The sequence below is a fragment of the Neomonachus schauinslandi genome, chromosome 2 (genome assembly GCF_002201575.2).
Source record: "Neomonachus schauinslandi chromosome 2, ASM220157v2, whole genome shotgun sequence".
Classification (NCBI taxonomy): domain Eukaryota; kingdom Metazoa; phylum Chordata; class Mammalia; order Carnivora; family Phocidae; genus Neomonachus; species Neomonachus schauinslandi.
This window is the reverse complement of record NC_058404.1, coordinates 18,656,152-18,728,240: the sequence shown is the minus strand read 5'-3', so window position 1 is coordinate 18,728,240 and position 72,089 is coordinate 18,656,152. Positions and strand designations below refer to the sequence as shown.

General features: G+C 39.0%; 2 protein-coding genes across 2 annotated transcripts; one reads left to right on the top strand and one right to left on the bottom strand.

The window, feature by feature from the left end:
- Positions 1–5,428: 5,428 nt before the first annotated feature.
- Positions 5,429–10,837, bottom strand: TRIML1 (tripartite motif family like 1). The gene is made up of 6 exons (XM_021694174.1): positions 10,412–10,837; positions 10,074–10,169; positions 8,854–9,084; positions 7,921–7,943; positions 7,641–7,738; positions 5,429–5,979 (listed from the first exon to the last, which is right to left on the bottom strand). Exons 1-6 carry the CDS (start codon positions 10,835–10,837, stop codon positions 5,429–5,431), a joined length of 1,425 nt encoding a protein of 474 aa, XP_021549849.1.
- A 22,777-nt stretch (positions 10,838–33,614) lies between these two features.
- On the top strand, positions 33,615–47,009 carry TRIML2 (tripartite motif family like 2). Its single transcript, XM_021694173.1, has 7 exons — positions 33,615–33,803; positions 34,065–34,160; positions 35,986–36,177; positions 37,292–37,432; positions 39,451–39,473; positions 39,654–39,754; positions 46,420–47,009. The coding sequence occupies exons 1-7, from the start codon at positions 33,615–33,617 to the stop codon at positions 47,007–47,009; spliced, it is 1,332 nt and encodes a 443-aa protein (XP_021549848.1).
- Positions 47,010–72,089: the final 25,080 nt, after the last annotated feature.

The following is a 72,089-nucleotide window of genomic DNA, read 5'->3' as shown; positions in this document are numbered from 1 at the left end:
AAGTTGGTTCCTTCCTGCCAGGTATCAATAAGAAAGCTGTTAATAGGACATCCCAGGTGAGTCGTAAATCATGTTCCCGTTCTTTATAGAGTCCTGCGGTGGGGGAGGGGCAATGCTTTCCAAACTTCTCCATGTTGTATCACACATCTAACATGTTTTTATATGTTTATAACTGTTTTTATAAGTTTTTTTTTAAACACATCTAACATGTTTTAAAAGGAGGAAGACATTCGCAGCTGGTGGTGACCATTCCAAGCCCACCCAAAGGCTGATGGTCTCAGTGTCTCAGGACACCTCTAATCTCCTGGAGCACCACTGAGTGAGGTAAGTGAGGAAGGCTGCTGCATCCCCCGTTCCTCTGAGTACAGTGCTTTAAGGGCTAGCAGAACTAATGATTAGCAAAGTTCTTACCAGGTCCTCAGAGCCCAGAGCAAAGGGTGTGAGATTGCCAAGGAATGAAAATGAGATTACTACCGTAAAGTAGTTTTTATTTTTATTTATTTCCCATTTATTGTATTAATTTGCTTTTAGGTTTTTAAGTCCACAGTTAGTTAACATACAGTATGATATTAGTTTCAGGTGTACAATATAGGGATTCACCACTTCCATACAACACCCGGTGCTCATCATGACAAGTGCACTCCTTAATCCCCATCACCTATTTCACCCATGCCCCCACCCACCTCCCCTCTGGTCAACATTGGCTTGTTCCCTGTAGTTAAGAGACTGTTCCTTGATTTGCCTCTCTCTTTTTTCCTCTTTGCTCATTTTTCTTAAATTCCACATACGAGTTTTTGAAATCATATGGTATTTGTCTTCCTCTGACTGACTCATTTTGCTTAGCATTATACTCTCCAGCTCCATTCATGTTGTTGCAAATGGTAAGATCTCACTCTTTTTTATGGCTGAATAATATTTCATTGTGTGTGTGTGTGTGTGTGTGTGTATATATATATATATACACATATATATATATATACATGTATACATATATACATATATATACCACTTCTTCTTTATCCATCATTAACCGGTGGGCATTTGGGCTGCTTCCGTAATTCGGCTATTGTAGATAATACTGCTATAAACATCGGGGTGATGTATCCCTTTGAATTAGTGTTCTTGTATTCTTTGGGCAAATACCTAGTAGTGTGATTGCTGGATGGTAGATTAGTTTTATTTTTATAATTTTAATATTAATTTACTTCAAAATTGGGTAATATATGCTCACAAGTGTGAAGGTCAAAAGGACTTTCATAAAAGATAAGAAAACAATGCATAGATGTTTTCTTTTCCTTCAATTGAATTTTATGTTAACACTTTCCCCCCTAAAATAGGACACCTGTTTGGAAATATTTTGATGATTTTGGTGCCAACGTTTTCCATATTCCACACAAGGTTTCTGTGGCTCTTCTCTCCTCTTTCTAATAAATTGCAAAATGGTAAGGGTCAGGAAGGGGGAGGACTAAAAAAAATTCATCATGCACCGTGGATTAATTGCTTTTCTGTGTTTTCCCCTAATCATCACAACACATACCTATTTTCCACGTTTTTGAGAAGAGAAAACAAAGGCTCAGAGAGTTAAAAGAATCTGTCAAAGTGGAAACAGTTACCTTGAGGTGAAGTTAAGTGTTCCAGCTAAGGGCTATTTATTTCAAAACCCTAGCACGACTGCCCAATTCCTCCCAGGATGGTTTTTTTTTTTTTTGAAATAAATGCAGTGCTTCTGGCAAAACCATAGGGCAAGGGGAAACACGTTCTCTCACTTTTCTCAAAACTGTGTGTCTGCATCTTCAGTGTGGAAATGCCAGTGAGTAAAAGCTTTCGGACTACCTGCAGTGCACATAAAACTTTTGTAGGGGAACATATAACCTGCAAACATGACTGCAGGAGACATATTGGTGAGTAATTAGAGATACACCCAGAGGTTTATGTACATGCGCATTCATCACAGTGTCATTTATAATAGCTACCAATGGAGAACAATCTAAATGTCCTGCAGTAGGGGAATGATTAAATAAATTAGGGACATTTATATAATGAAATATTACTGCCATTAAAAATCATATTTTCCAAGACATTTACATTTAATGCACAATCCTATATTATTCCTGGATACTGGAAGACTTAAAAAAAAAGCCATAAAGAACATTATACGGCTAATTGGGAAATTTTTAATATGGATAATTTACCAAATAATATCATTTGTTGAATGTTGAACGTAAAAATAAACGTAATTTAACAAAATGGGTTAATTCTTAGAAAATACATGCTTATATATTTAGGGATAAAAAGTCATATTTTGAAGAAGTATAAGAAGCTCAAAATATAAAATTAAGATATTAATTTTCATGTTGCTTAAAATATATATGCATAGAAAAAGACTAGAAAGACACACACCATAATATAAGCATTGGTAATCTCTGTGTAGTGAGATCGTATGCAATTTTTAAAATTTTATCCCTGTACATCTTATCATTCTTGAATTTCTCCCTGTGCATATAACTTAAAGGTGTGGGAACAGATTAATAGTAGGTCCCAGTAGGAAAATTCAAGAATAGAGAAAGGTTGATTGGGCACATTGCTCAGTTATATCACTAAGAGGGCCTTGTAAAGTAATCCAAAGTAATATGAGGTGCCGAAGTAAGTACTGGAAGCATAACAGGTCAAAGTTACATTGTTGGGGAAGAGTTAATTAGGGCAGGAGGGTAGATAAAGTCCTCATTTGAAGAGTTAATGGAGTTTTATTGGTTAATTAGATTTCAGGGCAAAAGAGGTATAATATTTTACTTTATTTTTGTTATTTTATTTTTATTACTATTTTTAACTAGGCTCCATACCCAGTGTGGATCCCAACGTGGGGATTGAACTCAGGACCCTGAGATCAAGAGTCCGTCGCTCAACTGACTAAGCCACCCATGTACCCCATAATATTTTATTTTAAAGTACTCTAGGACAAGCAAAGATAATTTTTTTTAAAAATGAAATTGCAATCCTGTGTGGGAGATCACTCTTGACGTCCTCTGCCCTCAGGAGTCAACATACCCCCTCTCCTCTAGCCAATAGGTAGAGAGGGGAATGGCCAGGATTCTGGATTCCATGTTGTAATGTGTACTACAAGAGGCTACTTGTGACTTGCTATGTCCTGGGGAAATCTTCCACTAAGGACGGGGTAGAAGACAGATTTGGGAAGGAGACAAGGCATTAATAGGAGGGAAAGGGGATAGCTTGAGTAATGGTGGCAGGTCCCATGTGGGACACCATTCGTATTTGAGAAAATGTCTTTGTCAAGTGTTCAAAGGCAGAGGCAGAGAGACCAGGCCCTGGAACAATGCAAGGGGTGAGTTTGCCAAGCAAGGGAGTGCACCTCTCCATTGCTGATTCCAGCTACTCTCCCTCCCATTCCCACCACCACATCTGCTTGACTTAGAGTTTATGTCGGGGAGCCTTGGGTGAAAATTTTCTTGCAACTTTTTCATGGTGGTCTACGCAAACTCAGCAGGGTAAAAATAGTATAGATTCAATCTTCTCCACACACCTGATCGGAGGCAGGCCCATACAGACAATGATCCGCATGGGATGACTTTGCCAGAGGAAAAAAATTGGCTGGTTTCCTCAATAATACCAACCCCTTTAGGACAAAGGGGAAAAAAAGAAGCTATCACCTCAGTTACACCACAATTTAATATAATGCACATTAAGTTAAAATGTATGACCTGTCTATTCATTTATTAAAATTTTAAAAAATCAATGTGGGTGTTTTTGCAATTGAGAAAGACACAGTCCAAATATATTTGGTGTTTGCTGTTCATGATTTGTTTCTTAGCTTTTTGAGGTGATAAATCAAGAATCAAATTTAATAAATTTAAAAAAATGGGGAACAGCTACAAATTGTTCCAAGAGAGTGTGATTGGTTCCCCTCTGCAGTTCTCTGATTCTAAGTATATGTGATTTCAGGGTGAAAATGCAAACAGTGAATACAGAGAACAGAAGAGGCCATGATTTGGGACCCAAAGTCTAGTTCAGATCTGCTCCCCTGCCTATGAGAACACAAGATGAAGATGCATAAGTCTGAAAGAGAAAGCAGATCTAGGTTAATGAGAAGGGTGAACACCAACCCTAAAATAAAGCCAGTTAGCTATCCTCCCTCGTTTATTTACCTCCCTCCCTGTGATTTTCTATGCTTAGTAACAGATTCAATTATCAATCTTCCCCCAGCTTAGTCTCTCATTTAAAGACCTAAATCTGTGATAAACATTTTTCTTAATAATCTTGGAGTTGTGACTCCTATCAGTTTTCTTGTCTGAGACTGAAAACATGGACAGTGACTTCTGTGAGTGGGAAGAGACAGTAAGGGGTACCCTCTCTGATGGGTGCCCTTCTACAATGTGAGCAAGAAGGAAGAATTAAACCAAACAAACAAACCTGCGGAGGAAAAAAACAAAACAAAACAAAAACAAAAACAAAACCCTGCAGGCACGGAGCACTAAGAATGGGGAGCATAAGCGCAGACCTCCAGCAGAAGGTTATCTGAGACCAGCCAAAAGAAGGTCGGCCTACAAAACTTCTTCACAAACCCTAGCACCTTGGGATGGAGAGTAGACTTGATTTCACCTTCCAGTGATTAAAAGCCTTCCGCTCTTAGCAAGTAGCAAAAGCACAGAAAATAACCTATAAAAAATTCAGTGAAGTCATTTGGCACCCACAGCCTTGATACATTTATTGAAAAGAGACTTTGCTCTGTGATCTTTGAACATATTCACAGAAGGTCCCAGCCTCTTGTGTGTATGGTAACATGAATGATATGATATCCACACCTATATTTGCAGCATTCTGAACACGTAAGCCTTCCTGAGTACAGATACTCCAGACCCCATGGGATGGGAAGAAAAGCAACTTTTCAGTGGAGGCTGAGTCATGAGTCCTCACCAACCCCGAAAAGGAGACCCATGCATCTCCCCGCCCCCAAACTAGCCCTAGCCCCAGCCCCAAAGGAGTTAGGATTGCCCCAGTATGCAAAGCTCTGCACATAGAACAAAGACACATTCAAATAGCAGAGTTCTTCTTTAGAGTCAAATAAATAAATACACTCAAAAAAAAGACATATATTTATAAAACTGGCCTATGACAGTGGGGTCGGGGATAATAAGGGTGCATTCTATCTCTACAGTTTTAGTGACCAGTACATATGTGGGGCAGTCTAAATAATGAATTTGATTAAAGACAGGATGTGATCAGCCTTCTGTGGTGTTGAAAGTTGGTTGTCCAATTTGGCTGTTGATTGTGGCTCAAGTTAATGGAAACTCTTTGGTGGGGGGGGGAGTGGCTTTCCTTTCAGATCACCCGATGTTAATTGTGTCAATGCATTAATCATAATCTTTTGTTGGTCTTAGACCTCATCCTTAGTGAAGGCTCGGGGGCATCTTCCTCAGACAAAACTGTTCAGTGAGCAGATGGTAAGTGGGCCTGTGTTTGTCCCTTCATTTGGGAGGCAAGGGGAGAAGATAGGCCTGAGAGCCTCTTGGAAAGAGGCTGGAGGGAAGCTGTAGATGAGGGACTCATCTGTCACGTTGTAGAATGCTATATGTCCAGACTCATAGTCTAAGAAAACACCAACCTTATGCACGGGCTCTCTGACATGTTGACCTTTCAAAGGTGATGAGACCCAAAGGCTATAATCATCTCCAATTTTTAAGCCTATGAGTGAGAAGAGGTCCCCCGGTGGCTTTGGGAGATTGCCTTTTCTGCTCACTGAGTCCTTGCAAATGCCCACCTCCCACTCAGTCTTGTTGCCCACCTCCACCTCCCAGTAATGTCTCCCACAGGTGAAGATCTGAGCGCCGAGCACAGTTGCAGACTGGTCAAATCGCTCTGGGTTGTCAGGTAAGTGCTGTCGGATTCCTCCATGTCTCACGCTCTTCAGATCCTCAGACAAGACAAGATAAGCATTGGCTGTAGCTGGATCCAGAGTTATGTCTGCTGCAAGAGGAGAAAAGAATGAAACCTCCCTTACATTCTTGAAAACCCTCTTATATATGTGGAATTTAAATTAAATTCTTAGTTTCCAATCCTATTTTTAAAAATATAATTGAGGTGAGTGTGGTGAGGATTTTTGTTTTGCTCAGAACAGAATCTCTGAGCCCTTCTTGCACTATTTCACAAACACCAGGAGTAAATTTCTAAAAAGACGTAGGTGTGAGTCACGGGGATGGTGACATTTAGCCTGCCTGAGAGGGGGGAGAGGAATCTGTGATACAATGGAATGTAAGTTGTTCTGTTTATAGCATAAGTTTAAAACTCAGAGCTATTTATCCACACAGGGCACACTCTGTCATTTGTATTCACTTGAGCCAAGGTGGGTTGTAGTTCCTCAGCTGGAGTTCTTCTGGTGGAGGTCACAGAGGAGGCCTCCAACCGTCACTGACCCCCAAGATAAGACTAAGTGCCCCTACCACACAATTTCATACTTTTATTTATAGATCAAATCCTAATCATCACTCATTATTTGAGATGAATGTCTGTCTCTTCAATTCCACTGAAAGTTCTATAAAAGCAAAGGCAAGCCTGTGTTATTCATCACTGTAAGAAAGCCTAGAACTGAAAAAACATGGTGCGGGGCACATAGTAGGCACTTATCAAATATCTACTGAATCCAAAGCTCATTAGACCTTCCTGTCAAATTGTCAACAAGGTAAAGGTTGAAAACTAAGGCTAACCTGTCTTGGTCTCAGCCAGCCTAAAGACCTAGAGCATTCTAAAAGGATAGTTTGAGGGGCACCTGGGTGGCAGAGTCAGTTAAGCATCTGATTCTTGGTTTAGGCTCAGGTCATGATCTCAGGGTCTTGAGATCAAACCCCTCATCTGGCTTTGCACTGGGCATGGAGCCAGCTTGAGATTCTCTCCCTCTCCCTCTACCCCTCCCCCCTCCACTTCTCTGTCTCTCTCTCTCTCAAATAAATAAATAAATCTTTAAAAAATTTTTTTAAAGATTTTGTTTTTAAGATTTTATTCATTTATTTGACAGAGAGAGACAGCGAGAGAGGGAACACAAGCAGGGGGAGTGGGAGAGGGAGAAGCAGGCTTCCCGCTGAGCAGGGAGCCCGATGTGGGGCTCAATCCCAGGACCCTGGCATCATGACCTGAGCCGAAGGCAGACTCTTAACGACTGAGCCACCCAGGTGCCACAATCTTTAAAATTTTTTTTAAAAATAAAAGGATAGTTTGAATTTTGCCTCATTAGGACTAAAAAGTTTAAGTAGCTTTATGCTAACAAGAACAGAGGTAGAAATGCAGAAACCCCTGAGGAGGTGTGTGTGTATAAGCAAGGGGAAGAAATGGACAAAACAGAACCATAAAAACAAACAAGGGAAGTGCCAGGACTCCTTAGACAGAAAACAAAGGCAGATGAGCCATCAATCGAGTCTGCTTCTGTCTGCTCCAGAGTAGAGAGGGTCTGTGGCTCCAGCCTTCCCTGATGTTTCGTGCTGACTCAGGGTGCCTTTGCTGAGAGCCTGGCACCCAGATAGTGAATAGTCTCTGTCAGAGGAAACTGCCCAAGAACTCAGTTTTGCATTCCTTATAGTATACCCCAAAGTTAACTCCACAGATCCCTGGAGGTTTGACACATCAGGCTGACTTACTGCTGAATTTTTTTAGCATCTCCCTCATTCCAGTGATGCGGCAGAGAGTCAGTTCCGTGGTGGTGGCCTCTGGACACTGAAGCAAGAGTGGCTCAGTCCTGCAAGAGGGCAGAGACCATCACTCTGTGTCCCCTGCACAGACCGCCTGACCTGCCCCAACATGCTCGTTTGGCCCCAACAGCTGGACACCCTCATCCCCACTCTCACAACCTGATCTCCACCGTAGTGCAGCCCTGTAACTTACACCCCTATATCAGCCGGACACAGAATGCACACCTACCTTTCCAGTGTGCCGTTCACATCCTGAGGGTATAAAGGAAAGAGGGTTAGTTTAGTATCAGTGCACTTCAATCTCTAGCAAAGCCAGAATCCAGAGACAGAATCTAATCCTTGGAAATCTCACAGAATCCACTTTCTGTGGCTCTAGAACGCCTTGCGTGGGCGAGCATGTGCTGGAAAAACATCCCTAGCATCCTCCGGGGGCGAGGCGGGGGTGGGGGGGGGCCCTCCTATGAATAGGAGAGGGTTCTCACAATGACTAGGCTAAGGCTGTGCGCAGGGGAAGTGGGTTGTTGGAAAATCACCAAGCCAAAGAGTAGCATTCTGTGGAGCCCGTCGAGGAGGAGGAAGAACTGCGGTTGCATCCAGCTCCCACAGCGCGTGTTGACAAAGGCCCCAGAGAAAGCAGTAGCCCGGGAAGGCGACAGAGCAAAGACGGTGACGAGTATTGGCTCCGTACAGAATACGATCACCCATTAGCTGTTTGACAGGCAAATTTCCTAACTGCCGTGGGTCTGAATTATTAAACGAGTGCCACTATAAACCCGGATCGTAGACAGCAAACCTGTAGTGCATGTAACAGCAATTAACTTCATCGGGTCTTTGTGAAGATGAAATGTAAGGTGGCAGCAACACCTAGGACATGCTCCTTCGACTGAAAATAACTGAAGAAGCTGAAGTTGCAGACAGAGCAGAAATTAGAGTCATCATCAGGCTTGGTTTGGCTAGGTATTCCACTGGATTTTGTTTTTCTCTGTCTCTTCAAGACTTTATTTATACTATAGAACGTTAATTCTTAAGGAAGACTATTTGGGGACCGGAACTTAGTTTCTCAGGGAAATAAAGAAAAACTCACTTTGCGTGGCTTGAAAAAGTATGGGTTACTACATGTTGTTGTTGTTGTTATTCCGTTGATTTTTCCCAATATTCTTACCTCAAACGATTCTATAATGGAGCTCTGACACGTGGACTCTATCTGTTCAATCATTTTGCTCAGGCTTCTTATTTGTTGGGTCAGCTTGATCTCATTGTCCCTTAGTTTCTTCATGTTCTCTCTTTCCTCCTTTTCCAGTAACTGGAGCTGTAGCTGTTCCTCCTCCTTCAAAAACTGGTGCATTTTTCCATATTCTGACACAACAACCTGTTTACAGGCCTTTGTCTCTTCCTGCCACCAACACACGCACACACGCGCACACACACGTGCATTCGTGCACACATACACAAACAGGAATGACATAATACAGTTAGCAGCAGAAATGCCTATGTGGATTCTTAATCCTTACAAACTCCTAGAGTTCTGCTGTGACACACAACATATATTGTATTAAGCAATTGGGTGGATAGTGTGGTATTTTAGAAGGTATGTATGTATACAGTAGTAAACAAAACCAAAATTTCTACTCCCAGAAGGTGTCATTCTAGTGGGGAAAAAATAAATAAATAAATAAACTATGACAGGTGGTGATCCATTCCACGATAAAAAATAAATAAATAAATAAAGGACAAAAATATGAAAAAAGCATGTGTTCATTTATTTAATAAATGTCTGATGAAAGTAGACATTGGATCACATCCAGAAATAAAGATGCACATCACAAATACTCCCATTTAAGAACTCAGTGTATGGGGAGATACACACACATATTTTTTAAATGTCTAACTAAACAGTTAGCTCTTTGTTAGACACCTCGACTTCAAATCTGTGACTAACTCAAGTATTTGTTCAGGTGTACTAACCCAGACTATTATTTGGCCTTAATTCCCCTTTGACTTTATTTTTTTTATTTGCACTCTCTTTTTTTCCCCAAAGCATTTGAGATATTCCTTTTCTATGGATTTTCATCCTATGTTGTCTATAATTTGTAACTTTACAAAATTATAATCAGAGCCATAATGGAGGTAGCCATCAAGTTGTACGGGTGGACCAAGAAGGAAAAAAATAAATAAATAAGCAGGCCTGGGGATGGGGGAATTGTTTTAACTGAGTCTTGGGATTCCCAGGTGGACAAGCAGAAGGAAGCAGTCCAAAATAAGGACATTGTATGTTGTAGGGCTGTGATTAGAAAATTTGTGTCTTTTTCCCCTGGTATTTCACTAAGTATCCCTTTAGTCCCTCTCATAGAATCATCTACAAGAAGTAAGACAGATACTGACCTTGCACAGTATTACTCTCTCCTTCTCATGGGTTAATATAACCTGGGTTTCCTTTCTCTTTTTATGCAAAAGACTTAGGATTTCCTGGAGTTTCTCCTGCAATAGAAACAAATTCTCGTGGCAAATGAGCAGAGCACCAGTTTGTGAAGAAGCCTCAAGGACCAATAAAAACAAGATGAATGGGATCTAACACAAAGGGTGAAGCAGTATCCACACCAAGTTTGTGGTCTGGTGCCTGGAGACCAGTACCCATGATTGTCACCAGTAGAGAGTATTATGGGAATAAGTGATGGAACAGGATTTGTATTCTGAGATTTATATTGAGCAGCCAATCTTACTTTGTGACGCTCCTCAGCCTCACTCGAGGGATACGATCTGCTTATTCCATGACATTGAGTTGAGAAAATGTTTATACCCTGCTTATCCTCAGAGAACACCTTAGTGCCTGCCAGCATTCTCCCATAGCTGTCTTGTTCGCCCTCACTCTGCAGCACCTGGGATCGGAGCTGCTTGCCGATGCCAGCCAGCCTCCCCAAACGCTCATTGGGCTGGAAGTGTGGGCTCTCCAAGGTCCTCCAGCATTCAGGACAAGATAAAGGAGTGTTGTGTTCCTCCCAGCTCCTCAGGAGACACACTAGACAAAAGCTGTGCCCACACTCAGTGGTCACGGGGCTGGTGAAATAGTCCAAGCAGATGAAACAGGTCAGTTCTTCCCTCAGATTCTCCATCAGATCTGCTGTAGACGTTTTCTCCAAGAAGGACATCAAGGCAAGATCACGCCTCTTTTCTGGGATTAGAAAAGTCCTCCCTGACGTTCTATTGTTTTGAGTAACACGTGGGTGATCAGTTGCTATGCTGTTGATACGAGAAACTCTTACTCTCCTCTGTGCCTGATTTCACCAATTGACACATACTCTCCCAACACAAAGCCAATTATGACTTAATGTGGAACCTTTGTACACTGGGTTCATCATCAACCCCAAACTTTTAAGGAATCTCTCACTGTGCAAGCCACATGCTGGATACTGAGGGTACTTGCTCCTAACACAGTTCTCCTTTCAAGAGCGGGCTAGTGTGTGTGTGTGTGTGTGTGTGTGTGTGTGTGTGTGTGTAAATACATAGCACCAGGAAAACATTTAAGTACATTGATTTTAGGTTGGAAGTTTAGGTAATTTGATGTAAGCCAGTACAGAGATTTAAGTTATGATGATCTCTAATAATATCTGAATTGGAAATATGGTCCAAATCTTTTAGAAAACTCCACTAATTGAATCTAGCTGAGCAACTGAGGGCAGAAAATTGTAACATATATTCCTTCTCTCATTAGGCCCTTTTATGTGCTTGACCAAATCCTAAAATCTTTTTGCTCCTTAATCAGGTACTTTGTGCTTTTATTTAATTTTATTCATCCCAACAAAATGAGAATGAGTCCCTTGAAATATTCCCTGACTTTAAACATACAAAGGATTACCAGAGTTATATTTATTGCTCTGCCCTACAGACCATGATACTCACCTCTCTGCTACCGTAGAAAGCACATAAAACATCATTCTTGTTGGAAGTTTCCTCAAGAGTCCACAACACTATGGACTGGATGGGAAAAAAAATTGTACTTTTGTAAAAATATAATTTTGTTCAGTTATTTTCACTCTTTGAAACTAGGCCTTCTTAAAACCCCTGTCAGTTCTTACTGAACAGAAATCCAATGTGCAGACATTTTTAGACCTATGAAAAAATAAATGTATAGTATAGAGACTGTGTACAACGACCACTGAGATTATGAGTGCCTTAACCTGTGAGTTTGTATTGCCATGTGCTCATGAAGCAGTACTTGTCATGGTCCACCACCTGCTGACTGTCTACCAGAAAGTACAAACTGAAAAGCTCTTCCTGGGAGTCGAGCTCGTTTCACCCTCCCATTAAGTTCCTCATACCTTATTTCTGTTTGTAGCCTATTACACTCCAGCATTGACAACCATCCTTGGGTCTCCATTACCCGCACTATTTCGTTGATTCCTTTCTGACTTTCGTGGTTCCCACTGATTCTTCTTTCCCACTTATCTCCAACAGGGTGTTGGGTGTTTTCTTATCTTGAACTTTTGTATTGTAAAAAGAGGTTTTCTGGACTGAAATGGTTTTTTTCCATGTTCCTTCCTCCTAGTCAAAACTCATCTTTCTGAAGTTATTGATCCAAATGTTTTAATCCTATGTCCTTTGTGTAGCATTTGTGAATTACTGAGATGAGAATTTACAAAAAACAAACAATAACAACAAAACACAGTAGAGTTATACTAATTTAGATAGAAACAGAAGTAGCACCAGTTTGGGGTCATGAAACCTCTACTGCTTGGATTATTTCTAGCCTAGTGACTGAGGTACAGCTTCACAATATTGTTTAGGAATTAGTCTTAAGTAAGGGTACTTGCAAAAAAAAAAAAAATCGGTAATAACACTAACAGCCTCCACTGGAAAAAGGACTTATGAACTACCACCTACATTCAGTGTGTTATTCCCACACAAACCTAGAAGGAGATTTTAACACTGACCAGGATCATTAGAATAAGCCTTACAATAGGGATATGGTGCATCACAGATCTGGTATTCCATTTTGGAATGGGGAAACTGGCATGTTCTAAGTTCAGGTCATAATGATCTGTTCCATCCCATGCCCCTCTTCCAAGGAAACTCCTTTCATAAACTCCTTAATACAATAACCATATCTTATTTATCAGTGACTAGAAGAATTCTTTGCACATAGCAAGGGCTCGACTTTGTAAATAAGTTGTAAATGAAACAATAGAGGAACCATATGCTTAAGGGAACCACAGTTTTTATCTAGCTGGAAACCAAGAAATTATATAGTCCAAATACTTTCTATAGATGGTGAAGAAAATTGAGATACGTTGAGTTGGTCCCCTGATTACTTGCTTATTACATGAGTCAGGTCAGGACTAGGAAACCGGGCCTCCTCCTACCTCCCAGTCATTCTCTTCTGTCCACATACTACGTTGCATCCCACCTGTTGACTTGTGAATAGTTGAAATTTTCCAGATATCTCAATAAAATGAATATTGCTCAAATGTTTCAGAAGGAAATGTGTGATGTTGTGACTGCTATCTCAAATCACTGGCCACACTCATTATTGGGGATGCAGATTTCTTTACCATCTCTCACAACACATTGACTGAGCTTAATTCATAGATGAAGAAATTCATCCATAACTCCTAGATAAAGAGTGGGCCAGCCATCCCAAAATACATTACACCAATCCTCAGGGCACTGCATGGCCAGACATGATTTCTGAGATCAACAGCTCAAAGAGTTTCTTCTCTGACCTGTCTCCTGCTGAGAGAGGTGACAGTAGGAATCCCTAAGGCCTCCAAAGTCACAATTGTCGTCCACATGCTATTAGGGTTGGAGCACACAGAAAAGATGAATCTTAAAGATATAGTGAGAGTATCTTTATCAGTGAAGGCAGTGGACTAGATGCGGACTTATTTGAAAAACATATTGCTTGAAAGCCTGGTTTTAAAAATGTGTCTGTCATGTCATATCAGTGTGGCAAAGATAGATTATCCAACAACTGGTTTGGGACAAGTGGGGTAGCCATCTGGAAAAAAAAAAATAGACAAAGTTGGATCTCTACCTAACAACTTATACCAATGTGTATTCCAGATGTGTGTGCGTGTGTGTGTATGTGTGTATTTTCCCCACTCCAGTCATGAATTTATACTCCTATTATTTCCCTTTGATTGCTTTTTTACCTTATTTATTTATATTATTTTATTTTTGAATGTGTTTTTGTTCTAGAGTACCCCACATCTATTTAGCAAGTAAGGAGCATATTTGTTAAATATGTGGTCAATTATTGTGTCCAAAAAATAAAGCACATCATAAGAGGAGATAATTGGTAACATAGAAATTTAAAATAGGCTGCTTAGAAAAGGCTTTTTAAAGCACACTTCAGAGCTTAGACACCACGAAAGATTAATAAATTTAAATAGAAATTAAACACTTTTATACAGCAAAGTAAATAAAATAACTTTATTTTTTAATTACAATCTGGGAAAGAAAATTTGGAACACATGCATAAAATACCTAATCATAAATTACAAAGAGGACTTACATGAATATATACTTAAAAATAATGGTTCTTCTTTAAAAAATATAGCTTTTCTTATTACTATATAGCCATTTTAGAAATAACAGATCAATATATATATACACTGACATGATATGATATCCATTACATGATATTAATGGGAAAATACGTTTTTGCTCCCACAAATAGTTTAAGCATAAATACTTAAAAAATAGGTTATATATGTATTTTTTTCCTATAAAAATGAGGTCATGCTATAGATATTGAAGATGTACCTGTGTACATGAAGGCAAAGAAAGAGTATGGATCTTGGGGTTCCTGGGTGGCTCAGTCAGTTAAGCATCCAGCTTGATTTCAGCTCAGGTCATGATCTCAGGGTTGTGAGATCAAGCCCCACATTGGGCTCCACCCTGGGCTTGAAGCCTGCTTAAGATCCTCTCTCTTCCTCTTCCCCTCCCCCACTGCTTGCACCTGAACACACACTCTCTCTCTCTAAAAAAAAAAAAAAAAAGGTATGGATTTCATGGATATGACACCAAAAGCAGAGGCAATAAGAGCAATAATAGACAAATGGGACTACATCAAACTAAAAAGCTTCTGCACTACATGGGAAACAACAGAGTGAAAAGGCAACCACTGGAATAGGGGAACATATCTACAAACCATATATCAGAAAAGGTTAAGTTCCAAAATACATAAGGAAGTCCTATAAATCAACAGCAAAACAGAACAGAACAACAACAAAAAACTAATTACCCCATAAAAAATAAGGGCTAAAGACTTGAATAAACATTTCCCTGAAAAAGATACACAAAAGACCAATAGGTATATGTTCAATATCACTAATCATCAGGGAAGCATAAATCAAAACCACAATGAGTTATCACCTCACACTTGTCAGGATGGCCATTATACAAAAAAAAAGAAAGAAAAAAAAAGACAGGCGTTGTGAGGATGTGGAAAAATTGGTACCATTGTACACTGTTGGTGGGAACACAAAATGGTGAGGCTGCCGTGGAAAATAAGATGGAGAGGTCTCAAAAATTAACTACCATGGATCCAGCCATCCTGTGTCTGGGTATTCATCCAAAGGAATTAAAACTGAAGGGTATTGGCACTCCAGTGTTCACTGCAGCCTTATTCACAAAAGCTAAGATGTGGAAACAACCTAAATGTCCGTTTATATATGAAAGGATAACGAAAACTGTGGCGTATAGACACTGGGAATATTATTCAGCCTTTGGAAAGAAGAAAATCCTGTCATAAGTGACAACATTGGACGAACCGTAAGGACATCACACTACATGAAATAAGCCAGTCGCGAAAGGACAAACTCTGGATGTTTCACTTAGGCGCAGTATCTTAATCTAAAATAGACTCAGGGGCGCCTGGCTGGCTCAGTCAGTGGAGCGTGCGACTCTTGACCACAGGGTTCTAGCACCACATTGGGTGTGGAGATTACTTAAAGAAAATTAAAAATCTTAAAAAAATAAAAATAGAAGAAATAGCCTCAGAATCAGAAATGAAAATGGTGGTTGTCAGGGGCCAGGAGAAGGCAGAAATGGGGAGATGTTAATCAAGGGACATAAAGTCTCAGTTATGCAAAGTAAAGAAGTTCCAGAGATCTCTTGAACAACACTGTGCCTATAGTTAACAATATTATATGGTACGCTTAAATTTTTGTAAAGAAGGTAGATTTCATGTTAAGAGTTCTTAGACAATAAAATAAAACTTAAAAGGAAAGAAAACATGGAAAGATACTGCTGCAGTGGAATTGGGAGAATTGGAAGGCATTACTTTTACTTCTTTATTTTAGAAATTTTTTTATGAAAGTATAGTTTCTCTCTTTTTTTTTTTTACTTCTTAATGTGTTTTCAACATTTTGGCAGTAAAGAAATTTTGGGGAATAGGGTAGGAGCAAAGAAATGTGAGGTGTGACTTGCAGTAAACCAATTAATGAGGTGATTTTCTTCAGGTTGAGGGATAAAAATATCTCAGAGGATTGGTTTCAGCTGTGATATAATAAAATGTAGTGGCTTTATGATTTCAACATAGTTTTATGTAACTAATAGGTATTGAACCTCTATTATATATAGACAATGAGCTCAGGGCTCAGGAAGTGATATAAATATGACTAAAAATTATTTCTCTTTGGGAACAGGAGATACGTGTGCAAAAAAGAAAACTTGCAAAGCATTAAAAGGTGTGCTTGAAACACATGGTAGTATTTAAATTTATTAAAATTTTGGCATTTTAGTGGAGAGAATATTTCATTTTTGCTGGAACAATCAGGGAAAACTTGGGAGAAACAGCATTTGATTTAAAGGCTTCAGTACCTTTCAAACGAAGGGAGAGCTACTATTTAGAAGTGAGAAAACTCTTGGTAAATTTGAAGAATAAAATACACTCTAACAGTGGGTCAAAATATTACAATAACAGAAAGCCTAGACTGTAACATTCTTTTTGTCTCAGGAATATTTTTTAAAAAATAATTCAGCTTGGCAATGGTCACCTTTCTGATTCTTTATAGGTAGCAGGTTGGTCTTACCAGCAACACCTGGAGGCCCCCTCCATGGGGGAAGGCTTCCTTGTGCTGTAAGCTTCGTGATTTGGTGAAAACCCAGCCATCAGGCCTGCTGACTCATGCAGGTCGGGAGTTTGCTTCCAGAGTTTTGACCACAAACAGACAAGATTTTAAGGTGAGGTGTTTTTTGTTTGTTTTTCTCAAGAGCAGACCCTTTCTTGTTCATCCCTTCGCTTTATGAAAAGTGAACTGTTGGAAAGGTACTTGCTCCGGGCTTCATGCTGGGTGGTTTATGTCCTTTGTCTCTTAAAGAGATAAGTGAAGCCAAAGAGAAATTGTAGGAGTTTGGACAGGAACAGAAAATTTTTTAGAAGCTGTTGAAGCACATATTGACAAATAAGAATAAAAAGACAGTCTAAAGTGAAGATGGACTACTAAGAGAGTCTAACTTCTTTCTCCTTTTTAATAAGGATTATGGGGCTTGATATTATTACAGATACTTTGAGCTACCATGTGAACAGGATTACTATCCATAAAGGATAAGACTAGATTTTTCTTTAAAAAAAAATTTAAGGGACGGCTGGGTGGCTCATTCCATTAAGGGTCTGCCTTCTGCTCCGGTTTTGAGTCCAGGGTCCTGAGATCGAGTCCCCCCTCAGGCTTCCTGCTCTGTGAGGAGCCTGCTTCTCCCTCTGCCTCTCATGAATAAATAAAATCTTAAAAAATAAAATTAATTAAAAATAAACTTAAGAGTACAAAAGTCGCTTGTTTTTGTCCTACTCCTATCAGAGGACACCCTTTATGAGATGTCTGTCACTTAATTCTGCAGGAATTATGAAACATCTTCACGTACCTGGTGATGTACTATATACCCGGCAGATTACATAAATACAAACAACCATCCCGTATTAAACTAGTATTTTATAGGTAGGAAACTGATGCTTATGCCTATATATGGGGATCCCCATCCTTTTAGCAGGAAGTCTACTTTTCTCTTAAGAAAATCTTAACGTTTGTTTGTAAGACTCATCTCTCATCATAAACCAGTGTTTTTATGGGGGGAAAAAAACCCATGAGACTGACAAATACAAGGCACTATTCTCAATCCTTTAATATATTTACTTCTTTAATCCTCCTGCAGCCCTATGACGTTGGTATTCTAGCACCATTTACAGATGAGAAAACAAACTGTTTATGAACTTTGCCCTAGATCCACAGAGGTGGCCTGACTTCAGAGTCCACGCTAGTACCCACGGAGCAAGGCTGCCATTTCCACAGGATTGAATGAGCCACAAATATTAAACTCCAAGTGTTTACAACTGTGACCAAAAACAGGTTTGCTGATTGCGCAAGGATCCAGTCCAGCCCGGCACTAAAGGTGGCTAGCCTGAGAGTCTCCTAGCCTCCCCCATCTATCTAATAGTAATTGGCTCCAGAGCCTGCCAGGTGGCGCTCCTCACAAGTTGATGTGTTGTTTGCAATCCCAGAAGTTGGCGCTTACTTGGAGGTATGTAAGTTTATGATGACACAGCTTCTTACTTAATCTGTCACCATACGAAGTTATTACAGTATTGACTATATCCCTTATGATGGACGGAGACATAGCTTTTTAAAAGAGCTAATGGGATCTCTTGAGAAGGAACAAAACTGGTGCCGCCTTCACTCTCCTAGCCCTTTCTTGGCCTTTGAGGCCCCAACCAAAAAATATGGGGCTAGAGTGCCAATATAGTTGGAAAGAACTTTGAAGAATGTGGGTCCTAGACATCGGAGCTCATGAACTATAGGAACTCATGCCACTTACAAGACTCTGTGTAAGTGTCATTGGGGAAAATTACTGCATGTGTAAGAACTAAGAGCTCCTCTAAGGAGCTGTGACTCTGGGGTGGGTGGGGAGGCAGGCAACACTGCTGTGCCTTAAGATGTCCAGGTGATTCTGATGTTTGGATTCTCAAGTTTGGAAGCCACAGACGAAGGTGTCACAGTGGTTACAGCTCTCCAGGTAATTCTATGCAACGAAGTGTGAGAACCATAACTTTAACAAAACTATGCTGCATAGATGAGGTCCCAGGGCAGCTGCAGGTGAGTCCCCAGGATGAATGTAGATGGTGAAGAGCATCTGAGAGAAGTCTAAAGCAGGACATTTAAAGTCCTAGACAACTTCTCAGTGGGATAAGAGTAGCAATTAAAAAACAGCCGTGAGTGACTGAGAAGATGAAAGAATGTGATCGTGAGCGGATGCGGAAGACAAATCTGTGCTCCTGCCAAAGAGTTGATTGGAATGAGTGATTTTTGTTTCCCCTTCTTAATCTTTCTCTGCCCCGTTGAAAAGGACAGTGGCTGCCTCCAATCGACCAGATCTCCTGAAAGAGCTGACTTGTTTATCTGCTTACGCTATTTGAACCACTTGCAATCGAATGTGGACACAAGTCTTGCTATGGGTGTCTCTTAAGAAACTGGAAGAAAAGCCCCCATTGTACTTGCCTCAAGGTCAAGGATATGTACAAGGTGAGAGATTGGAGGTGTAACCTGCAGCTAGGGATGATGGCTGAGATAACAAAGTCCTCGTGAAGTAGACTTAAAGACTCACAAAGACTCATATGTGATCCTAATCAAGAGAAACTGAAGCAGGTCTGTGTGGTAGATCTGATGCTCCTTCGTGAGATTTGTTTCCTCTCTTGGGAACATGAGTCTCACGGTGTTTACCATTGAGAGGGCAACAGGAATCTTCAAGGTAAGATTGTCTTGCCTTTCAAAATTCGAGAGGTTCAGTCTCAATCTTTACTCTGGGTTTTTAATGTGATATGCATTTAAATTCTTCTCCTCTCCCTGAGCTGTCAGTCATGGAGGTTTGGGAGCCCCAAAGGATGCTTTTTGACTAGGAGTCATTTTCACCCTTTAACTCCTGCCTAAGTTTGCTATAACTTATATTTGTATAGTTCTAGCGTAGCAACCTCTAAGAGGAGTGAAGAGTGAAATTTTCTTTCAGAATGAGGTCCAAGAAATCCTGACAAGAGAGCATGTCCCTTGGAAAAGAGAAATGAGCAGGTAAGTGTACCTAGACTCTGCCGAATCAGACTGGACACACAATCAAGGAGGAGTCTTCAGTGAACAAGTCTGCAGCTCCATCTTTAAGCCGTAGGTCCACCTTTACTTAGAGCATCAAAGACCAGTTTGCTCAAATGTGAGGACCTGAACGGTACTAAAGGCTGGCCTCGATGGAATGATCATTGAAGACAGGTGAAATTCAAAGTTAAACTAGCTATCAGACATCCTTGGAATTACAGTAGATTTAGCAATTGACTGTCAGGCTACGGGCTAGAAATTACATGTTCTACAATGCAAAATAAGAGCGTTGTAACAAGAAAACCACCTTGGTTCAAACAGGGTTCTGCCAGCATATTGAAGTTTGGCTCCAAATAAAATCCACTGAAGGCCCAGCACACGGACACAGGCAAATGCAGCAACCACCAGTGTGGTAACCTGTCCACTGCCATGATGGCCATTCACCTTATACTCTCCCTGGCTCAGTTTTAACCAGATACTATCTTAGAGATGCTTATTGGGTTGTTCCTGTGTGCATTTCGTCCTTGCCTTCCTACCTCCTTCAACCTCAAGCCTTCCCAAAGCCTGTCAAATAATTTTACTCCTTGAAAAAGCTGTTGAGATATTTTTGTTGTTGTTCATCATGTATTTTAATCTACTCCATGACTTTTTTTTTTAAGATTGTTAATATTTTTATAAGCATCTGGTTCAAGTTGCACAGGGATTGAGCCTCCTGCTCCAACACTTAAAAAAGCACTATTAGTGTATGATTTGGCAGAGTGAGGGGTTGTGTTTTGTTTGTTTGTTTTTTTTTTTTAGGAAAATATGTCACATAACAAATGCCTGTATATAGAAAATACAGCATTCCATCAAGATCAAGCTAGATTTAAATGAAAAGGACACTTAAAGAGTCAAGGAAGAAAGAGGGAAAGGTGTGTCTTAGGCTTAGGAATAGAAAGCTGGAGGGGCTATCGGGTCACTAAGTAGTAAACTTGAGAGTGCTGCCAGGGTCTCTAACAAGATCCGATCCCACTAAGTATCCTGGTGTGATTATCTATTTTGCCACTTGAAGCAGGCTGCAAAGGAACTGCTAGAAATAAATAAAAATGTACCTAGGATGGGATTTATCAGTTATGGTGTGATCTCTGGTTCCTAGGTGACCCTAATGGAACCCTGTGGGTTCCTGTGCACTCATACCCAACTGAAGTTCCCAGCCCAGTGTAACTTCATTTATTCAAGAAACTAAGTATTCCTTAGTGGATTAGCACCTTCTTAACTGAAGAAAGAACTGTAACCAGACTCTTAAGACTTCTGTATTGAGCATGTGAAATCTACTCTGTGTTCTTTATAATATATAGGAGAATGTGGCTTGGCGTAGTAGCCACGTAATTCCAATTACAACCTACAACTGAGTCACTAGATTTGGATTCTAAGTAGAGATCTAAATATATGCAAAGAACTGTAATACTTGCCAACTTCAGGTTCACTATTTTTATAAGCTTAACTTACCACAAGAATGTCATGCCTAGGGAGGTTTTAAGTCAAACCATTGAAGTAGTCAAAGATACTGACTAGATTCAACTGTAACTATAGCCTGACTACATGAAATGGTTTAGCCCTACAAATGGGACCAAACCCAAGGCCTTTTGTGTGGTAAAGTTTGCTAGAATTTTATAACGAGACTAAACTAAAAAGTAGACATTCTTGAGTTTGCAAGTTTGGTATTTTTAAAACCGAACAGTCTAAATTCCTTGGAGGCACGCTTTACCCGCAGCCTGTGTTCTATAGAAAAGCCCATGTGGAAAACCCTTAGGCAACACCATGTGAAAGTCTAATAAAAGGTTTTGGGAGGTGGAGACCAAGCACATTTAGATGATAGGGGGAAAAAACACAAAGAATGTGTTTGGTTTTGTACTTGATGATAGCTTTCCCTTCAAACCACCAATCATTTTAAAGAAGATATCAAGCTTTTACTGAACTGTTTGCCCAACAACCATACCTTAAAAATGAGTCCAAGAGATGAACGAAAGCTACCTCGGGCTACAGGGAATCCTGGCTATCCTTCACCTCCCCTATTTCCTACCTTCTTAGCTTCAGCTTCCTTGGGGCAGCATTTCCAGACTTCCTTGGATAACCACATTCCTCCTCTCCAATAGAAGCCTCCTAGTCCTTTGTACCTCTCCTTTATGGCCTTTGTGTTGCAGTTTATTTTTTTTTTAATTGTCTATCTCTTGCATTAGACTGTAATTTCCTTATGTCAGTGTTTTTTCAAAGTCTTGTCCATGATGCACTGGAAGAAAGGCTTTTGCTATGGGTGCTTCATGAGCTGTGTGTCCCAACCTAACTTTGCTAGGAGAAGGTACTCAGAGTCATTATTTTTTAATTGTGGTAATGATTCAATAAACTAATAGCAATGTACAGGCTAGACAAATTAACCTATGACAGTAAGAAAATGTTTTCTTATACCATTGTACTGTAACAGTTCCGTGTGTATGGAAGCAGATAATTAAATAGTTGGATTTAAAAAAAAATGGCTGAATGAGAAGTTCAACTTTCATATGTATGTTACTGTTCTTTGTGAGACTCCCTTTGAAGGATTTCACTTCTTAAACTAGACAACCATTGCCAAGAATATGTACTTGTTACGGAAGACTGAAACATGCCACTAACTTCAACCAGCATGGAATTTCACAGTTCACTAACAGTCTAACAACAAACCTTTTTATAAATGGGTGAGAAGTTAAAGTTGTTACAAAAAAAAAAAGTTATAAGAATCTTAATATCTGTAGGAGACTTCTCTATAAGAGATAGTTCTGCAGAATCTGGTCAGAGGAAGAAGCTGCTGAAACCAATAGCAATTCACTCCTTTTACTGAACATGTTAAGACATTCAGGTAACTCTCAGGTGAACAAAGTAGGGCAAATCCTTAGAAAATAAGAAATTATGTCCTCCGACCTTTTGGTTCAGGGGGAGGGAGGTTGCTTCCCCTCTAGGGGAAGTATAAATTTTATTGATCATGGAAAAAAAAAAAATCCCAACTGAGAATTCTTTTTCCAGGTGGTAAAAGTCTGTGTCAAAGCTATTCCAGGTTTGTTTTTGAGGCTCTCATTGCGATCTAACAAAACCCTGTTAAAACAGAATCCTTAATATGTTCTCTGTATCCAACATAAGCTGTAGAAGTTGCTTGAAAAATCCATTTCTAACCCTATTTCTCCTCTTGGGCACCAAGTGGCAGTTCACTGGTGTCTATATTAGTCTTACACTGCTGTGTAACAAATTACCACAAATTAAGCAGTTTGGAAACCCCCAATTATAAGCTCTTTATTCTGTAGGTCAGAGATGCGGCATGTCATGTCTGGGTTCTCTCCCAGGATCTCACCAGGCTAGAATTAAGGTGCTGGCAGGGATGTTCTCTCACCTGAAGTTCAAGATCCTGTCCAAGCACATTTAGATTATAGGCAGAATTCAGTTCCTTGCTGTTGTAGGACTGAGGACCCATTTTCTTATCAGGTGAGAATGGCTCTCAGTTCCTAGAGGCAATTCCCAGATCAATGCCACATGTGCCCCATCCATCCCCTAAGCCACCCATCCCTCATGTAGAATCTTTCTCTCCACCAAGAGCTCAGTCCTCTTTAGCGGCTCACTTGATTAATTCTGTCCCATTTAGGGTAAGCTCCTTTTCAAGGTCTACTGATTTGGGACCTCAATTACGTGTGTAAAAATCCCTTCATGCCAGCACCCAGATTAGTGTTTGAAAAACTGGAAGAAGGTGTGGGGGGAGTGAGTGAGAATGTTAGGGGCCTATTCAGAGTTCTGCCTACCACAGTGCCCATTTTGTATTTTGTTTCAGGCAGGATTTATTGAGGGAGTCCAGTGAGGGAATAAGGAAACACAGTAAGTTCATCTTTGTTCACAGACACCATTTTAAGATTATTAACTTTCCCAAGGTGGTTTTGAGTCTTGACTTGACCACAAAGATAGTTAGAATGGATGAGGATTTTCAGGTGAGGTTCAGCAATGGTGAAATTGAGCTATCTTAACAAGAACATAGGTAGTTCTATCATTTTACTACATCTCCAAGTTTGGAGCAATCAATAAAGACCAAGGCTTATCCACATAGAACTAAGATCAAATGGAACTGTTCCTGACACATAGAGCCTTGATATAAAATACTGTTTTCTTTTCCTACCCTCTCTTTTTAGGAACTGCCAGTGTTTCAGAGAATTTTTTGGATTTGCTGCTTACCAATATATTCTAGTCTTTGTTGTTGTTGTTGTTCTTAAAGCCAAGTGGTTTAGAAAGCACAGATAGTATGAGTTCTTCACCACTTTTCCTGCCTTAAGCTCCTTCCTAGCATCCCTCCCTGGCAAGGACAAATACTAAAGTCCTGTATCTTGCCCCTGGAGCTGACTGTAAGATATGGTCTTTCATACCAGAGGAAAATAATTCTTCATACTAGCCTCTGAAATGCTGGGCATAAATGGCAGTTTTCACATATAATTTCTTGTAGTTCTTATATAAAGGTCTTTTCTCCCTAGCTTCATCTCCTATCCCCCAGCACTTCCCCTAAAAGAAAACAAAAATAAAGATAACCAGAATGATTACTGTATGTCCCATATCAAGCCATTTGTGTTGGGTCTTCCAGACCTTAACTCTGGGACAATCAATGTATTAGAGGAACCCTCAGGTATTGATGAAGGATAGTTGGAAGGCAGGCAGGGAGGGACAAGGGTGCCCCCCCCCACCCTAAGAGGAAACCACCCTTAAAAGGATTTTACACCACCCTGGAAGGAGCCCTCCACCCTTTCCCACGTGATGGATAGATGATAAAAACCTGATTGGATGACAGGCTCATGGAGGGTTAATCAGATTAAAACAGCACACCGACACACCCATAAAAAACCCCTAGACTTAGAAACTCTGCAACTACCATCTCTGGTCTCCTCCCTCTTCAGGAGGTTTGTTCGATGGCTCAAAAAACTTTGTATCACTCAATAAACTTTTGTTTCCCACCATCCTTCGTCTGGTCTACCTCTTCATTCTTCGAAGCTGCATGACCAAGAACTGTGGGCACTAAAGGAGAAGAAATCCTGTAACACTTGAGTACCAGTAAAGAACTAATGGCAGGTTAAATAAGCTAGACGAGAAGTTCTTTTCCTCATCTACTATCTGGAAAGGCACTATGGATTCAAGGACCTAGACTCCTCTATTTCTTATTTCTCTGACATGTATAGCTTTTCCCTATGGAATATTTGACCCAAGATCGCTGCTAGAACTCCTGTTGTTATGTTCACATTGGAACCAGGCTCTGGTCAAGTCTATTTATAAGGTTGCCTTTTGCTCAAAGCCAATAGTTTGAGCAATCCTTTATAGCATTGGATGTCAGCAAGTATAATTCCAGGTCCTGAAAGATGTCCTAGTTGTCAGATGACTTTAAGGTGTGGAACAGGCTTTTTGAGTCCTTGTTTTCTGTGAAGGCATAAGAAGGCATAAGGATGCATAACTCGTAGTGACAGTGTGCAAGCACAGCTTAACATCTTGATGATGGAGATATGACTGAAAAAAGTATTTCCTTCCTGAGTAGGGACATGATACAGACCGGTGGTTTTGAAGTTCTAGGATAAACATCTCATTAATAAAAACAATATGTGCCTCAATATAAATTAGTTACTACTCTTATGTGTATTAAAAGAGATTAAAGGGGCATAAAAATGCTCTATTTCTCATTTCCCTGTAACTCCTCTGTACCTCCTCTCCCACCTCAGTTGCACAGTCCCTTTTTAGGAAGGTGATAGTCTTGTCTCAAGGATGGAAAGGATATTCCTGCAGAGAGAAATCTCCTGTTACCACCTGGCTCCTGTGTTTCATACAACTTCTCATAATGCTCCCATGTAAACAAAAGATGGTCATAATGGTTCTCGTTTTGCAGATGATGTTCGATATTCAGTGGCTTGCTGAAGGATGGCAAATAAGTGGCAGAGCTGGAACCAAAATCCACTTTAGTCTAACTTCATCAGTTAGACATGACACTCTTCCTAATGTGTGGCCTTTGGCAAAAATCTGACCTTCCTTTGCTCAGGGTCCTAACTGACCCCAGCTACAGGGAGCCCATGTGTTTTGTTGAAGATATTCTGTGGTTAAAACAGAGAGGGCTGGTCCCTGTGTTGGACTAGATGAGGTAAAGGTGACCTCTTCATCTTACCTAGGAGGATTAGCTTCCTTTCCAAAGAGTAAAAAACTGATAGGTTGGGTTTAGGTAAGCATTGATCTACCACAGAAAGGCAACTGTACCATCACAGCAGTCAGCCATGAATATGCTTTAAGGAATTAGTTGAGCATAAAATTCTGGACCTCTTGGGAGTTGTGGGGAGCGGGCCAATGAGTGCTAAGCCCTTGCTATTGATAAAAATGCCTTGGAAAAGAAGCCAGAGAATAGTTAGTCCTTCCTGAATAACAACAGGGTGGCTGATCATGAGCCATATCCCCACTCCTTTCTGAAATGGGATGAGGTGGGTCTATTGCAGCAGAACAAGCCCAGAAGTAACAAATAATATCTTGTTTGGCACCAGCCATATTTGTCCTCCCCAGAAGCTGAGCAAATGATACCTGCGGGGAGGGGACCAGTGGCTAACAAATGTGATAGGATTGCTCATAAAATAAGCTACAAGGACGATGACTCATTTTGTTCTCTGACAAAGGAGAAAAAAAAGTTTTTAATCAAGAGCATGCCTATGTAAAAAGTTAACACTTTAAATGATCTGTGCTCTCTATAATGTTACTCTAGGCCTATAAAAGAATCTTGTGATAAACTGTAATGCAAACTTGAGGCATTGTCTCTTTTAAACTGGAGAAGTACTGTATTAATGCTTTATAAAGGTAATGAAGTATCATGAAATTTGGCATCACACAGTCTGTGACTCAAACCCTAGATCTGTAATTTTCTGTTACTGAGTACTTAACCTCTAAATCATCAGCTTTATCAGCTGTAAAATGTATTCTGCTACCACCTGTCTCACAGGACTGATATATAAACATATAAAAATTGTTTACCACACTACATAGCACAATTACTAGAATTATTTTAAGTTAAAATATTTAATCATCTACAATTAATAATTTACTAATTGCTTAAAATCTAAGGCTAGAGACTACTGTAGTAGAGTATTTTTGCTTGATATTTTTACCTTTTGATGCAAAAATTGTGAAGGGTTCCTGTCAAAATGAAATCTTATGAAGTATGAAACTTGGGAACATGAGAATAAATGACAGAGTAACTGATAAAAGCTTCACAGAAGTTGGCTGCATCAAGGCTTAGAAAGGAGGATTGAATAGAAAAGGGAGTTCTGGCTGAGGAGCGGAGGGGCACGCAAAAATGAGTGTGGTCTCTCTGAAGGAGCCTGGGGAATCTGGATTTAGAAGAGAGAGTGAGTAGGAGTGTTGAGATAAAGGAAAAAGATGTACTTAAAATTCCATAGGGTGGAGCCAGGTTTTGGAAAATCAGATAGCAAGTGTGGAATTTCTCATTGTCTTGTCAGCAGTTAAAAAAAAAAATCACTGTAGTTTGATTAGCAGGGAATTGACTGATGTAGTGAAAATCTTGCAGAGGCAAATTTGTGAAACTTCGGAAGTTGTGCAGATTTCCTCTCCACTGAGGCCAACAATGAACTATGAATAGGATTGTCCCCCAACCTCCCATCTGTGACACATCCCTCAAGCTGTTATTTTTACTCTTGACTTTTCTATCCACAACTAATGCCATGATCACTTCCTTCAGTAAATGTTGAAAACTAACAATGAATTCAGGTATTATACTCTAATGAAAATGTTTAATGATTTAAGATTAAATGGTATGACTAAGTTCTGAGGGAGCCTTTCCCACCCACGGGCCTCACAGGTCGTCTCGGGGGTTTCTCTGTCCCGCACGCAGGTGGGCGACCGCAGCGCTGGGGGTGGGGGTGGGGGCGCTCGGTTCAGTCCACCGGCCCCGGTCTGTGTAACTGGGGTTCCAGGAGAACTCTGCTCAGTATGGATGCTTCATGTGGATTAATCTGTGGAAGCCTCGATCTATGTGTGTTCTGAGTATTTAGACGAGAATGTTACTGGAATGGAACTTTCTTAACCCAGAAGGTAGGATTTATAATGCATAATCATTTCCTTGTAGTGAATTGTTTCAAGTTAACACTTGTTTAGATATTTTTACACTACAGCAATTATGCAATGGTTTATAGAATTCATGGAATATTTTTATCAGTACAGGAATTAAAACAATCTTTTTAAAAAAAATGGTATGGCTAAGGAGAAAACACAATGAGATTCTGGGGTAATGGCTTGTAGAAGGATTTCTTATATAATTATATAAATATATATATAATTTTAAAAACTTTAGAGTTAATTAAAAAAAAAATAACGGGCTACTATGTAATAGGCACTATTTAAGACCTTGGAGATAGAACAAAATATTGACCCACCCAAAGACATTAAACTAAGGTCACTGGCTATTCCGCACTTTCTAGAAGTTCATTAAAATATAAATTAAGACTCCACCCAGATCTATCAAATCAGACTGGGGGTGGAGCCCAGAAATCTGATTCCATAAACTCAAATGATGCTAATGCTCACTGAAGTTTGATAACCAGTATCCTAGATTTGTTAAATGAATAGAATTTGAAATGTCACAGGTTTCCTACCTGGTGACGGAGTGGAGGACCAAGGAGCAGCTAACAGATAAAGGTGCTTCAGTTACCACTATTCAGGCTTTTTCCCTGAAGGGAAATACTCAGGATTTCAAAGAAGGGTGAGCTTTCTCTGAAGACCATTTCCTTAGTCATGGTTTTCTTTAAGTATCTAGACTTGATCTTAATGTTTATGGAAGCTTTAATGTATATATGGAATGTAACCATATAAAAAAATAAATGAGAAAGCCAGGTCAGAGAAAAAAATGAAATTAAGAAAAATGAGATAAGTGTTGGTAACAGTTTAGCACATAGTCAACATTCTAGGAAGACAAATTATTCAACTTTCCTTTTTCTTGTTTTCTGTAAAAATATCTAATCTCTCTTCTCACTGTCCTCTGATTTCCCTTTAACTTTGTGCTGATTTGATTTAAAACATTTCTTAAAAATATTTATTGAGCATCTAGTATGTCAGGTACAGATGCATCTAAGGAACTCTATAGTGTGGATGCAGAGTGGCCAACAAACAACATTCGTTCATACTTAAAATTAGATACAAAGAAAATGAGAGGATATGAATGGTGGGAGGGTATTTCCAATTAGGTATTTCTTTTTTTTTTTTTTAAAGATTTTATTTATTTATTTGACAGAGAGAGACAGCGTGAGAGGGAACACAAGCAGGGGGAGAGGGAGAGGGAGAAGCAAGCTTCCTGCCAAGCAGGGAGCCCGACGCGGGGCTCGATCCCGGGACCCTGGGATCATGACCTGAGCCGAAGGCAGACACTTAACGACTGAGCCACCCAGGCGCCCTCCAATTAGGTATTTCTAAAAGGGCCTCTCTGAAGTGACATTTGAGCTGAGAACTGAAGGGAAGATAAAAGGAACTAGAAATGCAAAAATATGAGAGAAAAGCATTGCCAAGTTAAACAGCACGGATGAATTTATCATAACTGGAATGGACAATGGTTGGGGGAAGCTAGAAGTGAGATTATCTGTAGGCAGGAAGACCATAGAGAACTTGGTTTATCATGTGGATTATATCCTAAGTGCAATGGAAAGTTGTTAGAAACCTTGATTTAAGTTTAAAATAGTACTCTTGTTGAGCTGAGGAGATGGAGGTGTGAGTGGGGACAGGGCTGAACATAAACTAGTTGAGATGTTCTAAATGAATGAATTTTAAAGTGAGCTGGGAAAAGGAAGGTATTGGTTGAAATCCTCGATAGTGTTTTAGATATGCTAATTTGGGGTGCTTACTAGACATTTAATTACAAATGAGTTTGAAGTATTGTATCGAGGTAGAAGATTAAATTGGAAAATGGTACTTAAGTTTTTGGATATGTGATTATTTGGGGAGACACTGGAACTAGAGCACCCCAAAACTTAGAGGCTCAAGAGGATGTGAGCTCAAAAGAAGGATGCTGAGAAGTAGACCAGTAAAGTAGGAGAGATATCAGATCCATGATCTTGATAGCAAAGAGAAGGAAACATTCCAAGGGGAGGGTCTTGGTCAACTTGTTAATGCTGCCGAGAAGTCAAGTAAAATAAAGCTGGGAGTGGCTGCTGGATTGTAAACGTGTTCACTTGGTGACTGATCTTTTCAGTCGAGTGGTCTAGGCCTTGTTCAGGAGAGCAAAACAAGGGAAACTACAAGGAAGTTGAGGAACCCAAGCAGTAAAACAAATTAGAACAAATTCAAAGTGGATGGCAAGTAGAGAGAAAATATTTGCAATTTGTGTATTAACAAGGGAACTATCTTTTCAATGTATAAATATCTCTTAAAATTAAGGAAAAAGACCACAAAAACCTAGTAAAAGAAAACAGGTAAAAGGCTAAAACATATGGTTCACAAAAAAAGAAATGAAAATGGCTCTTTGGCATATGAAAATAAAATGTAGGGGTGCCTGGGTGGCATGGGCAGTTAAGCAGTCAAAACTTGATTTTGGCTCTGGTCCTTATCTCAGGGGTAGTTAGGTCGAGCCCCACGCAGCAGAAAGCGCGGAGTCTGCTTGAGATCCTCTCTCCCTCTCCTTCTGCCCCTTTCCCCCTGCTGCTCGAACTCAATGCACACTTTCTCTCTAAAATAAATCTTTTAAAAAATGTAAACTGAAAATATATAAAGATACCATTTCTCACCAAGTGGGCAGAAAGTTTGACACCCTTTCTCATATGTTGCTTGGAATGCAAAATTGTGCAACCTTGTGGTTGGGAATCCAGCAAAATGTACCAAAATTATAGGTGTATTTTTATCAGGAATCCCATTTCTAAGGAATATGCCTTCTGAGATCAGGGTTCTGAACTTTGGTCTCAGGACTACTTTGCACCCAAATTATTGATGAAGCCCCAAAAAGCATTTTGTGTATCCTATCTGTAGTCACTGCATTAGAAATTAAAACTGAGTTTTAAAAAATATGTTAACTTATTAAAAGTAAACATAACATTTTTATGAGGAATCCTCTCTGGCAGTTACTGCAAAGAGTGGCATGGTTTTACAATTTTGCAAATCTCTTTAATTTCTGGTTCATCAGACAGCTATTACCTATCATATCTGCTCCAGCATTCCATCTGTTGCAATGCTATTTTACTTGAAATGTATGAAAAGCATCTGTCCTCACACAAGTACATTGTTGGAAAAGGAGAGCACATTCTAATAGCCTTTTTCAGATAATTGTGACTTTTCTTCCTGAAATCACCAGTAATGTTTTCTGTTATGTTAAAATCCATTGGTCTGTCTTATACTTTGCATCCACATTTTACCCTTGCATAATCTTATAACATCATGCATTGGTCTTTCAGAAATTATTGGTTCACTGAGTTTTCAGACTCTCCAAATGTTGATGTATTTCAATATACAATATCCAAGTCACATTTGTTAATATCACCACCAATTTTGTCAGAAGTCTTGGGAAGCTGTCAAGCTTACAATAGCGGATACAAGTTTTCCAAAGCTAGAATTTTATCATTGACAACTAAGACACTCAGTTGGTTTCCTTGAAATGACAAAGTCACTCTGTTAGTGTTTGAGAAAATATCTTGCAAAATGCTACATCTGAATAACCACATTTGTCTCATTTCTTCTTTCAATGAAAAAAATGTGGCTAGTATGGCTTGTAACTCAGTTATAGAAAGTGTTTCTTCTTGAGACAACCACTGTATTCCCATATGTAGTATAAGTGCTTTATGCATAATTTCCATTTTGTCACCCAGAATAGTAATTAAATCCTGTACTCAAAAGTTGAATTATATTTTGCTTCATCAAGAAATTAAGAATAGTCAGGTAAAAAAAAAAAAATTAACTGGGAGTATGCAAGTATGTAGAAATGGAAAAATATAATACAGGGGCGCCTGGGTGGCTCAGTCAGTTAAGCCTCTGGCTTTGGCTCAGGTCATGATCCTGGGTTGTGGGATCAATCCTGCATCAGGCTCCCTGCTCAGCAGGGAGTCTGCTTCTCCATCTGCCCCTCCCCCCAGGCTTGTGGGCTCTCTCTCTCTGGCTGAAATAAAAAACAAACAAACAAACAAAAAAAAAAACTTTAAAAAGAAAAAAATACAATTACGACAACAGTTGGTACTACTTCCTTGATTAATTTTAAGATGCCAACAGTTTGCTATCGGTGCAAATGTCAACACAGTAAAAAAGGTAAATCGAGTCTTGGGAAGCACAGTTTGAAAACTGCTGCTTTAATACTTACCCTAACAAATAACAAAGTTATATGTATACACAATTAATCAACTTCAGAATTATAAAAATATTTTGCATATCTTAAAAATAAGAACTAATGGAAGGACAGGAGGTCTAGTTGATCGCCAGGTTTCAGTGGTAGTGAGAGCATGGTGGGGGTGGGGAGAGAAGCTAGTAAATCCACAGGTAGAAGTTTAGGGATTCTGGGGTTTGTCAGGTTGATTTGTTTCAAGAGACATTGTCTGAAGAGCTGTTTAATGAGACGCAGTGGGGACAACTGTAAATAGGACAGAGGATTTTTTTTTTTAAGAAATCAATACTTTGGGGGCGCCTGGGTGGCTCAGTTGGTTAAGCGGCTGCCTTCGGCTCAGGTCATGATCCCGGAGTCCTGGGATCGAGTCCCGCATCAGGCTCCCGGCTTGGCGGGGAGCCTGCTTCTCCCTCTGACCCTATCCCCTCTCATGCTGTTTCTCGCTCTCTCTCTCAAACAAATAAATAAATAAAATCTTAAAAAAAAAAAAAAAATCAATACTTTGTACCATGGTGTGACCACCACATGTGTGGTGTGTCCCCATGGCTGGAGATGGGGTTAGAAAAGAACCAAGGCAAGACAATTTTTCATAGGGGAAAAGTTTCCCAAATTCTGTGGGTAACCCCTTTTAGGGTAATAAAATGTTTCTGGAGAAGACGTAGAATTGTTGCTCGAAGGTAATCAGAATTGTCTGGGTAGGGATGCAGGAGGTTATAGGTGCCTTGTTCGGTTTCCTTAATAACAATAATAATAATAAAATCCAGTTTCCCTTCAATATTTTTGGAAAGTTGTTATTTTGGGGGTTGCCTTTATATATTTTTAACCGGTATCTTAATTGGCCAGCTCTCAGACGACACACGAGTTGGGCTTTGCACACAAAACTTGAGGTGCCTCACTCTTAGGCGCATGCGGACTTAAGAAGGGCCTCAAAATGGGCTCCTCCTTAAAGTTGGCACCCACGTGCCGCTCCCTCTTAAGGAGGCACTGGCAGCAGCCGCACATTATGGTTTGTGCAATCCCCGGGAGAGGGAGTGCTTCCTTAAATGCCTAAAGCGAGGCTTTGCCTCACTCTAGTCCCGGATGTTCCTCCAATGCTTTTAAATGCGCCATACCTTTCAGTAAGTACCTTTTCTTTCTTTCTTTTCTCTTTTGCTGCCTTTTTTTTTCTTAATATCTTACAGGAAAATGGTGTGCTGTGTTCTCACTTATAACTAATTCTCAGCCCATTGCTCTAAATTCTGAGAAAACTTGAGAGCCCCTCCAATCTGAGGACCTTGGTGTAACTCCTTGTGTCTTCTCCCCCAAGCGCGTGGCTGAGGAAGACCTGCTGGTTCGAGGAGTCCCGAATGCGCCGACCTGCTCTGATCCTCGGCTGTGGGTTGCACAGTGAGGTCGGCAAGTGTGACTGCCCCAAATCGCCCTGACTCTCTTCGGCTCAGCGTGCAGGGGAGTATTCCACGGCAGGACCGTCCCCGAGGGACGCCTGCAGGGATGTCCAAAAGGCTCAGCTCCCAGTTAGAGCAAAACATCCCAGAAGATGCCTGCTGTGAGGAACACCAGGAACCACTGCAGCTATTCTGTGATGAAGACCAAAGCCTGCTTTGCGGCCAGTGCTTCCAGTCGGAGGAGCACGAGAGTCACGTGGTGTGCGGAGTCCAGGAGGCTGCTGGCAATTACAGGGTGAGCCTCCTGCAGCTCCCAGGGCCCTCAGAACCTGGCTGCCCCCTCTTCTTAACTTATTTGGGGGACAGATCTCCTGATCCGCCAACACCATTCCCTCAGGCAGTGTTTATCAAAGAATACTAGATAAGTACCATATTTAGACAAACTTCAAGGCTAAGCCAGCGTGGGGCTATGGGCCATTCAGTTGTCTGAGATTGAACATCTAACTGTTCTAAAGCAATGACTTTACCTAGAATTCTGTGATCTGTTTCTCTGCAGAAGTTATTCCAGGAGATATTGAGCACATTGAAGGAGAAACTTGAAGTAGCTAAAAGCATATTGGCTGATGAGCAAGAAAGAATGGTGATGATTCAGGTCAGTGCTGATCTCCAGTCTGAGCAGGGAATTACCTATAATGTTGCATAGCAAATAACATGAAGTCAGAAGATAAATAACAAAGCAGGAAAAATCTTTGAAATCCATAGGTATGAAAAGTGTTAATTTCTTTACGAATGAAGAGTTCTTAAAAGTCAATAAGCAAAAGGCTAGAATTCAATAGAAAAATGATCGAAGAAAAGAGATTTCACAGAAAAAAAAAATGCAGCCATCCTTTAAACACTTAAAAAGATCCTGAACTTTGTTTATGGTAAGAGAAATACAAATTAACTCTTAAATCTGTGAAATGTCATTTGCAAGCCTTATTGACAGATAAAAAAAGATTGGTAACAGGATTTATACCAATGCCATGGGAGAATGAGCATCTCGTGTACCATTGGTGACCATATAAATCCTGAAACCATTTAAAAGGCAGTTTGAGAATTACTGTTCGAAACGAGGGCTTGTCATCTGTTATGCCCACTTCTGATTTCACACCTTCTCTTCATATTTAACTATTCTGTGCCAGGTATCCCAGATTCTGGGTCTTCTCCTTTTCAATTTTTAAAGAGAATAAATGGCCACTTGAGGATGGTAGAGGAAGAGAATTGACTGGTTCTCCAAGAATTTTTCAACCGATCCCCATTTTTTCAGCCTTAAGTACCATATATTCAACAGATATTGGGGTCCCACTGTTAGCTAAGGACTATATTAGGTACTGGGGATTTAGCAGCAGGAGAGAGGGAAAAAAAATGTCTGCCCTTGTGCAACTGAAGGTGAACAAAACAAGTAAAATGAATGGTACATGGTAAATGCTATACATTCTTGAAAAAAGGAAAGCATAATGGGATGTACTTTGAAATAAAGTGACTTTGTTTAGAATGTGGCATTTGAAAAAAACTCAAGCTGGTGAGGAACTGAGTTATGCAGTCTTGGAAAGAATCTGGTATGTACTCCTTTGGGGTTAGGAAGGCAGTGGAAACTGGTAGGTGAGGTCAGAAGATAAAGGGGCCAAGTCATACAGGGCAGCTGACTTTAAATGAAATAGGGAAACCAGTGGAAAGTTTTGAACAGGGGTAGCTTGATCAAATTTCCATTTTCACAGAAGCACTCTGGCTTCTGAGGCTAAGACTAGACAGTAGGAGGGTGAGAGCAGAGGTGGGGAAACCTGCCAGGGGACTGTTGAGGTCATGAGCAGTGGTCAGGTTCTTGATAAATCTCAATTCCATGGGGTCTCATGAGATGAAATACCATTAAGCTGCCTACTCCCAATGTACATCTCTAGCTCAGACTTCCAAGTGATAGACTTTCGTGTCCATCTTCCTACTCAGCATCTCTCCTTGGATGTCTTAAGTGACAACTCAAAATCAGGATATCCAAAACTGAGCTGCTGATACACTCCCCACCTCTGGGATCTATCCCTTTCTTGTTTATCTTTTTCTGTTCCAGTTGCTTTCTCTAAAAACCTTGGAGTCACCCTTTCATTCCTGTTTCCTTACACTCCCTATCCAAAGCATCAGCAAAAGCCATTTGCCCCACCTTCCAGTTTTCTTCATCTCCTTCTCTTTGTCACGGTGATCTTAGATTTCTCAGTTTTCTAAGTCAATTAACATTTCTTCATCTGCATTTCACGTTCTAAGATTATGGTGATGTTAGTTGATCTTGTCTCAAAACTTTTTTTGTCCTTTGTATTTACGCCTTTTATTTCTTCCCCTGTACTTTATATTTCCTTGTCTTTATATTAGAGTTAGAGCTGGAAAGTGACCATAAATATTTATCCGTGGCATTTAACTTGAAGTCTATCACATTTATATCTATGATGAAGGGAGAAGAGCAGGATTTTAAAGAGATGATTGAGTCTGAATATAGGATAAGGTTCCAGTTGATGGTTGAAGAGGAGATGAACTCCCAGAGCCTGCAAGGGTGCGTATTCAACCTGAACGTGAAGGAAGATGGTCTGAATCAGCTGATGGAATTTGGCACACAGCTGAAGGAGAAGTCCCAGGAAACGCTACAGGTGAGATGTGGAAAACTGCGTGCTCACAGTGTTTGGAAAATGAGAGCTGAACATTATGCCAATTCTAAAATGGGACATCCAGTGACAACCACGAATGTATTAAAAGAATGTGTATATTCACCCAGCAGTTCTATTTCTGATCATTTATCTTATAAATATACTTATATGCCTACAAAAAGATATAAGGATAAGGGAATGCCATAAAATTATTCCAGTATAAATCCATGGTTTAGAGGTAGTCTTTGAAGCCAGATTGATGAGGTTCCTATCTGGCCTCTGCTATTTACTAGTTTAACCTGTACATGTTGTTTAACCTGTGACTCAGTTTCCTTAGCTATTAAAATGGGGATAATACCCCTAGTTTATAATACTGTTGTGAGGATTGTGATAATCTATATAAAGCTCTTTAAACAGTGTTGTACGTATTATGCCATCAGTAACTATTAGGCATTATTATTAATGCTGCAATGTTTATGATAGCAAGAGATTAAATACAACCTATATTCATCAATAAAGGATTCTCAGAATAAATTGTACTATGTACTTACAATGAAATGCTCTTCAGCATTTAGAAAAAATAACAGCTTTATGTGTATGGATAAGGAATGCTCTCCAAGAACATATTATTTATTAAGAAAAAAACAAGGTGTGATATCAGCAATAGCATATAATATGTATCATATGTGTTCTTTAAGAAAAAAACAACAGCATGTGCTTTTGTGTCTACGTGGAACATCTTTGCAAGGATAAAAAATGTCAGTGGCTTGATTATTTCTTTTTGATTAAATTATTAGATTCAAATCTTAATTTAATGAAGGAAATAGGAAACTTTCTGAACAAAATGGCACAGCAAAATAACGTGATCTGTTTTAGGGTCGGGTTGTTATCTGAATAAGTGGACTACGTGTACACCTTCCACATCAGCATAAATATATTGTGTCAGAATATCAAATTTCAATTGAGGTGTCTTCCTTACCACACAGGGGTATTGGGCCTTACCTAATTATATGTATTTCTGGAGTGGCAGGCAGTAAAGTGGGTTTAAGAAACGGTTGAATTAGTGAATAAAAGAAATTACCACTTGTTAAATAGTAATAAGGAGATGCTTCTGCAGAGACTGAAGGATTTGGGGAAAGAGAACATGAATAAACTGAAGGAGAGTGAAGTCAGGCTTACTGAACAGATCTGCAGCCTCCAAAGGATCATTGCAGAGCTAGAGAAGAAGTGTGGGGAATACACCTTAGCGTTGCTCCAGGTAAGATTCCAGAAATGATCTTCATTACAGTATTTGAGAAAGGAGAAGTGGACAGTACTCATTAGGGGTCAGTTGGAGAATATTTGATGATTTTCAAACATACATGAAGGCTGTGTAGGCTATTTTCCAGTCACCAAAAGCATTATGAATTGTCTAAAATCTTGATATAGTGGAGAGATACTTCATGATATGAATTCTTACCTTGAGACTATCAATAATTAGTTTGAATTGAGAGGTCCCTTGATAGAGTAAATAATGGATTAGTCAAATTATGATACATCAATACAGTAGAATATTCTGCAACCAGAAAAATAGAATGAAACAACTCTATAGTGGTAGAAGTAATTTTCAGAATATTTAGTTAAAGGGAAAACATGCAGAACTGCTTTTTGCTTGGTTTTAGTGAATATGTATGTATGTATAGACATATGCTCATTAACGTTCACAGACTGCCTTTGGCAAAATAAACACAAACATTGAGCGGTAACCTTGGAAAAACAAGGGTGAGATTTTTTTATATAGTATTGCATATTTTAAATCTTGTAACATGCATTACCTTTCAACAAGTAAATTATTATCTTAAGACTCTGTCCATATCCTTCGGCCACCAGGCTTATATCTGCAAAGTGAGTGCTCTTATTTGAGAAGCCCTTACACGTAAACAATTAGGTTCTATTCTAGGGCCAAACCTAGTTCCAGACAGGTAAGGTAGGTATGACTCAGTTATGCTCAGCTTCTGACCTAGCTCCATCCACCGTCCCCAGTTTATTAGCAGTCTGCTTCACCTGCTCAACTCTTGTTACCCAGTGTAAGAAAAAAAAGTAAATGGGCAGAGTTTGAATTATGACCATTCTGGATAAGATGGCTGAGGCGAGGTATGGGAAATACGGCCCTTGGGAAATGCAAATCAAAACCACAGTGAGATACACCCTCTCAGCTGTTAGAATGGCTATCAGTAAGAGAGGATGGGTGCTGGTGAAGATATGGCGAAAAGGGAGCACTTCAACATTGTTGGTGGGAATGTAGATTGGTCCAACCCCTATGGAAAACAATATGGAGTTGTCTCAAAAAATTAAGAATAGATTTACTATATGATCCAGCAATTCCACTCCTGGGTATATACTCAAAGGAAACGAAAACAGGATTTCAAAGGGATACACGCACTCCCATGTTTGGAAACAACGCAAATGCCCATTAACAGATGAATGAACAAAAAAATTTAGTACATCTATTTAATGGAATATTATTCAGTCATGAGAAAGGAAAATATCCTCCCATCTTTGACAACATGGATAGACCTTGAGCACATGATGCTTTAAGCAAGATAAGTCAGAAAGACAACTATTGCATGATGTCACTTATATGTGGAATCTAAAAAAGTTAAACCTGTTTAAAAAACAGTAAAATGGTGCTTATTGGGGGAATGGGGTAGGGGTGGGGGGCATTGATAAGAGTGATAGTGTTTCAGGGTACAAACTTGTAATGAATAGTAATAAACCATAGAGATGTAATGCATGGTATAATGAATATATAAAACAATATAGTATTATAATTGTATGATGTGATAAATACTGCTACATCGGCAATCATTACAATATACAAGTGTATCAAAACACACTATACACCTTAAACTTACTGTTACATGTCAAATTTATTCAACAAAAGAAAAAAAGACATCAAGATTAAATATAAATCTTGCCAAGACATCATCTGATTCAGCAGGTTCCAAATTCCATATAAAATGACTATACAATCCCCACCTGTAATAAAACTAAGAAAACAAAAACACAAACATTTCCCTTGGGAATATAACAATGATTTCAAGCATTTTTCTGACTTTTACTATTCAGTGTTAAAATCTGATATCTGAGATTTAGCACCACAAAGCTGGGGAAATTACATACAAACCAAGTTTCATCATTCGAAGATAATTTGCAGGGGCACAGCTCAGAAGAGGCGTGGCTCAAATACCAGAGGTGTGGCTCAAATAGTAACCTTATCTCTTTTTCACCCTGTAGAATGCAAGATATTCTGTGGAAAGGTAAGTTTTCATTTTGGAATGGAAACATTGGGGTGGGATTCAGGGTCTGAAACGGGAGCACACAGGAGTAGAGATATTGGGGTAAGTAAGGATCAGGAGGTCATGTATTGACATCCATCCTCTGGATTGGTCGGGGCCTTGGGTCTGCACAGATAACTGAGATTGTCCTTTCTTTTATAGGAGCGAGTCACTACTGCTTCAGTGTCTGGAGCCCGCCCAAATCACAGACCTGAGTCTGTGCCAAGTAACAGGAATGAGCAGAATGCTCAACATTCTCCAAAGTAAGTTGACACATCCACGATTACAGGGCACTTGATTTTGTATCTGAGAGTCAAGTGAACATCCTAGATAAAAGATTCCAGAGAGCTTAAGGATTTAAAAAGATTGGAGAGTTTAATATGCTATACATATTGGAGAACCTATCAAGAAAATAACTGTATGATCTTATGTTGAAAGGCTCTCTTTTGCATATCCTTTCCCACTTTCCCAAGCCTGAAACGTGATCATAAGCAGAGTTTGAGAGAAAAAAAAAAAAAAAAAATTTAAACTTCTAGGGAAAAAATGTTGGGGCGCCTGGGTAGCTTAGTCGGGTAAGCGTCCAACTTTTGATTTTGGCTCAGGTCATGATCTCAGGATCCTGGGATCGAACCTCATTGGGCCCCACAATCAGCAGGGAGTCTGCTTGAGGATTCTCACCCTCTCCCTCTCTGTCTCAAATAAATAAATAAATCTTTAAAAAAAAAAAAAAAAAATGTCAACATATATAATGAAAGATTTATATCTCCTACCCCATAGTTCTACCTTTTCTGGAATGTCCTGTCAGTGGATCCATACAGTATGTGGCCTTTTATGTCTGGCTTTTTTCACTTAGCATAAAGCATTTGAGGCACATCCAAGTTTGTTGTGTCTATCAGTAGTTTATTCCTTTTTGTTTTTGTGGGGTACTCCACTGTGTGAATATACCACAGTTTATTCTCTTGTAATTCCAAGGCCAATTGAGTTGTTTCCAAATCTGTGCTATAAATATTTGCTTACAGAGTTTAATGTGAACATGACTTCATTTGTCTTGGTTGCATATCTAGGAAAGGGGTTGTAAAATTTGTTTTCCAAACTGTGTCATTTTGCATTCTCACTGGTAATGTATGAGATTCAGTTACTCCACATCCTCACTAACATTTCGTATTGTCATCTTTTTTTTTTTTTTTTTAAATACCAAGGGGCGCCTGGGTGGCTCATTTGGTTAAGTGTCTGCCTTTGGCTCGGGTCATAATCTCGGAGTCCTGGGATTGAGCCCCATGTTGGGCTCCCTGCTCAGCAGGAAGTCTGCTTCTCCCTCTCCCTCTACCTCTCCCCCTGCTTGCATTCTCTCTCTCTCTCTCTTAAAAAAAAAAAAAAAAAAAAAAAACTTTAAAAAAATATTAAAAGAGTAACTTATTAAAAATAAGTAAAGCAGACTTAATACGTATGTAGTTATATATCACTTTAAATTTTAATTTACATTTCTGAAATAACTAGTGATACTGAGCATATTTTCATGTGTTTATTTGCACTTTATCTCTTTGAAGTATATCTATAAACGTTTTCAGAATTTTTAAAATTGTGTTGTATGTAATTTAGTGTTGGGATTTCTTTATATATTCCAATTACCAGTCCTTTATCAGACATGTTTTGTAAATATTTCTTTCACTCTGTGATTTATATTTTTTATTAATTTTTTAAATTTTAATCCTCATGTTGTCACCATACCATATTATATTAGTTTCAGGTATACAATATAGTGATTCAACAATTCTATGCATTACTCAGTGCTTATTATGATAAGTGTACTCAGTCCCCTTCACCTATTTCACCCATCCCCCCCCGCACCTACCTCCCCTCTGGTAGCCATCAGTTTGTTCTCTACAGTTAAGAGTCTGTTTGGTTTGTCTCTTTTTTTCTTTGTTTGTTTTGTTTCTTAAACATATGAGTGAAATCATACGGTATTTGTCTTTCTCTGACTGACTTATTTCATTTAGCACTATGCTTTCTCTTTCCAACTATGTTGTTGCAAATGGCAAGATTTCATCCTTTTGTATGGCTGAGAAATATCCCAGTGTGTGTGTGTGTGTGTGCACGCACACGTGTGCACACCACTTTATCCATCCATCAGTTGATGGACACTGGGGCTGCTTCCATATCTTGGCTGCTGTAAACATTGGGGTGCATGTATCCCTTGGAATTAGTGTTTTTGTATTTTGGGGGTAAATGCCCAGTAGTGTGATTATTAGATTGTAGGGTAGTTCTATTTTTAACTTTTTGAGGAACCTCCACACTGTATTCCAGAGTGGCTGCACCAGTTCGCATTCCCACCAACAGTGCAAGGGGGTTCCTTTTTCTCCACATCCTCACCAACACCTGTTGTTTCTTGTGTTGTTGATTTTAGCCATTCTGACAGCTGTGAGGTGATACCGCATTGTAGTTAGATTTGCATTTCCCCGATGATGAGTGACGTTGAGCACATTTTCATGTGTCTGTTGACCATCTGTATGTCTAATTTTGAGAATGTCTGTCCATGTCTTTTGCCCATTTTTTTTTTTTTAAAAGGTTTTTTTTTTTTTTTAAGATTTTATTTATTTATTCGAGAGAGAATGAGACAGAGAGAGCATGAGAGTAGGGAGCGTCAGAGGGAGAAGCAAGGAGCTTCTGAGCTGCTGAGCAAGGAGCCCGATGCGGGACTCGATCCTGGGACTCCAGGATCATGACCTGAGCCGAAGGCAGTCGCTTAACCAACTGAGCCACCCAGGCGCCCTTTTGCCCATTTTATAATTGGATTTTTGTTTGTTTTTTGGGGTGTTGAGTTGTATCAATTCTTTAGATATTTTGGATGCTAACCCTTTATCATATATGTCATTAGTAAATACCTTCTCCCATTCTGTAGGTTGTCTTTTAGTTTTGTTGATTGTTTCCTTCGCTGTGCAGAAGCTTTTTATTTTGATACAGTCCCAATAATTTATTTTTGCTTGAATTGCCCTTGCCTCAGGAGACCTATCTAGAAAATGTTGCTATGACCTGTGTCAGAGCAATTGCCACCTATGTTCTCTTCTAGTATTTTTATGGTTTGAGTTCTCACATTTAGGTGTTTGATCCATTTTGAGTTTATTTTTTTATATAATGAAAGAAAATGGTCCAGTTCCATTCTTTTGCATGTAGCTGTCCCATTTTCTTTTTCCCATTGCATATTCTTTCCTGCTTTGTTGAAGATTAATTGACCATATAGTTGTGGGTTTATTTCTGGGTTTTCTATTCTGTTCCATTGATCTGTGTATCTGTTTTTGTACCAGTACCATACTCTCTTGATTACTACAGCTTTTTAATATAACTTGAAGTCTGGAATTGTGATCCCTCCAGTTTTGTTTCTCAAGATTGCTTTAGCCATTCAGGGTCTTTTGTGGTTCCATACAAATTTTAGGATTGTTTGTTCTAGTTCTTTGAAAAATGTTATTGGTATTTTGAAAGAGATTGCTTGAGTAGTATAGATACTTTTTTTTTTTTTTAAAGATTTTTTATTTATTTATTTGAGACAGAGAGAATGAGATACAGAGAGCATGAGAGGGAGGAGGGTCAGAGGGAGAAGCAGACTCCCTGCCGAGCAGGGAGCCCGATGCAGGACTCGATCCCGGGACTCCAGGATCATGACCTGAGCCGAAGGCAGTCGCTTAACCAACTGAGCCACCCAGGCGCCCGAGTAGTATAGATACTTTAACAATATTTGTTCATCCAGTCCATGAGCATTGCATATCTTTCCATTTCTTTGTGTCATCTTCAATTTCTTTAATCTGTGATTTATATTTTCATTTACCTCATAGTACCTTTTGAAGAGCAGAAGTTTTAAATTTTGAAATTCAGTTTATCAGTTTTTTCTTTTATGGTTTGTGTTTTTGTGTCCCATCCTAACAAATCTTTTACTACTCAAAGATGTTTTTCTTCTAGAAGTTTTAGTTTTTACATTTAGGTCTGTTATTCTTTTGGAGTTATATTTGTATATGACTCAAGATCTGGTACAACTCCCACCCCCACCTTTTTTGTACATGTATATATCCAGTTGTTCCAGCATCATTTGGTGAAAACACTATTCTTCATTAAATTTACTTAGCACCTTTGTTGAAAATCAGTTGGCATGTACAAGCCGGTCTGTGTTGACTCTAATAGGTCCATTGATCATTGTGTTTATCCTTTTGCTAATACCACACTGGCTTGAATTTTACTCCATAGGAAGTCTTAAAATTGACATGTGAGTTCTCCAAATCTGTTCTTTTCAAAATAATTTTGGCTACTCTAGATCCTTTGCTTTTTCACAAAAAATTTAAAATCAGCTTATTGGTTTCTACAAAAAAAAAAAAAATGGAGACTTGGATTGGTGTTATAGTGAATGTTTAGATTAATTTGGGATAAGATGATATATTTCTATTTCGGTCTTATTTGATTTCACTCATCAGTGTTTTGAAGTTTTCAGCAAACATATTGTACATATTAGATGGATCCTTAAATATTTTATTTTTTTTAGTGTTAATAGCGTTTCTAATTGAAATTTCATTCATTTCCAGTTTATTGCTGGTATATAAAAATAAATTTGTATATATTGACATTATAATTTATGACTATGCTAAACTTACTTATTAGAGCTAGTGGCTTTTTTAATAGATTCTTTGTGATTTTCTACAAAGATAGGCAGGTAATCTATTAATACAGCAGGTTTTGTTTCTTGCCAGTATGTACGCCTTTTCTATATTTTTCTCACCTTGTGGTACTGGCTTTAGGAGCTCCAATATAATGTTGAGTAGGAGCAGTGAGAAACATTTGCCTCCTTCTTGATCTTAGGGTACAAGAAAGCATTAAGTCTTTCACCTTGAACTTTGATGTTAGCTGTAGGTTTTTTTTTATAGTTGCCTTTCATAAAGTTAAGAAGTTCTCCCTCTAGTCCTGATTTGTTAAAACTTTTTATCATGAACAGATGTTGACTATTAGATGCTTTTTCTATCTCTACCAAAATATTTGTATTTTTTCTTCATGTATTAATATGGTGAAATATATTTTTTCATATGTTGGCCCAGACTTGGCTTCCCAGAGTAAACTCTTGGTAATGATGTTTTATCCGTTTTATTTATTGCTGGATTCAATATGCTAATACTTTAAGGAATTTTTGCATTTATGTTATTGAGGCATGATGATCTGTAGCTTTCTTGTAATCATCTATAGATACTTTAGTTTTATTTTCATTTCTAGATAATCTATTCTGTTCTTTGTCAAATCCACTTGGTCTTACTTTTTAGCTTCCTATATCCTGTAGGTATTTTTAAGCTTTTCTTTTTTCTTCGAATATGTAAGCAAAAACTATTTTAGTTCTGTGCCTAGTAATTCCAATATCTAAAGTTCTTCAGATTTATTTCTGCTAGTCTCACTTAATAGTGCTTTCTTACTTTGTGAGTGTGTGTTTGATTTTTTAACAGTAAGCTTCGCTTTTTTCCTTGGATATTATTTTTAGAAATTGAGTCCAAGAATGAATCAATGCATTATTCCAGAGAGAATTGCATTTGTTTCTGCCCATCTTCTAGAAATACTGAAAGCCTGGGACAACTTAAATTTAAATTTCAAGGTTTATGGCTTTTAAGACCACCCTAATAACGATATGAATTGGGCTTCAAGTCCAGAAATGTAAGTTCATTTGGCAGCAAAACTTTCTGCTGGATTAGATATTAAGGTAAAAAATAAGGAACTATGCCAGGTTTTATGGTTTATGGTTTAGCAAGTGAAGAAATAATTATGCTCTTAACTGAAGTAGAACTGGAAAGGGGTAGTTTTGAAGTTCCATTTTGGACATAGTATGTGTGAAATGCCTCTGTTATTTCTAACTGGTATCTGGCACCTTCTTTATGAAGTAAGCCATGGGGCACCTGGGTGGTTAAGTGACTGCCTTCAGCTCAGGTCATGATCCCAGGGTCCTGGGATCAAGCCCCGCATCGGGCTTCCTGCTTGACAGGGAGCCTGCTTCTCCCTCTCCCTCTGCCGCTCCCACTGCTTGTGCTCTCCTGCTCTCTCTCTGCCGAATAAATAAATAAAATCTTAAAAAAAAGAATTCTAATGGGTTAAAAAAAAATTATGAAGTAAGCCATGAACATATAGAAGATATTTAAAACTAAGGCTAGGTGAAGTCACCTAGGGAGAAAGGAGTACAAACTGTAAAAAAGGAAGACCCAGTCTTAAGCCCTGAGAAATCACAATATTTAACAGTTGAGGAGAAAGAGATAAGAGAAGGAACAGTTTGAGATACGAAGGCAAGTGTCACTGTCATTCAAGGATAAGAAATCACATTGAGCTCTCTTGTTTGCAGCTTGATTTTTTTCTGGAGGATTCCCACAGGTTTTCCAGCCTCTGCTAATACGTTCTTTTGATTTACTCAATATCAAGAGCCTGCTGGCAACAGTTTCTAAGCATCTGTGTCACACTCTGGTGATATTTAAGGGAGAGCAGTTTAGTCACAGGGAAAACCCTGCTCTGTTAGGAGATTCTAATGAGTCTTTAGGGGAATGAAGCCTGGAGTTCGAGGCTTGGAGGTCTTTAGGAGAGTAGTTGGCTCCCAGCTGATACGTGACGAGGATTGAATACCATTTTTACAGCCTGCCAAAATTCCTTTCTGCTCTGACAGAACCTCTGTGAAGTCCATTACTCTCCTTCCTCCTCAAATTGCATCTCCTTCCATTATCTCACTGCCCTCTTCTTCTGTGATGTCCAGTTCTTGAAACAAAGCTCAGAGGTCACCTTTCCTGAACTTTGAGATTGCCTCTTCCGTATCTGTGCCTGCAGCTTGTACGCACTCACTGGCAAGTCTCTTCGTGGTAGACATCCTCAGTCTCTGGTGGTGGCATGGCTGACTCTAACCGAATCGAACTGAATTTCTCTCTCCCCGCAGGAGCTGTGACTTTGGATCCTAAAACAGCTCATCCCTGTCTGGTCTTATCTGAGGATCTGAGAAGCGTGAGTCTCAGAAATGTCCAGCAGGACGTTCCTGGCAGCCCGGGGAGATTCGTTTTCAGTGCCACCGTGTTGGGTGTGGAGGGTTTCACCTCAGGGAGGCACTACTGGGAGGTAGATGTGGAAAAGGCAACCAAGTGGCAGTTGGGGATTTCCGAAGATGCTGCCAGCAGCGCTCGTAACCTGCCCGCTGCTTCCGGAGATAAATTCTTACTCACAGGTTCCATGATGGGAACTGATTATACATTCTGGGTCTTTCCCCCTCTGAAAAGGGTCTTCTTGAGAGGAGAGCAGATGCACAAAGTTGGAGTCTTCCTAGACCGCGAGTATGGGCAGATAGCCTTCTATGATTTGACAAACAGATCCCTCATTTATAATTTCTCTTCTCTCACCTTCCGGGGAGCTGTCAGGCCCATATTTTCTCTTTGTATCCCAAGTGGAGGCACAAGTTCAGACTCGCTCAGCATTTGCTTTCCTCATGTTTCTTCTTGTGATGTTAATGTTAGCCTACAGTCTTCCTCGACATGAAATCTAAGACCACAAGGGGCCAGAAAGTAAAGAGCTTGACTTTGTAAAAGAATCTATATAAAGTAATCCAATAAAAGTTTCTAACACTTGATTGAGTTGGAATCCAGTTTATTACCCCAGAGCTTTTGCATTCATGTGGCTTTCAACACCTATTTCGAGAAAGAACTTATATTGAAACTGAGTCATGAATGATAATGATGGAAGGACCCTACACTAATTAGAACAATAAATGCATATGCAGCATAAAATTAGGAACTTAGAGAAGTAATATAGTCTGGAATCTCTAGGACTAAGTTAAGGACTCTAGCGATTTCTGAAAACACAATTAGATATAATCAAGACTTTAGATTTGAGAGTATCATCACAGTGACATATGAAATGAAGACATCCTGTGACTGATCCTATGCTGACAGTGTCAAGACTTTCTAACATCATTCCAAACAGAGAACTTAATTTCCCTGGGTATTTTATTGGGTGGGGAGGTGGTGGTGCAGAAAATGTGAATATTTTAAAATTATTTTTTTCAAGTATTCTACTACTTTCTTACAAGGAAAAGTAGATTTCTTAAAAGAATCATGATAATTCAATGCTTTGAAACATATAAGTAATACTGTTGGTTTATCCTAAAATCACCTGAGGATTTTTTTAAAAATCCAAATATCTAAGCCACCCCTCTTGACACACAGCATTTACATTCATATTTTGGGTTGGAACCCAGGCATCATTTTTCCAGAGCTCTCTGAGTGGTTAATATGCAGCCAAGATTAAGAAGAAAATTAGTAGAGGCAAGAAACAAAACAGCTAGTTTGGTCAGTGGCTGTAGCCTTTTGTGTGGCTCGCAATTGTGAGTCTTAAAATGTAAAGACATGGTGATAATACTGGGGAGGTAGACTCTTTGGTTTGCAGATGAGAGTAAGTTTTGCATGGCCTCTAGTGATGAGCAGGTGTGAGTGGTTCATGTGACTGGGACTGCCAATCAGACTGCTGTTTTAGGAAAATTGTTGTAATAGAAGTTGCTTTAAGAAACCATACGTCTTGGATATCTGGGCTAAGTAAGATGAAGGATATCTTGGGTCATCAGGAGCCACCAGTGGTTTGAAACGCCTAGGATCATCCCATCACACTGAGGAGATATTGCTACCCTTAAAGCATTTTGCATATGGTAAGTTTTTTGCCTAGGATACATTTAAGTTAAAAATCCAATTTCATACTGTACTTATTACTTGGAAATAGTTCTCTACAAATGTGTAGCAAAGTCAAGCTATGAGGCTCTTTATAGATGAACTACTGATACCTTTCTGGGTTAGGAATTAAGGGAAGGCTCACAGCTGCTACCAATCTAGACCTACTCCTACCTTCAGTTGAGAGGGCAGGCTGCTTGAAATAATCTATCTGAAGCTAAAAGAAGGAAAGGTAAGTGACCTCACTGTAGTTAATTTCCTTGATCTTGTATAAAGCAAGAAAAGGATAAAGAGAAGATAAAGAATTCACGGGGAAGCCATTTGAGGTTCTGATTTCTTGGTTTCCTGATTACAGTGTGATAAATATCATCCATCAGTGGTAATGGAAGTTAAAAAGCACATAGACAGGGAATGTGAAAAGATGGAGAAGGTTACATTTTAGTTGTCTTTACAGATTGGAAAGTGTAGGAGAGAATGGGAAATTTGCCCTGAAAAGAACCTAGTGTCAGATTGGAAATTTATACCCACAGGAGAAGGAATTCTCTGTAGCAATAGATGAATGTAGTAGGATGACAAAAAGGATAGTAAATTTAAATACTACATATTAAGATAATTTAATTTATAATATGCTGTCTGCAAGGTAAGGTTCCAAACAATTTATATGTATCATCTCGTTCTTTTAACTCTCTTTTAATTTACAGAGTCAGAAATACGCTAAAAATCACCAAATAGTAATACAGACTCTTAAATAAACAGGCAGTTTAATCGTCCCACCCACACACATTGTATTTCCGGAAAGGTATTCAGTCAGGTAACTGGGATTGCTATGGGATTGACTGGGAGGGAAGGCAGGGGAAGTCAAAGCCTGATAAAATGTAAAGGTGAAATTCACATTTCTCAAAAGCAGTTGATGGAGAGTTAAATGCATTTTGTGAAAATAATTCTACATTATTTGTATAGTAAAATTTTTAACTAAAAAATTGGTTACAAATTAGGTGAATATTTTTTTTCTAAATGAGCATTTTAATGAGCTTTGTGTTTATTCTAATGAATACTCTGTAGTCAACTAAAGATGCTCCACATTGTGTTTCTTATTTCAGATCTAACTATGTGGTCATTCCAGATACTTGAGAGATACTAGTGGATTTTCCTTTGAAGAAGGGGTGGATCTGAGGGTCAAAGGGTACTTGTAATCTCCTTAACTCTTGTTCTTTGGCCTGTGAAATTTCTGAAGCTAAAAGCTATTCCTATGTATGATGTTGAAATTCAGAACTTCAGAGATGAGGAACCTTAAGTGTGAATTTTCTCTGAGAAAATACTATCCTTTTCACCATCGTGGAGTTAGATGGCTGGTTTTAGAGGGAAAGGCAGAGAGACTCGTTTCCCAGGTCTCGAGTAATTTGAGGAACTGGAGGAGGTGTGTGACATGCGTCACCTCTTTAGGACCAAAGCTGCTTTTCAAAAACTGATGAAAAAGACATGCGAATGTTCATCAAGAATATCTTCCCCACCCTCAGAACCCCTAGGTTCCCAAATGTGTCAACCTCTTAGGCCTCCCATGCTTAACATAAGCTTCATGAAGCTCTGTTTCCAATTACTCAGGAGTCCTCACTGACTCCTTTATTTCGTCGTTTCGCTCCCATTCTATATTCAATCCATCAGCAAGTGCTGTTAACGCTACCTCCCATACATATCCCAAATCAAACTTTTCTGTTTGTAAGCTCTCTTTCCTCTTACCACACTAGTCCAAACTCTTATCTTTCACTCAGACAACTATGGTGGCCTTCTGAAGCATTCCTTCCACTCTTGTCTTCCTCAGTCTACGCTCCACAAAGAAGACCTTCCCTGAACATTCTATCTCATTCTCACTCTTCCTCTGACATTATTTCCTTTATAGCATCTGTAATTACCTGGATTCATATTTAATTTATCTATCCTCTTTCTCTGTAATGTAAATTCCATGATGGCAAGGGCTTTGAATGATTGGTGAACAATGCAATCAACCATATCAAGCGATCATTATATGTCAGGTACTTTACATGAGAGAACAGAACAAGGATCCCTGACATCAATGGGCAAAGAAGACAGCCTGACATTGGAGCTTTGGAGTATAATTTTTGTCTCAGGAACTCTCTATGAATTGTTTTTCTTTGGTTTTGTCAATAGAATTGCTACTAATGAGTTTTCTGATAGCCTTCCATCATGATCCAGTGACCATTAGGTTTTCCCAAGCATGTCTCTGAATATGACTTAAAAATTAGAGCTCAAATTTTTTCTGCTCTAAGAGTAGACCAGCTTTCCAGCTCATATCTAAAGCCTGGGATGACTACAGGGAGGGGAGATGGAGACCTATTTGACTTGCTTCAAATAAAAGAATCCACCGTGGGCACCTGGGTGGCTCAGTCGGTTAAGCGACTGCCTTCGGCTCAGGTCATGATCCTGGAGTCCCGGGATCGAGTCCCACATCGGGCTCCCTGCTCGGCAGGGAGTCTGCTTCTCCCTCTGACCCTCCTCCCTCTCATTCTCTCTCTCAAATAAATAAATAAAATCTTAAAAAAAAAAAAAAAAAAGAATCCACCGTGAGGAGGGATTAAATTTTTTCAGTCATTAAGAACAGGTCTTTGTTTACACATGCACAACAGTTTATTCTTGTTGGATAGATGGAATATAATAATTCTGGACTTAGGGGCAACGTTCACAAAAAGTGTCTGCTAAGGAGAAGGCTACAACTACTCATAAAAATGGATCATTATAGGTTAAGAGTTTGTACTAACTAGAAATCCCAAGAGCCATTTCCCTGTTGGTTCATGATGGTTGGTCTGGGAAACTCCCCTGTGGCTTTCACATGAGTATCAAAATCCAAGGTGTTCTTGAGAGCCCTGTTTGGCTAATGGTTTCTCAGTCTTGAAGCATTTGCAGTTCCTCTCTTTGGTTACTTTTCTCTAAATTAGAGTTTCTACACAAGGTTTAAAAGTCTTCTATCATTTTAAAAACTAGGTCCAAGAGAAGATACTACATACCATTAGGTGTCAAAAGTATCTATACATATATGCATACATACAGACATATACAAGACCACTGGCTAGTTGAGAACATGATGAGATTTATTCCCCCCAGTGGAAGTTTAGTGGCTTATTCTTTTTGACAATAGAGTCATACTTTCATAGCATACAACTTAAATAATGCATTTTCCCTTTAGAAAAGATGTCTTACTTACCTTTGTCTCACCTTAAACACTGTGAATGTTCACAGTAGTTATTCATTAAATACTGGTGAATGGATGCCTTGTTAAAAATAAATGGCTTTTGGGGATCCTGGGTGGCTCAGTAGGTTAAGCGTCTGCCTTCGGCTCAGGTCATGATCCCAGGGTTCTGGGATCGAGTCCTGCATTGGGCTCCCTGCTCAGCATGGAGTCTGCTTCTCTCCCACCCCCCTCCCTTGCGCTCTCACTCTCTCTCTCCCTCTCAAATGAATAAAATCTTAAAAAATAAATGACCTTTTAATGTGTTGGTTGATGGTGAGTTATCTTACTGAAAAGAGAAAATAAGTGAAAGCTTGCATAGTGAACAGTGAAACCCAGGCCACTAGATGGCTTCAGGAATGCTGGCAGTCAGGTTTATCCTTTGCCCCAAGGCAGACTAGTAAACTAAGAGGAAAGACCTCATATTTGGTGTTTCACATAGATTCCCAGTCACCTTTGAAGTACCCTACTCCGTAGATAAAAATGAACAGGGGTGCCTGGGTGGCTCAGTCAGTTAATCGCCTGACTCTTGATACCTGCTCAGGTCATGATCTTGGGCTGTGGGATCGGTCCTGGAAGGGGGCTCCGCGCAGAGTCAGCTTGGGATTCTCTCTCTCCTGCCCCTTCCCCCACTCCCGCTTGCTCTCTCTCTAGCTCTCTCAAATAAATAAATAAAATATTTTTAAAAAAATAGCAGCAAATGATTTAAGAAAAATCTGGAATGTGATAGAAAAAGACCAATAGTATTGGAATTTGGAGGAAAACCTCAAAACCATTAATTTTCTCATTGAAATGAAAAGGTATTCTAGAAATACTGTGTACAAAGAAAACAAACAAAAAATTGCAACATAAAAAACTTCAGTAATGAAATTCAGTAAAACAGAAGAAAAACAATGGAAATGTCCTAGAGAGGAAAGCAAAAAGATGAAAAACAGTTGAAAAAGATTAATCCAAAGAGTTTATCATCTGACCAATGGGAATTACAAAGAGAACTGAGAAAGTGGAGGAGAGGAAAATTTCAAACCATTTTAAATTGATGGCTTTTCACATTGAAAGGGTCCCTCACATGCCAGTATGATGAATGAAAACATCCACACCAACGTAGAACATTCTCAGGGATCTCTCTGAATATCAAGATAAAGAGAAGAGTCTAACAACTTCCAGGAGGAGAGAGAATAGGTCTCTCACAACAGAATCCAATTTCAGAATGGCTTTGGACTTCTCAATATTGATACTAATAGAAATTAAAGGACTCTTGCCTTTCCCAGTTCTGGGGAGAAATGCTTCCAACTTACATTCCATACCTAGCCAAATTATCAATTTAGTGTAGAACTATCTTTGCTTGCAAAGCCAGAATAGAACATGCTCCAGTTCAGTGAGGGAGTGTACCAAGAAAAAAAGAATCCCAGAAGTGGTAAGTGGAACACAGGAAAGAGGTAAGGGAGTTAACCAAAATGATGGTGAAGGACAAAATTCCCAGAAGATCAGCAACAGCTTGCCCAAATTAGAACAAAAGACTCACAGACAGATGTGGAAAAGATAAATAGAACTGATTTTGATAGATGTCTGACCATCAAGAGCTTGATAGTTCCATAGGAAAGTTTAAGGGATGATTTAGTGATTGGTACATTTGAAAAATAAGGAAGGAAAACATATGGAAAAATGAGGCAATGGTTAACTCCATAGAAAATAATGTTGATTAATGAAGAGTATTTACATTTGCTCAGCTGAAGGATATTTCTTGGGTCATAAAGTTCAGTGAAAAGTGATTTAATCAAGTGTTGGTATATCGCTTTATTGGCATGATGGGGAAGGGGAAATTTATCTGGCAGGAGTGGGGGAATAATAAAAATTCTGAGTTCTTATGGTAGGGAGCTACTGATAATGCCTAAAAAGGAAATATTAAGAAATCTGTAAATTCTGTAAGTATTGAGTTGATTGTGTCTACGTAGCAGGAATGGAGGGAGGTGGAGGGCTTGGAGCTATAGTTTTCATTTTGATTTTTTTTCCCATTATAACCCTTATGGCACTTCTTGATCTTACGAACTAAGGTATTTATTTGAAAATAGTAGATGTAATCGCTTCTTGGCCTTTTGCCTAAGATCAAGTGTGAAAATAGTAAATGTAAAACACTGGAGGATAAATGGTGTACTGTATTTCCTTTAAACAACCACACATTTAATCTCAGAGTTTACCTGGAGTATCAGATTATTTCCACGACAATTAGAGTATTAAAGTATTCTAACGGAGGTATTACCAAGACTTTTGGAGCTCATTAGAAAATCTATATAATTCTAAAGAAAAGCAAAATACGCACACCTCAATTTCACCAATTTAAAGAGGGAAATGAGAAAAAAAACAAGTCAATGAGAGAGAAGGAGGCAAGGCAGTGAAGACCCAGGGAGTTCCTCAGACAAGCTTGAATGCTGGCAAAGCAAGCGAAACTTCAGTAAAGATAAACTTCCACTGCTGCAGGATTGCATAAGTTGGCATTTAGGAGAAACTTAATAAAACAAAAGTCTAATACAGAAAATTATTCTTGTAAGAACATACCTAAAGAAAAAAAAAAACGACATGAGACATTCCAGCTAGGATTTGGTACAGAGACTGGTGTTTAGCTCCTGGTTATTTTGTGAGTGATTCTGGTCTCCACCAATAATGCCGTGGTTCCTTCAACTTGGGTCTAACGAAAAACTTGTGCTTTTTAGGCTGATGGTTTCCAAGTTTGACAGCTGTAAACAAGTAGTAAGCACTGCTTTGAATCCTGGACAGATGGGAATCGTTTTAAATATTTAAAATTAATAAACATATTACTCTTAATATTTGACAAACTGATACTACTTAATGTTATTTATATTAATAGCAACAATTAATATATCATAAATTAATAAACTGACAATTGTGGAAATGCTGGGATCTGCCAGGCACTCAGAATAATAAGAGATTGGGAACAATAAATCTAGGGCTTGACTGGCTTTTTTTTTTATTTTATTTTTATTTTTATTTTTTTTAAAGATTTTATTTATTTATTTGACAGAGAGAGATGGCGAGAGAGGGAACACAAGCAGTGGGAGTGGGAGAGGGAGAAGCAGGCTCCCCGCCGCACAGGGAGCCCGATGCGGGACTCGATCCTGGGACTCCAGGATCATGACCTGAGCCGAAGGCAGTCGCTTAACCAACTGAGCCATCCAGGCGCCCCTGGCTTTTTTTTTTTTAAAGATTTTATTTGTTTATTTGACAGAGACAGACACAGCGAGAGAGGGAACACCAGCAGGGGGAGTGAGAGAGGGAGAAGCAGGCTCCCAGCTGAGCTGGGATCCTGATGCGGGGCTCAATCCCAGGACCCTGGGATCATGACTTGAGCCGAAGGCAGACGCTTAACGACTGAGCCACGCAGGCGCCCCTTGACTGGCTTTTCTTGTCCCCTCAGGATTACGAGGTGTTCTGACACTTTCTGTACCAGGTAGATCCCAATGTTTGCAGAATTTCTAGAAGTGGAAATATTTTACAAATTGTGTCTGTATTTCTGAATGGTAATTTAAGCATTGCATATAAAGTGTCTGTGATTCAGCGTAAAACTGCACTTTTGGGATCTATCATGAGACTCGTAGAAAGAATGTCAATAGTGACTGGAAGATAGACCAAGATATCTGCCCTTGCTCTGCGTGGCTGCCTTACTCCAGTGGTTTCTCTACTGCTGATGAAAACAATTGGGGAATGTCATGTGACCTTCCTAGGGGTTCCTGCCTCTGTTCCTACGCGAGCTCTTCCTGCCAGTGTGTAGCTCACTGGAAATGCCCTCCCTCTCCCATAACCGCACTGAGTAACAGGCAGCACCCAACCGTCTACAACCCCCATAAACAGGGAGGGAAGGCTGGTGAATCTGAGACTGATCGGACAGCCCCACCATCTGAAGACTGGTCCGTGTTCTCTCCAGCCTTGGCCATACTCCATCCATTCTCCCCTCCCTTCCTTTCTCAACCTGTTGCCTTTTGTCCTGAGCAGGGTCTTTCATCGATCACAGACACTGGTTATAGTTCTAGGTATTCGTCCAAACAACAGCATCCAAAGCGGGGTGGAGAGGGGAGGTAAGTGTTTTTGAGATTCTTTCAGCTTCTTTGCAGGGTCTCAAATGGGGAAAAGAGTGAAGAATATTTACAGGGTTTTAAGGGCCTGTGTCAAGAAATCTCCGAGGTGGGTTTTGCCAGGCAGAGAGCCTAGTTTGTGACATCACAGCATTGGATCAACGTGAGGCTAGGGGCTTATTAAACAAGTATTGGTGAGCATGCTGACGCTCTTGCTAATCAAGTAATTTTCGGGGGCTCATAGTCTCATCTTCCAGGAGTAAATTGCTTAAAGTCAGTTGCTCCATCACCTGTGGTCTTAGTAATGTTTAACATACGGGTGGGACGTTATGTTGATTTCAGTTCTCATTTCTTAGGCACCGTTTTTCATAGTTTCCAGAAGACTGGCCTTACCTTAACTGGGTCATGGACAGAATTAGATAAAACAGCTCAATGTGTTTCTCGGTGTATCTCTTGAGTGTGCAGAAAGATAAAGTTATCATAAAAGCCGGATCACATTAGAGATAACTCCTTTTTTTGTCTTCCTTTGTGTTACTCAGGGAGTTTGAAAGCATTATTCAGCCTCTTCCAGCCCTGTTTGTCCCCACTTCAAGTCAGTAGACTTCTTTTTTTTTTTTTAAAGATTTTATTTATTTATTTGAGAGAGAATGAGAGAGAGCGAGCACGTGAGAGGGGGGAGGGTCAGGGGGAGAAGCAGACTCCCCGCCGAGTGGGGAGCCCGATGTGGGACTCGATCCAGGGACTCCAGGATCATGACCTGAGCCGAAGGCAGTCGCTTAACCAACTGAGCCACCCAGGCGCCCAAGTCAGTAGACTTCTTTAATCCGAACCCTTATAATTCTTCTGTGTGAGTTCCCCCTGCTCACTGCTGTGCGAGAGCCTGCTAGAACCGACCGGGACGTTCTCAGGAATTGTGCCAGCCAGCCGACATCACGTTTGGACTTTAATGGACTCACACCATGGTGCAAATGAGTGCAGCTCCCCCTCAGCATTGACCAGCACAGCACTGCCTATAGGTGCCACTCTTCACCCAAGTATTTGATTTTATAATGCCTATAATTAATTTTTCAGGGAAAAAAATCAAAGAATTGTTTAACTTAAATATTCATTTGCTATAAAGAACAGCATTTCCTGTAAGCCTTCTGAGGTTATGGGGGGCAGTTATGAAAAACATAAAGGTGCTTCAGTTTTCCTGCATTTGGAAACCAAACTCAAGTAGGTTTGAGTATTCTTTGACTCTTCGACCCATCCATCCTCTAAGTGTTCCTCTTTTTCATTGGCTATATGATTGTCTTCCAGATTCATGGGCCTTTGAGCAAGCTGACTGGCCGGTGAAATAAGCTGATGAACTCCTACAGGTGGATCATCTTCTCCAGTTGATTATTAAAAACTTCATTTGGGGGCACCTGGGTGGCTTTTGATTTCAGCTCTGGTCATGATCTCAGGGTCCTGGGATTGACCCCCTGAGCAGGCTCTGAGCTCAGCAGGGAGTCAGCTTCAGGATTCTCTTTCTCTCCCTCTGCCCCTCCCCCCACTGGCTTGTGCACCCACTAATATAAATAAATAAATCTTAAGAAAATTTCATCTGCAGTCCAGTTCTTTAAATGAGAAGACGTGTGATAAAACACTCTCCTCTGAGCACCTTCTATGTTGTATGTCTGCACACCCTTTTCCCAAGCCACCTTTCCACCTGTCCTGCAATTTATCTTTCCAAATATTTGAAAAGCACCTGGAAAAAAATGCCTGGTAGCTAGTAGAAGCTCAGTATTGTTATGCAGTTAGAAAATTATCAAATATATCAGGCACTTTCTTAGTTTCCCAGGACTGCCTGCTATAACAGATGGTTACAAACGGATTGGCTTAACACAATAGAAGTGTATTCTCTCACAGTTCTGGAGGCCATAAGTCTGAAATCAAGATGGTATTGGGGCTGTATTCCTGCTGAAGGCTCTAGGAAAGAATCCTCCCGTGCTTGTTCCAGCTCCTGGAGGCTCCAGGTGCTCTTGTCTTCTGGCTGTATCATTCCAATCTCTGCCTCCATCTTCACACGCCTTTTCCTCCTCTGTGTGTCTCTTACAAGGACACTTGTTACTGGATTTACTGCCCACAGGATAACCCATGATGATCTCACTTCAAACTCCTTAACTTGATTACACTGGCAAAGTCCCTTTTACCAAATAAGGTCACAGTCACAGGTTTAGGGAATTAGAGCATGAAGATATCCCTATTTGAGGGCCACCATTCAATCCACTCATAGGACCTAGACCTAGAAAAGTGATTAGAATACTCATTGAGCTCACCAGAAGTTCACAATAGACAACCACATAACTAGACAGCTATGGTCCTGAAGAATCATATACAGGGTATTAGCAGAACACAGAGGAAGAATGCCTTACCTCATTATAGTTGGGGTGGGGATGGGTTGTTGAAAACTCTCGGAGGCAAGTGGCCTCTAAGCAGAAATTTAAAGATGAGTCTGAGTTTTCTAGGGCAATGTGGGTGGCTTGGAGAAGGCCATTTAGGCAAAACAAAAGCACCATAAAGTCAAGAAGAAAAGTTACTGGTTTGAGTAGGAGAATTACAAGAAGCTCGGTATTGCTGGAATATAAAATTGCACATTAGTAGCTGGTGAGTAAAGGTGAAACAGGAAATGATCAAGGCCTCCCAAACATTAATGTGAAATGAAATCTTCTAGGCTTCTTGATAAAATGCAGACTCTGATGCAGCAGATATGGAAATGGGCCTGAAATTCTGCATTTCCCAAAAGTTCCAGGTAATGCTGGTGCTGCTTAGCTGCAGAGCACCCGGAGTAGCACAAATTTAGACCAGTGAACTGAAATCCTACAGGTGTAAAGAAGAAAGGAATGAAGTAGGGCAGTGCTAACTAGGGTGAACTAGAGGGTTTCCATTCCACAGAAATATTGCTAGTTGGAAGCAAAGGGTCCATTGCTGCCAGATCTTCCAAGAGAAATACAGATCAGCATTTCTATTTGAAGTCAAATAAAATTCTAACCAAAAAAAAAAAAAAAAAGTTCGTCTACTAGTTGTTGACCCCTGGGAGAAACTTTGGATTCAGGAATCCTTACCTCTGGGAAGCTGAGATAGGGAGGGCCTGAGGGCACTGAGACCTATTATTAACTCTTGGAACACCTGGAATTGTCCCAACAAAAGGGGCAGAATTAGCAAGTATCCTAAAGCAAATTCCAGTTAATGAAAAGAATGACTTCAGTCTGAGGAGATAGAATGACCTTTGGACATTACTTAGGATCAAAAAAGAGGAGCAAAAAAAGGACCCTCCTGATTTTATCATATAACTGCAGAAAAATGGGGTTTTAGTATGGCCAGTGTTGGGAAAAAAGTAGTTTTCTCAAGGTTTACCCCAGGCATGATTTGGCTTTAGAAAGTTCTTGACAAATTGTTTTTCTTCTACATGATAATCCGTGAAGAAAGCACCAGAGAAGGATTTAAGTAGAAAGCCTTTAAAATCAAGAGCAGCTGTACCCAATTTTTATTTGAATCTGAGCGTTCTTCTCAATGATAGAATGCCTGTCTGACAAAGAAAGCCAAGCGTCACTCTCTTCACTTAAAGGAGGAACAGTTCTGGCGCAGTTGAAGCTATGTCATTGGCATAATCAGGCACCCACTCTTTTGCATGTCCCATTTCCATTCTCAGGAATCGGGGCTAATGAATCCATACCAAAAGCTGCAGAAGAATACTGGGTTAGATTGCCTGACTGGTCCCGAGTCTACTGCCTCTTCTTCATTAGATATGAATACTTGAAGGAATTACATAACCTCTCTTATACCTCAATTTCCTCATCTATAAAATAGGGAATAATAATATATGTCTCATTGGGTTGTTAGAAAGTATTAAATGAGTCAATAACTCTAAAGCTCTTTGTGCTTGGCACATAGCAAGCACGGAAAGAATAAAGATCCCCATCAGGGATACCACAGACAGGGAAACCCATCCGGGCGCTGGCTTGATGGGTACCAACCGCTGATTTGAGAATTGACAGCCCAATACTGATTGGGCAATTTTCTAGGGTCGAAGCCATAGAGAGGACACGTATTTCATTTTCAGGAGATTGGGGATATTGTGGATAAGCTTAAGGGATTTGAGGACCAGAGACTGACTAATAAGAGGAAGAGTTTCCCTCAGAGGAAGGTCTGTATTGTTTGATCTTTTTGTCTGATGCACAGGTTTACACAGAAAAACTAGAGCCCTAAGTTGCATCTTCATATAATTGGCCACATCATATAGAAGGATGGTCTTCTTATTGAAGATGTGTTCCTAAAAGGTCAGTCTGTGTCCCAAAAAATTTCCCAGTACCTGGCAGCTGGGAGGCATTTAGTAAAAATGCCTGGACTAAAGATCGGGCTATAGTTTCTGCAAACCCCTTTCGCTTAAGGTTTATCTCTATTTATTCAGAATATAAAATGCTTTTACAAATATAATCAATGACTTGAAGGAAGTTTTGGACCTCTTTCCATTTGATTTGTATATTAGTATCTGTGGATATCTCTTCACTTTCAGGAAGGAGTGGAAAAGTATACAATGTTTTTGAAATTAAGACATTGGGATAGTACCTGTTCTTGGAGAAAGAAAAGATTATAGCATAAGCAATGTAATAAGAGAAAATACTATGGACTACAGATCTCACTGCAAAAATATGGTCCATGGGGAATGATGTAAAACTCCAAATTATAATTTATAAAGTTACACCAATTTCTAAAGATATTTTTAAGTTGACCTCTATGACGATTATATAAACATAAGAACAGTATAAAATAGGATAAAAGATTCTCCTAGAATATTTAATATCCTCTATTTGGAAATATCCAAACTAGAAACAAATAGTACAAATAATGCAGATATTGTCTAGGAGATACTTGGCTTCAAGTCTTTTATTTTAAATAAAATGGGAAAGGGGGGAGGGTCTTACAGATGATGACAATTGATTCACGTGAGCTCTGAAACTATAAGGAAGAGCAGTTTGAACATTCTTAAAAAAAAAAAAAGACTTTCTCTTGTTAAGGTGATGTGGTAGACAGTCTATAAAGGGGCTCATGACCCCACCTCCTGGTATTCATGTGTGTGTAATCCACCCCCTTGGAGTATAGGCAAGACCTGGGATTTGCTTCTAACCCATAGAATATAGCAAAGGTGACAAGATGTTGCATCTGTCATTACGTGAGGTAAGATTGTAACATTTGTCTTTCTGAGAGGCTTTCTCCCTTGCCTGGCTTTGATGAAGCAACTGGCCTTTGGGGTGGTCAACATGGCAAGGAACCATGTGAAGCCTCTGGCCAACAACACGAAACGGAGTTTCTCAGTTCAAGACACATCCAGGAAGTAAATGCTTCCAACAATCACAAGAGTTTGGAAGTGAATCTTTTTCCAGTAAAGCTTTCAAAAGATAACTGAGTCCTGGCTGACGTCTTGATTATAGCATGGCAGAGCCCTGAGCTGAGCCATTCCCAGTGCCTGACCTGCGGGAAGACAAATGTTTCCAGGTAGGAAATTTATAGTAATGTTGTTATACTGCAATAAATAATTAATGTAGGGTATATGTTGTTAGGATAGTTCTTAAAGACCATGATGATATTAATGTGTTAAAAGAAAGGTGAAGGTAGGGCATAGCAGTGTCTTTTATATAAGAACACTAGCCCTGCACCAAAGGTTGATACTACCCACTCAGTCACACCCCGATCCTCCACACTTAGGCCTCCCATATAAGAAACTGGCTGAGACTAGAGAACTTTCTATATTAAGTTTTCAGTGTTAGGAAAGGCTTCCTAGCCCAGTGTTTCTTTCCTTTTTACCTCAACTTTTTATAAAAAACAAACAAAAAATCCTATAGAAAAGTTGAAAAGAATACCAGTGAACATCTATATAACTTTGTATTTTGCTACATTTGGTTTATCACCTTCTGTCTCCACTCAGACACACAAACACACTGAGGCTCTAGTTTCGATTTGACAAAATCAAATAACTTTGTATAGTCTTTGGGGGGCTGTGTTGTGGTCCTCTCACGGGGCAGGGTCACAAACTAGCCTAGATCCAGGTGTTGACTAGAAAAATAGTTCTAACACCTCCTCCTTCTCACCTCTTCTCTCGCTCCAAGGAAGAAAGCAATTCATGGGAGAAGCTTGCGTAAGTTTGCATCTCTTCTGTTCTCCCAGAGAGGGTTTGGAACAGAACTGTATGTTTCCAGTTAGGCTGAGGAGATATCTTTTTGTTAATTCACCAACATGCTATGAACTGTTACTCCAGCCTTTGTTAAATGGTGTGAGAGGGTAACTGAAAATTTTCCCTACACAGGAGGAAGAAACTAATATTTTATCTTTTTTTCAAAATTTGTCAGGACCAACTCCTTATGATAGCTCATAAAAACCCCTGGAAGTTTGTGTTGTTAAGTGTCCATGAGCTGTCCTTATGAAAAAGGAGAAATGTGAACTAGCCCCTGAGCTCTGTCACACGAATGCAACTATAATTAATTTGCTATCGAGTACTTTCTTGCAATTCCCTTTCCTCTGTTAAGGTCTTAGTTTGTGTAACTGGAATCATACTATGTATAATTATAAAATGTACTTAATTTGCTTTGATGACTAATTACAAAGCTATGTGGAAACTTTTTATTTATTTTTTATTTTTTAAAGATTTTATTCATTTATTTGATAGAGAGAGAAAGCACAAGCAGGGGGAGAGGGAGAGGGAGAAGCAGGCTCCCTGACAAGGAGAGAGCCCGATGCGGGACTCGACCCAGGACCCTGGGATCATGACCTGAGCCGAAAGCAGACACTTAACCATCTGAGCCACCCAGGTGCCCATATGTGGAAACTTTTTAAAATGTAGTTTTTAAATAGATAATACTCATACTTTCCTCCATCTGCTCTTTCATCCAACCAAGTATCCCTCTCCAGAGAGTCTGTAAATATACAAGCATGTATATATTTCTTTGTAATAAACTAATTATAGCATACTTTTCCACGTAGTTTTTCATAAAATATCATGGAATTCCTTTTATCTATCTATCTGCCTATCTATTTTTTCTTTATTCTTTGTTACAGCTGCATGTGTATTAAAAATATACTACTGTGTTTTATATACTAGGCTCCCTGTCAATAAATTGTTTTCACATTTTTATTGTGACTCATATTACAATAAATAGCCTTGTATAATGTAATTTCATATAATACATGTTCAAGTATATATTTAGAGTGAATTTCCTGAGTTAGAAATATTGGGTCAAAAGTGTGTACCTTATAATTCTTATGTATGTCATAGTTCTCCACAGAAATATCAACATACATTTTCACTCACAATCTTCTCTTTCCCGTTACTATGACCCATAGAGTAATCAAATTTTAATTAACACATTTAATTTTTTTTGGAAACATGCATACAGAATATATGTGTGTAGATAGGTAGACCACACACACACACACACACACACACATCTACCAGAGTGACTGTAGAATAATAACACTTGTGAACCCATCACTTAGTTGAAAGAAAAAAATAGATTTCAAATATCTTAGAAGCTTTCTATGAGTTTCTCTCTATTTGTCTTTTCCTCCTTTCCCAAAATAATGACTATTTTGAATTTTGCATTTCTATCTCAGGTATATTTTTGTTCTCTGTTTCCTGGATTTATAGAAAATTTCTATGTATTAAGGAAGTTTCCCCTGTGTGATATTAGTTGCAAACTTTTCTCAGTTGTTTGTTTTGATGTTGCTTTTTGTAGGTTTTGCCATGTAGCTGAATCTTCTATAGCATCTGGGTTATGAGCTATGTTTAGAAAACTCCTCTCCACTATGACATTATTTCTTTTAAATCCCCTTTTCAATGATTAGTTTTCCTTTCCTCTTTTCAATTTATATCTTTGAATACTTTTCCAAATTTTGGAATTGGTGAGCATTTCTAGGAATACTGCTCCCACCACAGAATTACACTTGACATTGTTTGGGGCCATATATGGAGTCTTTTCCAGAATCTCCATCAGTGGAGACCCATTGTTGAATAATTTAAAAAGCTAACCTTGGGATCTCTCTTTGCCTGATATTGTAGCTATGTATGGATTTTGGAGAAAATGGTTACTAACTCCGAATTTACATCTGGCCTGTAAATAGCCTGCTGGATTCGAATATGCTGTTTTCATTTTTAAAGAGTGTTAATACCAATTAGCCTAGAAAATTTTGATTGACTACAACAAATTCTACCACCTGGAGATAAACCACTGCTGTTAGCATTTTAATGTATTTCCTTTCAATTTATTCCTCTATGAATGTATACATATTTTTATATTAAAAATAGGATTGGGATGTTTAGTATTTGATATCCTGCTGATTTTATATTATAATTTGATATAAATATCTTTCTGTGTCAGTATAAATCTAAATCATCTTAACAGCTATATGGTTATATCCTATCGGTTTACCATAAATGAATTACCCAAGTTTTGATTGGATCCAATTAAGTTTATAATTTTTGCTTATCTGTACATATAATAGACAATACAGCCTGGTTTCAGTCGCACATAGTTCTGTTATTTGGGATGGAGGCTCCAATAAAATGCTTTTTAGATGGGGCTGATAAGTAGAAACCTTTTGGCACACCTGTAGAACAGGGTCAGACAACTAAAAAATAATCTAGCATTTATGGTCGGTGGTGAGAAGAGCTCTTTTTTTAATTAATTTATTTATTTGAGAGAGAGAAAGAGCATACAGAGGGAGAGAAGGAGAAGCAGACTCCCCGCTGAGCAGGAAGCCCAATGTGGGGCTCGATCCCCGGACCCTGGGAACATGACCTGAGCCAAAGGCAGATGCTTAACCGACTGAGCCACCCAGGCGCCCCCTGAGAAGAGCTCTTGCATTAAAAAGCGTTCCCACTCAATGACTCGAGCCATGTTAAAAGAACAAATCCAGCTTGGAGAAGTCCATTAGCCTGAATGACTTGTTTGTTTTTGATGAGGACGAACAATTGAACTAATACCAGTTCGGGAACTACTCAGACCTAGAGTCAGTGAAGTTGTAAAATCTATTCTCATCTGTGGAGCTGTGTCTTCAGAACCGCACTACCCAACCCACGAGACACTAGCCACATCTGGCTATGTACAGTTAAATTAATTGAAGTGAAATGAAATTAAAAATTTAGTTTTTCAGCCAAACTGGCCACATTTCAAGAGCCCAGTACTGGTGGGCTAGCGGCTAACACGTTAGATGCTGTAGGTATAGAATATTTCCATCATTGCAGAGAGCACTGTTCTAGAAAATTAAACTGAGAGCATTTTGCAAAATACACTGGGACCAGAGATTGTGTGGGGAATATCCCATCCGAGGCTATTTTTGTAGCCCATTTGAAGATAGTGTTAGTAAAAAGGGGAAAAGAGATTTATATGAGATGATGTTCAGTTATTATAGGGCGTAAAACATGATGCTGTAACTTTTAACTTGGGAGACTGGGAGATAGAAATGTCATGAAGAGAAATATAGGACACATAAGGAGCAGCAGGTGTAGGAGGAAAGATCCTCCAGGAGTGTGCTGCATTGAATATTGGGGGCTATCCAGATAAAGCAGATCAAAGCATAGCGGCTTAGAATGAGTCTTATGGTCAAGAGTGGATTTTTGAGACAGGTCAGACAACTATTTTCTCTTTTTTTGTTTTTTCAATTTGGTTTTTAATTTACTGCCTGGATAGGGCAGCTTACTTTAAAAAATGTAGGTAAAATTTATGTTGAGTACACTGAACAAATCTTAAGTGTACAACTCAATTATCTTTTACACATTTATGTACCAGTGATACTACCAGTTACTTTTAGATTCAAAAGAGTTCCATTATACCCCAAGGTCATTAGTCCACCTTCTTAGACAATGCCTAGCCTCCCCCAAAGTAACCACTATCCTGACTTTTATTACAAGATTAGTTTTGCCGGTTCCCAAACTTCACATAAGTAGAATGATGGCATATTTCTCAGGAGATTTTCCGTGCTGTTTCATGTATCAGTAGTTATTTTATTATTGTTGGTTTGCGGTGTAATACCCCATAGTATAGACAAATCACAATTTATCTATTCTCCTATTGGTAGACATTTGGATTATTTCCAATTCTTACCTGTTGTGAACAAAACTGCTATAAATGTTTGTATACACATTTTTTTCGGTGGACACATGCATTGATTTCACTTAGGTATGTATCTGGGAGTGTGATTGTTGGGCCATAGAGTCCTGAAACGTGTGGAAATACAATGATGTACCCAAAGGTTCATATCCATCGCACATCTTGGCACTTTAGTATTAATCTCATGATGTGTGTGTGTGTGTGTGTGTACATGTATGCCTACACGCCTGCATGCAAAGATCCATAGTATGTTATAGATGCAATATTAGCAATAACTAAAATAATGGAAGGCAAAAATAATCTCATTGAAAGAAAATAAACCCTCAAGGGGCACCTGGATGTCTCAGTCGGTTGAACATCTGCCTTTGGCTCGGGTCATGATCCCAGGCTCCTAGGATCCAGCCCTGCATTGGGCTCCCTGCTGAGCAGGGAGCCTTTTCCCTCTTCACCCTGCCTGTGCTCTCTGTCTCTGTCTCTCTCTCTCTCTCAAATAGATAAAAATCTTAAAAATATATATATTAAAAAAAAGAAAAGAAACCCTCAAAATGATATATTATATAGGAATTAACAAGAAATGAAAGACTTATGGAGAAGACACACTCTGCCACACAGATGGCCATTCTCACCGAATTCCTAAAGTGATTTCAAATGTAGTCCTTTCAGGATCTTCTTGAAACACAACAAATGGTCCTAAAGTGCATGTGGAATAACAAATGTGTGAAAGGGGCTGATAAATAGTATCCAGAAAATAATACTAATGATATGGGAACTCCCCGCTGGATATAAACAATAAATTATTCAGTAAACAGTTTAGAACATTTGGCTCTGTATTTAGGAATAAAGTGCATATCCTTACCTCAAACTCAATAACAAATTCCAGATGGATTAAAGATACAAATGCAAACAAATTAATCCAAGAGTGTGAGAGACTACAGAAAAAAAATAGCTTTATAATTTTGGAATAGGAAAGGCTTTTCTAAGCAAGCCATAAATCCTGGATTTCATAAAATAAAGGTTAAAATATTTAAAACTACATAAAGACAAATGGCAAACTAGGGAAAATGTTTTGCAACACATATGATAAAGTATTAATAGTCTTAATATAAAGAGTTCCAACAAATCAATAAAGACAAAGAATCCAATAGAAAAATAAGTAAAACAAACAAACAAACAAACAAAAACATGAAAAGGTATTTTACAATGACAGAAATAAAAGTAGACAAATAAATATGCATTTACCCTCCCCTCACTAATAATGCATGGAATACAAATTCAGGCATTAAGAAGACAATGATCTTTTTTTTTACATGTACAAATATTTATAGCGCCTTCTCGCCAAGGTTATGGGGAAGAGACACTCTCATAATTACTTGGAGATAATGTATGTGAGTCCAATCTCTTTATAGGGTAACCTGGAAAAATCTATTTAAATGCATGGTTTAGATCCAGCAAATCCACTTCTGGGACTTACCCCATGGAGATAATTGGACAGGTGCACAAATATGTTAGAAGACATTCATTGTAACATAGTTATTAGAGGGGAAAATGTCAATGAGGAAGAGCCAAATAAGTAAGCATTATGTGACTGTTAACCAGGAGATGGATAGATAGAGGGAAAAGATTACTGAAATACATTTGAGTGATGAAAGCAACTTCCAGAAAACCTTCCAGCTTTATATGTATTGCAAATCCTGGGCTAACAATTTACATGGATCATCTCACTTAATCCTCAGAACACTGATTGTCTAGTATATCCAAACATTTATTACAAATCTCTCTTCCTAATAAGAACCTGCCTTAAATGTACAAAAAAAAAACCAGCCAAGGCTTTTGTGGAATAATTTCCTGACTTTTATGCTTCAGTGATATTTTATTTATTTTTTTAAGATTTTATTTATTTATTTGAGAGGGAGAGGGAGCGAGCAAGCGAGAGAGAGAGCACAAGCAGGGGAAGCAGCAGAGGGACGGGGAGAAGCAGACTTCCTGCCGAGCAGGGAGCCCGATGTGGGGCTTCTGGTCTCCAGGATCATGACCTGAGCCAAAGGCAGACGCTTAACTGACTGAGCCACCCAGGCGCCCCTTCAGTGATGTTTTAATCCTTAATGAGTTGATATTCTTTTTAAATTCTTTTTTTTTTTACTTTTATGGAATTTTCCAAACGTATTCAAAGTAGAGAGAAAAATGAAATTAATCCTCATATGCCAGCAACTTAACCTCAGTAAGTGCCAGCTCACTGCTAATCTTATTTCACCTATATACCTGTTCCTGCCCTGCAGTGGACTCTGAGCCAGATCCCAGATGTCACATCACTTCATCCACAAACACATCCATGAGCATCTCCGAAAGACGAACCCGCTCTCCCCTCATTATGACACTTTGCCCTTGAGATAATAGCTCTATCATTTTTTTTTCTGTGCTTTCAAACCTACTTTGTGCGTGCAAGGGCTTCCTAGTGTTCTGTGGTGTGTCTATAGCATGGAATTTTATAAATAGCATTTCCCTACTGTGCTATTTCAGTTGTCAGATTTTCACTGTAACAAACAGGGCCGCAATAAACATCTTTGTACAATGCCTTTTCTTCTTCTCTTTTTCCCTGTGTATGTTTGAATCTCTTTCAGACAGATACCTAGAAATGAACAGCTGGACACTTAGCAGATACCAAAAATTTTAAAATTTTGCGTATGCTACTTCTCTGCTCTTCTCTGCTTCATGTGTTCTAAATCTGCCGGGGACTTTTCATCCTATTCAGACCAGCAGCCAAAATCTTTATAATGATCTATAAGGACCAGTGTGGTTTTGTCCCTCACATTCCATACCCCCACCGCTATGACCTCTCTGATCTTGTCTCTGATCTTGACTCAACTCCTCATTCTCTCTGCTGCAGCAATACCAGTCTCCTCCTTCTTCAAACACATGAGACACACTCCACTGTAGGCCCTGACACATTGTATCTCTTTGGCCTAGAATGTTCTCCCTAAAATAGTTCCATGGCTCCTTCCCTTATTTCCTTGCATCTAATTCTCAGTACACATTTTAATTAAAAGAATTTTAAAGCAGAAAGCCAATTCTATAATGTGTATGAAAAAATTTTAAAATAAGAAAAACTAGAAAAATTCTAAAACAGATGAATACTCTATGCAAGTGAGTGCCCTACAAGATAACAAAACAATATAAACAATAGTCATTAAATCATGGCATTACTAGTGCATGAATAGATAGACTCATCAACGCAAGAGAATAGAGTCCAGTAAAGGACGCAAATACATGCAAGAATCTGGTATTGGATGAAGGCACAGACTCTGAGAAACAACTGTGAATAATCTATCTTTTCCCAATTGATTTGAACTCTGAGAAACAAACTGAGGGTTTTAGAGGGGCGGGGGTGGGGGATGGGTTAGCGTGGTAATGGGTATTAAGGAGGGCACGTATTGCATGGAGCACTGGGTGTTATATGAAAACAATGAATCATGGATCAACACATCAAAAACTAATGATGTATTGTATGGTGACTAACATAACATAATAAAATAAAATTTAAAAAAAAGATTATTCAGCAAATGGTGTTGCAACAAGTAGAAATAATTCAAGAAAAATCTAACTGTATCCATACTGCACACTTTGTGTCAAAATAAATCCCAATGATCACATATTTACACTTGAAAACTGATGTCACAGAAGTACCAAAAGAAGACACAGAAGAATACGTTTGTAATCTTGGATTGTATAACACTCCTCAATATGACACTAAGCTCAAAAACAACATAAAATACAGATTGATTTGGCTTAAAAAGTAATTGAAACTTTCTTCATCAGCAAAAAATTAAAATAATAAAAATGAAAGGTATGTGTCAAATTAGAAAACAAATACATACCTCACATCATAGACAAAACATGAATTTACTTAATATATAGAAAAATATGCCAATAATATGTTTATGGAAAAAGAAATGTGAATCGTTCTTAAACTTAAGAAGAGAGGTACATAATAAGGTAAATGGAACCTAACTCATTGACATACCATGTGACATACCATTTCTTACCCATGAGACTGGCAAAAATCCGAAACTTGGACAATTACTCTTGGCAGGGCTGTGGAAACATAGGCACTCTTCTGTCACCATTTGTGGGACTGGGGAATTCTCTGTACCCAACCACTCTGGAGTTCTTTATATCCTTCCTTAGGAAGTTTCCCTGAAGTTTTCTTTGTGTAGTGCCCAGGAACTCCTATTTCATTTGTGAGAGCCAAATTTAACATCACCTGCTGAAGGAAGTCTTCTCTGTCCTTACCTTCCACCCCTAACTGTTCTGCCATAAGTGCTCATAGTCCCCTTTCATAGCATCTCTCATAAATGGCATTTATTAACCTGGTATTTGTTTTCCCCACTCAAATCCAAAATTTATGAGGTTAGGTCAGTAAACTTAACTATTATTTCCTCCAATACTCAGCACCTAGTAGGTACAATTGTACAGAAATTAAAGAATACACTTTTGCTTGTGTGTGCCATTTAATTCACTTAGTCTCTGTTTCCTCAAGAAAATACACATCTTTGGGATATTGTGACTATTGATGGATACCATAACGTACATAGTTCTGGATACAGAGTAAACCCTCAAAAAAGGAAAGATATTCTGATATTTAATAATGATCCTCATTATCAATGCAGCATGTTTCTGGTTGGCGTGTGATCGATCAACATTTGTCAAACATCAAACATCATCCTTAACTCTGCTTCACTAGTGTTACAAGAGCTATGTTCTCTCTAAACTCTTATTTACTTAATTTTTCTTTACTGTGACTGACTTCTTAAAATTAACTGTCTACTCTAACCTCATACCAAATTAATCTCCACAAATTATGGGTTTTTGTAATATACTTTTTGCAATAAATCATTATCTAATAAAAAAGTGTTTCTGGTGACCAACTAAAATCATCATGAGAAGGGCCTACTCGACTCCATCTTTGGAAACTGCTGAGATAGATAATCGCTTCGTGTTTATTATTTTCTTTCTTTGCATGTCTCAATTGCACCTGTTAAAGTTATTTATCTCTGTGTTTATCTTCGTCATTAACCGGGATCTCTAAGGGCAGGGATTGTGACTGTAAATCCTATTGTCAGTGATTACTAAGATACTTTCCCAGAAGAGCAGCTCAATAAATGTTTGCTAAATGAACTAAACAGCTTTTGAGTACCTACACTGATTAAAGAATGTGCTAGGCATGTTGGCAGAATTCAAAGGATATATTATGCATATATAGTTAATTTTCATGAGTGTTAATTATAGTAAAGATAAATAACCTTCAGCTCAAAATTACACTCAAGCTATACCTTAAAAAACAAGGATGTCAGTCATTAACAAGTGTGTGTTAGGGTGTGCATCTGGTTACATATAAACATTGTAGACAATCCAAAAGTATGACCATTATTGCAATGAGAAGTCTAATCTCTGTTTCCATTCACCCAGTTTGTCTACCTGGAAATGATCTGGTACCAGTTTCTCCACTGCACCGCCACCTGGAGATATTCTGTGCATATGGAATTAAGGAGTTAAGATATAAGGAAATGCTGGTAAAAAGCATTTCAGGAAGAGGATTGCAAATATAAAGCCAGTAAAGTGGGAAAATGCTAAAGTGGTAATTGCCTCTGGGGATAGAAACTTAAGTACATGGGGAGATAGAAGGAAAATTACTTTATAATTTATACCTGCTTGTAGCTGTTGACATTTATAATTATTGAGTCAGCAAATATTTATCGAGTACCTACTAAATGCTTGGCACTTAGATAGTTGCTGGAGATAAAGCACCTACTCTCATGGAGTTTACACTGTACATGTATGTATTATAAACACATTTAAAGCTCACAGGACAAATACGATCGATTTGGTTAAAATAAATAACATTTTTTATTTCATCTATGTACATACATAAAATAATTGTTCTAGCCCTTGCTCTTTTTCAAAGATTTATTTATTTATTAGAGAGAGAGAGTGAGAGTGCGCACATGCATGCCTGGAGGGCAGGAGAGAGAAACTTAGGCAGACTCCACGCTGAGCACAGAGCCTGACCCGGGGCTTGATCTCACCACCCTGAGATTGTGACCTGAGCTGAAACTAGGAGTTAGAGGTTTAACTGACTGCACCACCCGGGCACCCCAGCCCTTGCTCTTTTTCAAATCTAAAACTGTTCTAGTTTTTATAATTAAACATAAGCATTAAAAAAAACCTGTTTTTTACATCAATTTTAAATGCAAGTAAAACTGTGTATTTGAAATTATTTTTATTGTAAATTAAAAAAATTAGAAAGCCAAACCTTAAAGTTAAATCAAGAAGTTAGGGCTCAGATAAAGGAGGATACTAGATTTAGAGAATGAAAATCTCAAATTTGGTGGATTAATTCAAGGATTATCACAGTGAATTTTTCAACAGATTTTATGAACCTGAATAAACAAAGG

What these genes read in the sequence shown, in the direction of transcription:
- TRIML1 (XM_021694174.1), bottom strand. Translation starts at nt 10,837, where the DNA reads ATGTCCTTCTTGGAGAAAACGTCTACAGCAGATCTGATGGAGAATCTG. An exon ending in AGGCTGAGGAGCGTCACAAA is followed by an intron (nt 10,170 to 10,411) that starts GTAAGATTGGCT and finishes TTTCTATTGCAG; the next exon opens with GAGAAACTCCAGGAAATCCT. An exon ending in CCATTATAGAATCGTTTGAG is followed by an intron (nt 7,944 to 8,853) that starts GTAAGAATATTG and finishes TTATACCCTCAG; the next exon opens with GATGTGAACGGCACACTGGA.
- TRIML2 (XM_021694173.1), top strand. Translation starts at nt 33,615, where the DNA reads ATGTCCAAAAGGCTCAGCTCCCAGTTAGAGCAAAACATCCCAGAAGAT. An exon ending in ACACCTTAGCGTTGCTCCAG is followed by an intron (nt 37,433 to 39,450) that starts GTAAGATTCCAG and finishes TTCACCCTGTAG; the next exon opens with AATGCAAGATATTCTGTGGA. An exon ending in AATGCTCAACATTCTCCAAA is followed by an intron (nt 39,755 to 46,419) that starts GTAAGTTGACAC and finishes CTCTCCCCGCAG; the next exon opens with GAGCTGTGACTTTGGATCCT.